A 72,089-nucleotide genomic window follows, 5' to 3' on the forward strand; every position below is an offset into this window, starting at 1 on the left:
TATTATTATTATTATTATTATTATTATAATTGATTATTATGTTGCTTGATTATATTTATTGCTTGATCACGCCTTTTATGCATGTTTAAAGGGAATTGGTACTTGTAATCACGCTTAATAAGATAATTAATAATCTTGTTTAGGTTAATTCGATTATAATTCAAGTGATCGCCAATAATAGATTTATTTGTGCATTAAATTCAATCAACATAGATAAATAGGTTAAGGGTAATCCTATTGATTGCATGTTAGTCAGAAAGCGCACATGAATACGATCAGAATAAAGTAGAGGTCTATTATTAGGGCAGGTTCAATCTCTTTTAGGTTGGATTTGTACCTTCATCCCCGAACTACCAGTCATGGTTCCAGACCTATTTGAGTTAACAATCTCTTGGATCGTTAAGGGGTGTAACCACCACACTGTGAACGGTTTACAAGTTCCTAAAACTTGTTGGCGACTCTTTTGCTCTATTTTCTTTCCCTTTGGACGCCACCGTACTTTAGTGTATGATCACAGTGGGGTTCAAGCTAGGGGATTAACGCTTGAAATATTCCCTACAGTTTTCGGCGACTCCACTGGGGAGGATTTCTATTTTAATTCCTGAAATTTATTTCGGCAATGATTTAGAATAAGTGGATGAGACTCGAAAAGCTCTAAGTATTTCATGTGCGTAATTTTGATTAACATTATTGTCATATCCATAAAAAAGATCTCATTGGAAAGACCATCCGTAATGAGTTAAAAACATAGGATTTTTACACGTAGGAAATTTGAGGAATATCTTTCACAACTAGGATTGAAATAACGCTACGCGAAACTGGAAAATTTTATCGAGCACAGAAAGCTGCTGAGGCATGTAGGAACTAGCGTCAGCGAACAAAGTCTAGCGCCAACAATTTAACGTTAGCGCCAGGCGACAGCTTCTGTCGCCAGGCGCTAAAGCCAAATTGTGGTGCTGGCCTCTGTTTGCTGGCGCCAAATTCTTCCAATACCGAGCCAGAAATATGCGTTCTAATTTCGACCAGTTTTTAGCATTGTTTGCTCGATCCTACTTCCTGATTGAGTTTTTCTCACTTTTCTGAAACCCATATGTGTTCTACATATGGACATAACCCTCTGGGAATTCATGCTCCATCTACCTGATTGAACGCTCTGAGCAACAAAGGGTACATCCGAGAATGTTGAATTCACCAAACCATGGAAGCGAGTTTTTTCTAAAACTCGCGGTGTCCCATCCACTCGCGCCAACCCTTCACGGTTAGGCTTACGCGCGGTGCATCCGGACAATTAACCATGGACCCTCTTTGAATAACCCATATCCCGAACTTTAGAGAACTAGAGCCATGGTTAGGTTGCAAACTCATTGCATCATGTTGTGACTACTTGACTACTTGTGCATCTCTTACTTGTGCATACTTATTATGTGACTAAACTAACCGTTTGGTTTGACTTGTGTTTGTAAATAAGTCTTAATAAACTAATTAATGACTAAAGGACTTTGTTTAATTAATTAATTAATTAATTTGAGCTAATAAATATGTCTAAAATCGAGTCATAGTTCTTTTAAGTCAACCCGGATTTTTATTCCCGTATACTGCACAAACGTCAACTTGTTTTGGTCATATCCGGAGTTCTAAGAAGAACGAGTCGTAAAACCTATGGATCTGTAGCCCCAAGTTTTATATTTAATTTGGCGTTGGTTTCATCCCAATCAGAGTCACAGATCAAAAGTTATGACTAAAATACCACAGCCTGTCCAGTTTAATGCATATACGTGAGGCCTTAACTTAGTCTTTGTTCGAGTTTAGTCACATAATCTAGCCACATGGTCATGACACGAGTCTTAACATGTCACTTGCACTCACAATAAAGCACCCACTTTATATATATGTACACCATGACCATGTCTTAGGTTCATGCATGAGTTGGTTTTTCCGTCATTTGAGTTGGGGGTACATTCCATTCCTAATTCTTCATATTCCTCCATCTACATCATCTTTCTTCACTTCTTCCATCTATGCATGTTTGATAGTGTTGATTCAAATAATTAACAATGAATATCCCTAATTCTTTTTCCACAGTACTTGGTCGAGGAGAGAAAGACGATTAATCAAGGACAGCCTCTTTATTCAAATCTTACTTTTTGATAAACCGATTTGTCAAAAAAGGAAAGCTAAAAAGATGATGGCAAATCAAGAAGAGGTTAATGAACTTAGGAGTCAATTGACTGACGTGACTGAGGTGTTAAAGGCTTTAACCCTCAAAATTGATGACCTTGTGAAGCAACAACAAATGAACCTCATGCAAGAAAGCTTGAGCAAGCTATCTAGTGACTATAAATTTCAGGGCATTAGTTCACAAGGGGTCTCGCTGGACAAGGAACTTCTTCCGCATAAGTTCAATGCCAACGACATCCCAAAATTCAAGGCAACAGATAACCCTTACTTTCATCTAAGAGATTTTGAAACCATAATGAACATTAAGGGGATTGATAAGAAAATCTTTCATTCTTTGTTTTCTTTATCTCTTGAGACCGTTTGTCAACAATGACTCTTTTCCCTTGACAAAGAGAAAACCTCTTCTTGGGAGTCGATAACAAACGCTTTCATAGATAGATATAAGTGCAACATTCAAGACGAAACAGACCACAGACAACTTGAGATGTTAAAAAAAAAGAAACGAAGGATTCACGTCTTTCTTCAACAAATGGAGGGAAACTTCCGCTAATATGGTCAAGGCTCCTACCGAAAAAGAATCTATGAGGATGTTTATCAAGAATCTCCAAGGGGAGTATTCAAAGCACTTAAAATATCAACACAATTTGAATACTTTCAAGGCTGTGTATAATATAGGCATTGACATTGAAGACGACCTTTTGAAGGATAATAGTGCGAGAGGAAAGAAGAACGACCATCCTTCTTCTTCCTCTCCCATTAATGAAGTACATGCTACGAACGCCTCTAAATCACGAATCCAAAGGTCGAAAAGAGTGTTCACTCCACCTGGTATGAGTTATGAAACAACTTTTGAGAAGCTACACCACAAAGGACTAGTCATGCCCATAGGGCCTATCAAAGATCCAGTTCCAGAAGCCAGGCCACCTAAGTGGAATCCTAATAAGCACTGCAAATATCACCAAGGAAAGGGTCACGACACTAAGGAGTGTTGGAAACTCAAAGAAGCTATTCAAGATCTGATTGATGACAATAAAACTTCCGAGATTCTAACCATCGCAGAGGATCAAACATCCTTCGATCCTTCACTCCTTATCACACCTGTAGGTGAGCCCATCATCGAGACAGCTTATATAAGCTCTCTTGATGAAGTGGCCACGATTGAGGAGGATGAAAGTCTTTTCTTAGATAATACCAGGGAAGACTCGTCAAGTCTAAAAGAGGACGTTCAAAAATTGCAAGATGTCGTTGTCATGCTCTTGAATGTGGTAGAAGGATTAGAAAATCGGGTGATGGTTATCGAACAAAATTCTCGCCAAAGGTTTAATGAAGAACTCAATGCTCCTAAGCCACGGGAAAAATGGACCATTGAAGAATACACACCAATAGGAATGACATACAATGAAGCTTTTGTCTGTCTTCACGATCAAGGTCTTATCCACCCCATTGGTCCCAGTCAAGACCCTCCGCCTGAAAAACGGTTTCCCAATTGGGATCCAAATCCTTATTGTCGATACCATAGAGGTCGTGGTCACACCACCGAAGTATGTCTCGCCCTCAAAGATCGTGTTCAAGATCTCATTGACTCAAATCTCCTTCATGTTCCTCCGTGCGACAAGAAGGCCAAGGTTAGTAACAATAACAACAGTGGTTGTAAAGGAAAAAAGAACGACTATCCTTCTTCTTCCGAAAACACCTACTCTAGTAACAGTGTTGGTACTTTCGAACTTAATGAGATCTTAGCCATGGATAATCGAGGATTTAGAAAGCAACTGAGAAAGGATTTCACCCCTATTGGAATTAGATACGATAATGCTTTCGATCGACTCCATGCCAAGGGACTCATTACTCCTATTGGACCTATTCAAGATCCCCCACTTGAGAAGAGATTGTCTAATTGGAACCCAAATGTACGCTGCAAGTACCATCAAGGTAGGGGTCATACTTCTGAGAGTTGTTGGAAACTAAAGGAAGCAATCCAATATTTGATCGACAATAACGGGCTTCCAATACCTCCAGTCGGCAAGAACACCAAGTGATGATGAGCCAAGGGACAGGAAGAAAGCTTCAACGACAAGATTTCATGATCTTTTTTCTATTTTGTATTCACTTTTTCCCCAATAAGTCTAGCATAGGCACCTTTCTATTCTCTTTAGATTTATTTTGTAGGATCATTATTTCTTTTCCTTAAATAAAATAAGCATTTTATTCTCTTACATATGATCATCACATTGCATTGCAAAAAAAAAAATAAAAAAATAAAAATAAAAAATAAAATAAAATAAAAATAAAAATAAAAATTCCATGTCAAACTAAGCACAAGGTATACCAATGATTTAAGGCACCCCTTGTAGCCACATCATATTGCCTTTCACCTTTCTAATTTACAATCCTTTCTTCATAAACCACTTTGAGCCTCGTCTAACGATAGACCCTTCATTTTTTAACCTACATCTACCTAACCTTGGGATGGGATAGTGTGCAACTTATGCAATTTTTAATTTCGTAAAAAGCTTGAGTGACTTAAAATAAGAAAAAGGTAAATAAAAGTGTACAAAAGGGAAAGTGTTCCAATGTCTTTGATATGAAAATGTCTTCGATATGAACACGTCTCATATAGCGTCTCTTATCGAGTGCTCGGTACCGTGGAGGATGGTCATAAAGCGGAAGAGGATCGTTTCAAGCGAAGCAATCTTCGATAGTGTTCCCTGGCTTGTGGAAGATTATCAAGGCGGAAATTGGAGGCAGTTGCAAGCGTAAGAGTCTTCAAGAAGGATGGCATTCTCTGACTTGCAGGAGGTCATCAAAACAGAAAAAGCAGCAACAAATCGGTTACTTCAGAGACGTGTGCTCGACGGTGCAGGATACGCGTTTCTTAACTCTTTTATCTGTTTAACTAACGCTAGTTTTGCAGGTATCGGTGTTACAAGAGTGATTTAGGATCGCAGAACGTTCTGAATCATTCTCCGTCCCTATCAATACTTTGACTTTCGTTTTCGAAACTTGCGTTTCTCCAAACTCAGTCAAAGTGGGGGCTTATGTAGACACCCATTTGTGTCTCCCAAAAACCAAACCCAGTGATGAATACCTTTCACGTCATTTGATTATCGAATAAAGAAAAAGTGTGAAAAGTCTAGTGATGAGGATGTTTTTATTAAAATATCTCTTCTTTCTGTTTTTGAAAATATTTCTTTTCTTACCTTATTTTTTAAAAACGTGCATTCTAGTTTGGTTTGGTTCATGATAAGGGTCCAATAATGGTGTAGTTGGATGGGGTTTGAAAAGACCTTTTCAACGATATATTATAAGCCCAATTCCGATGAATAATGAGGAAGTTATGGCCAAAATACTAAGCTGGGCCCGATTTGGTTTTTATATGCGGCCCAATGATCTAGAGGAGGGCCTATTATTAATTGTCATTCCTAAAGCTATTAGGATTGATTATCGTCTTCTAAAATATTCTAGAAGGTTCTTTTAAATCCTAATGGAGTTAGGAGTGATAATTATGTTTTAAAGAGTTTGAAATTGAATAAAACTACTCTTTTAAAGAATCATTGTTTTGTACGAAGTGGAATATATTCAGAATTAATTTTGTGCCTCATAATCTTTATCCAAATTTTATATGGTTGGATAGATCTTGAAATTATTTTTCCAATGTTATAATATTAAATCCGAGCTATAACGAAAAAGATATGAATAAGACATGAAACTCTATCCAAAACTGACACCCTTCCACTATTTCGGTCCTATCTTTTTATCTACAAAATATTTTAATCTGATTCTAATAGGGTTGGAAAGTAGAATTCAATAGCTTTCCAACGACATATTATATGTCTTATTTGGACTTCTGGATCAAAAGATATGATAAAAACAAAACGCGTGAAACTGATTATTAGCGCATGACGCTAAGCATTAGCGCCTGGCGCTAAGGCTTGGCGCCTGGCGCTAACCGTCAGTGCCTGGCGCTAAGGCTTGGCGCCTGGCGTGGCGCCATACGCTAACCGTCAGTGTCTGGCGCTAATTTTAGCGTCTGGCGCTAATTAACGGCGTCGACACTAATCAAGTTTTATGCGCGTCAGAACTCTGTTTCGATTTTCTATCTTTTTTGCTGATTTTCTCTATAAATAGCCTTCTAAAAACCCCGTTTTCATTCACCAACTCTGATCAAGATTCTCTTGATTACTCTCTCTCTCTCTTTTCTAAACTGGCCTTTTCTCAAACAAAATTCCGCATTCGCAAGACTTAGATACACCTAGCCATATTCGAAGTTGCCTTCGCCCTAGACGTGAAAGGTTTAATTTCTGAGGAAAGGGGTACGAGGCATCCAAGTAAGTGATTTAATTGTTTAATTGATATTTTTGATATAGAAATCATGCTTAGGTTATTATTTTAATTCCTATTATCATGTGTAGGATGTTCCTAGTATCATGTTAGGATGCTTTCTTTAGTATGATATTTAGGGTGATTTGCTTATATCAATTATGATTTCTATGATGCTTCCTATTTTCTTTTCCTAATATTCATGTTAGTATCATGTTAGGGTTAAAACTTTGATTTTTATTGCTTAGTGACATGATAGGGTTTGTTATTAATCTTGTTAGTATCATGCATAGGATCTTGCTATTATTATGCTTTTACATGATTATGAATAATATTATTATTATTATTATTATTATTATTATTATTATTATTATAATTGATTATTATTATGTTGCTTGATTATATTTATTGCTTGATCACGCCTTTTATGCATGTTTAAAGGGAATTGGTACTTGTAATCACGCTTAATAAGATAATTAATAATCTTGTTTAGGTTAATTCGATTATAATTCAAGTGATCGCCAATAATAGATTTATTTGTGCATTAAATTCAATCAACATAGATAAACAGGTTTAGGGTAATCCTATTGATTGCATGTTAGTCAGAAAGCGCACATGAATACGATCAGAATAAAGTAGAGGTCTATTATTAGGGTAGGTTCAATCTCTTTTAGGTTGGATTTGTACTTTCATCCCCGAACTACCGATCATGGTTCCAGACCTATTGGAGTTAACGATCTCTTGGATCGTTAAGGGGTGTAACCACCACGCTGTGAACGGTTTACAAGTTCCTAAAACTTGTTGGCGACTCTTTTGCTCTATTTTCTTTCCCTTTGGACGCCACCGTACTTTAGTGTATGATCACAGTGGGGTTCAAGCTAGGGGATTAACGCTTGAAATATTCCCTACAATCGGTTTGAATCGATTTTTTACATCTCTAATTGTGGCATTGTCTATCTTTGAAAATTGTTCATATTGTACAATTGCATATTGAATGTAAGAGTGTAAAAGACCCAACTTTTACAGACCTACTAGGAATGTAGGCCTAAATTAAGTGTAAGTGTACACTTCTACTATCAACTTACGAATGCCATCATTCAAATTAAATTTTAATTACATATAATGAATATTGCTCAATTGAACTCAGTATTAACAAAATTACAATTCCATTTTTTTCCCTTTCATTTTTGACATCTAGAAAACTATATACAAGTTACAAATCTTACAATACGTTTTATTACGACAACTTAAGAGATACACGCTACGCATGTACAATATAAGAAATTAGATGAAAAAAATAATAAAGTGGTTTTATATTTTATGGGGAGTGATAACAGTTGAAAATGTAAATTTATGTGGAAGAAAGGTAGCGGTTATTATTGGGTAATTATGATAGGATTTTTTTTATTTTTTTTTATTTTGGTAATTTTGCAACTTGAGAAGGGTAATTTGGGGATAGTGAAATTTATCACCCAAAAGACCCTTTTACTTTATATATAGGATATATAAATAATTAGTACCAATATCATTTTTTTTATCCAAAAAAAAAAAGAAAAATCAATTATAATAATCCCACCTTTGACCGTTTCGCCGTTAGTAATCCCACCTTTTGATTATTATCTAATAATCCCACCTTTAGGAGGCATTCTCTTCCAATGGTCCCTTGTAACCGGTAACCTGTTCTTTTGGTAAATTTTTGTTTTGTTTTGTTTTTCTCTTTTAAATATTTTGGCCATGCACCAGGCCTTCTTTCCCTAACCACCAGTCCCACTTCATTTCCAACCACCAAGCACCTACAACAACAACAACTACCATGCAATCCCTTTGCCCTCGATGTTCCCTGCTCACTACTAAGCAGTCACACCACCAGCACCCACACCACCTTTTCACTAGCAAGCTATCGTCACTCAACAACGCAGCACCTGTGCAAGAGAAATTTAGCCTTCTTGCAGTCCTTGCACTCTAATCGATCTGCCACCAATCGATAACAAATCGACCTCCAAATTAAACCACCTGCAATTAGCAATTCGTCCACCTAAAAGCATAATTATATGTTCAGGAATGGGTGTGGCTGGGTTAGTGTTTCGGGGGTGGGGGTGGTTGGTTGTAGTGGGATTGGTGGGCTGCCTAGCCGGAAAAAGTACCAATATCATTTTTGCTTACGAGCATTTAGTACCCAATTAATTGACTTCAATATGTTACAGTTAAAACAATAAATTAATTAATTAATTAAAAAAAAACACACAAGTTTATCAACACAAAATAAATTCATTGCAATAATCCAATACGTAGCTTAATTGAATCACAGGAAATTGATCCAATTAACAAAGATTAAGCTAAACAAAAAAAAAAACATAATAATTAGGTATTTAGGTTCTTCAATTAATGAAACTTTACAATAATAATTAACGAAATCCAGCATTAATCTTAGCGCATCAACTTCGATATAAAGCAGAAATCAACGATCAAACTCCGCTGCAGACATACGCCTTAGCAACTCTAACAATAACAGAAACCACCACTAAGAAAAACATATAAAACACTACAAAAACAGCAGAAGGTGGATTCGGATTCAACGGCAATGGCGAATGGTGCTCGGAGATGAAGTTTCGAAGCTGAGGTAAAACTGAGTTACGGAGGCAAGGATAAAATCCAACAAAGAGGGCAAACATTGTTAATGGTGCAGTGTAAGCAGAGATAACAGAGTTAGAGCAGAGACACTTTCCCAGCGTCGAAGGAAGGGTGATTTTAGTGGTGAAGACGATTTGAAATTGGAAGATGATTGAGATGATGATTAGTAGATTTGCACTGTACCACATTGTGTTGAGGAGTCGCTCCATTTCGGCGGTGATTTCTCTGCCGTATTGATGTAATGCTTGTTTCAGATGCTCTACTGCAGCTTTGCTTGAAACTTAAAATTAGGTTGGGTCTATGTATCAAATGTATGTGGAAATCGTGTCCACGTGTTGAAAAGGCGGGTATTGATCAATTGGATATATTATCACATTTTTTTTTTAATGATTTTTAGCCAAAAAGAAGTTGTTGAACTTTAGTTTATGATATTAATTAACATTGTTTGGGTCAAGTTCATTTTCCTAAGCCAAATACCCTGAAATTATAAAAGTACCTCTGTATAATCCAAACCCATCATTAATCACTGGAAACTACACATCATAGTTAGCCATGTTCGAGAAACTCTTTTAATTTGGCCTTATAATTACAATACTTCTAAAGTACACGTCATAATTCGCCATAACTCTACAAAGTTATTCATTAATTCATTTTGGCTCTTGTTTTTATCTGATCTAATTAGTATTGTAACTTTTTTTTTTTATTTTTTTAAAAAGAGTATTGGCACTTTTTTTATTAATCGTTATTCAATAATAATACGGCTAGATATTGTTTGAGCCCAAAAATTAATCCGTAGTTAGTAAGTGAATATAGGTATAGACCCATTGCAGACTTGTTAGAAAAAGAGACTAGATAGATTATAGATATTTAGATTATCAACCAAAAATTAGTCTTAAGATAATATCTTATTCTAGAATTTACTAATAGCCATTAAACATTTTAAACGAAAATTTTTGGTTGTTATTAGTGCACCGAATGAGTTATACGGAGTATAATGGAAAAATTCCCCCCAATAATCCAACCTTTGCCCAGTATTCTATTAATAAGTTAACCTTTTGAAACACCTAGACTAAGTCAACCTTGTACCCTTATTTTTTTTAAACAAGTAGCATTAAATTATCACCTACTATTGCAGGTTTTGGTCCGGTTATGACTGTTGGGGCATTTACTTTTTACTTTTTAATTAATTTTTTTCCTTTTTTTTATTTTTTTATTTCCCTTATATTTATTCCCTTATTTTTGGTTTCTTCTTTTCCCCTCTCACGTGTATAAACCTTTCCCCTCTTTTCTTCAATACTCCATTAACGTTGCTGCCATTAATACCTCCCATTTCTTTTCCTTTTTTTTAAATGTCAGTAAGAAAAGGATGCTCCACAGGTTCTTGGTCTTCTTCAAGCTCGTCGAGAAGGAGCATATATACAACATCAAGTTAAATGCAATTGTGGCAATAAGCTATTATTAGGATTGTGAAGGATGCTCCATAACAGGTTCTTGGTCTTATTCTAGCTCAGGTCTTGGTTCCAAATTCTATGGGTGTCCTCTTTAGCCGGTTAGTCATGTCACTATTGTTTTAATTTGTTTATTTTTTAAAAAAATAATTTAATTTACAAAAATTTAAGTAAATTAATTTGTGTATTTGTTTATTGCGGCAATGATGCTATTATTAGGACTTTATTGCTACCGTTGTAAATCCAAAAAACAAGTTAATGCATCCAAAATTATACTAGCTAACAAGCTTAGTTCAAATGAAAAAAGGGGTTTCAAAAAAAAAAAAAAAAGCTTAGTACATATGATTCCTTGTCAAAATCCAAAATACAATTTCTTCCCTTTGAATTGAAATAGCTACTGAGTCAAATTGACGATTGTCGATGCTTGACTTGACTGTGAGGCATGTATTGGAATCGGATTACGCCCCTACATATTTCAAGATGCCAAAAAATATAGTAAGCATATGTAACTGGAATTAAACATAAAAATTTGAGCAATATCATGAATTAACTTACAGGAATATATCGACTTCCATCTTCTGCCTGTGAATACACCAACTCCAGCCGGGACCTTTGTTTTCCCCCTCCCTCTACCTCTTCCCCTGCCAACACCCCCACTGCCACATGTTGCACCATTGCCACCTGCCCTGCCAACTCCCCCCTGTCCAACAACACCTCTGCCAGCTGCCCCCCTACCACCAGATCCCCTACCTACATCCCCCATCCCAACAAAACCTCTTCCAACTGCCCCTAAGCTACTTGCACCCTTGCCAGCTGCATCCCTCCCAACAGGACCCCTGCCAGCAGAACCCCGACCAATAGACCCCCTCCGAGCAGAACCCCAACCAGTAGCTCTACTCCTAGCCCCTGTCCCACCTAAAATCATCCTACCTCCCCTACCTAATTGTGTTGGTTGAGCTGAAACTTGATGGTGTATATGTGAAGGCTCATGATTGACTTCAGGTGCTTCTTTCCTTGGTCTACCCCTTGGTTTCTTTGCTGGTGGTTCAGAGGGCTCTATAATACCCTTTTGGGGACATCCTCTTTTGTTATGACCTTTTGTATTGCACAAAGTGCAAGTCATTTCCATGCCATGCCTGCTTAGTGTTCCCGGTTTCTTTTTATCCTCATGTGGATCCTTAATTCTGTTTTTTCTAGGTCTACGAGGTCCCACTTTGATTGGTGGTGATTTACTTTCATCTCAACCCTAGGCCAATGCCTCTCTCCCTCAATTGGTGGTATACATCCAGCATATGACTTTAAATACACCTCAGTTTTGAAGCAATCATCCACATAACCCTCTGCCTCCTGATTAAGGAAAAAAATGGCAGCATGGAATACCCATCATATCCCATTTCTTACAAGTACATGACTTCAATTCCAAAGTAACTATTAGCTGATCCAAGTAATACCTGAGAGGCATATTCAATAGTTCCATATTCATTCCAAATTGTCCACCTAAAAAAGTCTTTAAGAAAGCAGCATCCACGCAAATGACCCTTCTACAACCCTCTCTCCACCCTTTCTGCAAAGCCTCAAAGCATGTAAACAGTCTTTGGAACACTGGGTGGCTTCCTTCAGTACTCTCAATAGTCACCAAGTCAACTATTGTGCCAGGACTAGAACATTTTAGTGCTGCCATATACCTACCTAACTTGAAGTAGTGGTCTTGCATACTCCCATGCAACATCCTATGAGCACAATACTTGACCTTATATGCATATGTCCTAGTCACTAACACCTTGTATGCCCTTTTAATAGTTTCAATGATGTCTTTTGCATGCCAATGAGGCCTAGCCTTGAACACATCCAACATCTCCTTTGCCACCCAAGTAGTCTTCATTTGTCTGTTCTTTTTCATGTTCCTATGGCATTGATGTTGACCTTCAAAAAGAGGGTGAAAAGTTCGGAGCTCACCAAGGGTGCCCCCTTCTTGGAGGAGTCGGTTGAAGCTTGTTGCATGATGGAGGCCCGCAACATGGCCGCCGCAGTCTTGGAGGCGGTAATTTTGCTCATGGCGTCAGCTGCAAAAACAAACAGCAAAGTTAGTAAAAGTCATAACAAGAAATGTATGGAACAACAGAGTATTCGACAGGCCGACTACCTCTTGAGCACCGACTGCTGAGGCCACAGGCGGCTAAAAAGTACTCGTCGTAGAGCCATTTGAAGCTCGGGACGCAGTGCAGGGGTACTTGCTCTCGTACCCCTGAAGTAGAGTCGACCCTCGACTCTACTTTAAAGAGTCCTTTATCAAGGATCTCTTTCTTAGCCTTTGGGGGAACATGCGGCATGCTACGGCCGCCTGCAAGAAGGGGCGGATTCCTGTTCCACCTATTGAAGCACTTGTTCAGCTCAGTGTCTGAACTCTCAATGATGAGGAAGGTGCTCCGCCAGTCCTTCCACTTGTTTGCTTTACCTCTCGTCATGAGGTAGCCCCTGTGGCTTGTCAATTGATACCAGCCGGTACCGCCTGCCTTAGGGGTCCGGCTGAGATAGTTCATATGGGCGAAAGCCTCGAAGCTCGGCTCCACCCCGTGCAGTTCGCACCCGGCCACATAGCCGAGTACGTTGACCCAGGAGTTTGGGGCTAACTGCCATAACCCCAACTCATACCCATCCAAGATCCGCTGAACAGCCGGATGTAATGGGAAGCGCAGCCCTGCCTTGATGGCCGCCTCGTAGCAGCCAAAGCAGGCGCTATCATAACTGGTACCAGCCGGCCGGACGACTGTGTCTTCTGGATCCGGCACAAACACTAAAAAGTCGGGGCCCATTGTGTGGTTTGCGATAAAGCTCTCCACTTTCTCTTGCATGACTGTGATCCGGCCCCGAGGTACCGTGCAGTAGTAGGGGGTATTTTGCTCTCGGTAAGAGGCGGATGGCTCCGCCCAATTGTCCCCCTTCTCAACTGCGTGAGAAAGTCTCGCCTCTTGCAGGCGGCTGTTTTTCTCTTCTGTGTCCAGAGAAGCATGGCCAGAAGAGCTAGACTCGAAATCGCCCTCTGACGAGTCCGAAGAGGACGACTCCTCCCCTCTCCCGGAGGGGCCCGCCTCCTCTCTTTGAAAAGAAGCAGAATTGTTAACTGTTAAATGGGAAGGGGTCACTATGACTCCTCCCTCAGAATTGTCGGCTTTCAGGCCGCCTTGTTTCACTTCCACATCTGGCGCCTGGTCAGATGTTTCACTAATCGGCACCCTGTGGGAGGAGCCGTCTGAATTTGAGATCCTAGCAGTCTTTTTCGTTCTGGCCATCCTGCTCTGCATAGACACAGATACAGTCGGACTTTGTATAAAGGGCAAAGATGGGTCCGGAAAAGGGCAGGCGGCACTCCTAGTCCTAGATTCAGCCGTCCCCGGTGACCGGCTGATCACTAACCTAGGTCGTGTCGTGTGCTTCCGTGGTGCCATTTCAAAAAATAAAAAGAAAATTAAGAGTAAGAGAACCGACAGTTACCTGAACGAGTGACGGTTGATGAAGTTCTGAAAATCCTTTGCAGTCGGCTTGTCAGAACAGGCGGTAGGCAGAAAAGGTCCAAAATGTCAGAGCAAGTTCAGGGGTCCGAATGTTCTCTCACAAAGTTCTCAAGTGTGAAAATGACTCAAGACAACTCTCCCTTATATAGGCGAAGTGAGAAGGCGAAGGGTCACTTTCAGAATTCAAAATTTGGGCGGGAAAATCTCTCGGCCTTTCGCCGACTGACACCTGTAGCAGGCCGTCGCCTGTTACAGTGCGGCACTTGTCACAGGTAACACGTGACCAGTCACGTGCCACCTGTGAGGGGCAAATGATTAGGGGATTTTTGCTCCTACCAATCGAAATGCGCCACGTGGGCCAATCAGGTCCTGCCAAGTGTCCCCCAGTTGGAACTGTCAGGGCTTGCCACGTGGCACGCGCTTATTCGTCCACCTTGGACCTGTTATGTCATGACACGTGGCATACTCCATGCCTAATGGAGAAACCGGCCACCTAGGCCCAACTTCCGAGGGAAGCCCAATCGGCCCTAGGTTAACCTAAACCTAGGATTGACACGTTTCCCAAGGTTATAAATACCTCCCTTAATCCTCATTAAGGGGGATTACAGAAAAAACACATTGATTACACACAAAGTTACAAGCTGATTACGCTAAAAACTCACACTAAACACTCTCACCTAGAGAGACCCACTCACTCTAATTTCCGCATTAATTACTCCTTAATCAAGTACTAACTTGACCGTTGGAGGCGGAGCTCCCACCACCAGGAGTCTCCGTTGTTTTGCAGGTACAGGCGTCCGGTTCCAGTCTCAGAATTGTAACTCTCCCGCAGGACATCAGAATACCCTGAAACAAGTGGTGGTGGCGGAGGTGGGTTGGTGGTTTCAGTGGTTGAGGTGAGAGGAGTGAGAAAGAATAGGAGTGAGAAGGAAAAATGCAAAAATTAAAAAAAATATATATATATAAAAAAAACTTTTTTAACCTGTTTATCAAGTCACAAGTAAAATGGACCTGTTGAAGAAAGAGGGGTATAATGGTTGGATTTTTGAGGAATAAAATGAAGGTTGGATTTTTGTAAGGAAAAAGTGCAAAGGTTGGAATTTTCTTTTCCATTTTTCCTTTTGTTATTGTAACACTATTAAAGAACATCTTTACACTATATTTTATTCCATCGATCATTCCCTTAATATATCGGACAAACTTAGAATTTACCATAACTTTAACTATTAAAATCTTTATTCATTAGACATTTATATATATAATTTGAATATGTACCATGTATGTTAATTTTGTTAGTATGGTAACATGATGCAACGACCAAATAAATTTGTTAATAAGGCGTACTCTATCGTAGTATAAGGTGCATTCAATTGCTCATATGATGATTATGTTTGCCTGATATTAATAGTATTCCAAGACCTACGAAGATAAAAACGATTATACAACTAATTCAACTAATTATTTATCTAAGCTTTTGTTTACCACCATTATTGATTATTGTAAATTTGTAATAGTGTACAAACTCTACAATTGCATTGACCTAACTTAACTCCCAAAGACCTACTTTTGCAAGTGATGTACCATTCAATTAACTTTAAATTCACAAAACTACAATTCCCATTTCAGCAACCAAACACAATACTCGTATGCCGTCATAAACACCTGGAAAAATCAGATACAACTCATACAAGTCATCATACAACTCGATTTAAAAATTATTTTTCATATTTGACATCTATTAAACCCAATACAAATTAACACAATAAAACAAATACAAACATAATTCAATCCAGATTTCCAATATGTATATCAGTAGTAGAAATTAGTCCAACAATAATTAAGCAATTAAACAAACATAAAATAAACGTCATCAAGTACTCCATAACAATGAAGTTTTTTAATGGATTAAACTCTTCTAACAAAACCCAGACAGTTAAACCAAGAATCAAACATTTGAGCAGACATACATCATACCCAAATAAACAAAAAGCGACACAAAAATAAACAAAATCATGTAAATAACGAGCAAACCAGAAGAAGGTAGATCAAAACGCGGCAACAGTGGCGGAAAGACGTAGTCGGAGATGTAATCACGAAGCGTAGGCAAAACCGAGTCACGAAGATAATGGTAAGCATCCATGAGAAGACCAACCAACATCACTGGTGCAGTGAAAGGTGAAATGGAGTTAAAGGTAGAGCAGAAACACTTTGCAGTCTCGGAAGGAAGAGTGGTCTTAGTAATGAAGAGGATTTGAGATTGGAAGATGATGGAAATGCAGAGGATTAAGTTTGCGCAGTACCATATTTTGCGGAATATCTATCACGGAGGAAGCTCTCCATTTCGGAAGTGATTTCTCTGCCGTAGAGATGTAGTGGTCGCTCCATTCGTTCGACGGCAGCGTCTTCGTCTTCTTGCGGTGGTGGTCGATGAGACTCGACTATGTTCATGGTTGTTAATGGAGAGTGTTAGTTGAGAGAGAAAGAGAGGAGAAATGGAGTGTAGTACTGTAGTGTGAATGTGTGATGAGTTGGGAGGTGCATTTGTAGAGTTTGTAGTAGTGGGTACTCGCTGCAGGACCCAGCTGTAAGTTTTGTACTTCTGTTAGCAGGGTAAAAACAGATTTATATGCTGACTCAAAATCATGGGGTATATATTAATTAGTCCGACTCAAATGTGTTTGAGAACAAAATTTAGGTAGGGTATATTAGTCGGATTCGTTCAAGTTAAAATTGTGTCAGACATGGGTACGTGTTGAAAAGTCTAATCGTTTTTGCTATATTATCAAGCTTTATATTTCTTAAGATTTTGGTCAAAATAATAATTTTAATTTTTGGTGTTTAAAAAGTCACAAGAATGAGCGATAAAAATCGATTCTAAGATTCTCGGTAGTAGTAATTGAACCACAAATCATAAAATTTGTTATAAATTACACGTTTGAATTGAAGTGTTTTATTCATTTGGTTGAACGTGAGGTCATTTATTTCCGCACTTTTTAAGCATATTTAATCTCAAATGTTTATAAGTTATAAGAAGTAAACTTGATTTAAATGTTTAAAAGTTATAATAATACGTATATGACATGTCTATAGTGTTTTTGCATTCATTTGGTTGAAAAACATGTAATATAGTCAAGAAGTAGTTAAGAAAGTAGCCAAGTGAGGTCAATTTTGCTCTTTTTGAGCATCTTTAACCTCAAAACAATGAAAGATAAGAATTAAACTTGTTTCAAAGTGCTAACAACTTAGAATGATGAATATATGACATGTATGTGAAGTTTTTTGCATTCATTTGTTTAAATATCTGACATATAGGTAAGAATGTAGCCAAGTGAGCTCATATTTGATCCTTTAGAACATTTGAACCTCAATAAAGAAATTCTTGAAATTGAACTTGTTTGACGTGTTAGAAACTTATATTGATGTATATATAACATGTTTGAAGTGTTGTTGCATCCATTTGGTTAGTTTTGTAATTTTTTTTAGCATGTTTAACCTCAAAACAAATTAATATAATAAAATAAACTTGTTCCAAGTGTTAGAAACTTCCAATATATATACTTCCTCCGTTCTTTTATTATTGCACCACTTGCCTTTTTAGGAAGTTTCACAAATATTGCACCATTTCCTCTTTAGGAAAAAAATTATTTGTGTTCACACTACATATACCCAACACACCCTTGCTTTTTCACACTTACTTTTTAGTTTATCAATATGTCACATGGACAATTTTGTATTTTTACCTTTCTTTCTCTTACTTTTTTCCACTACCAAAATATTTGCACCAAACTCTTTTGGTGCAATAATAAAAAAAAACGGAGGAAGTAGCATATATGATATGTTTGAAGTGATTATTCATTCATTTGGTAGAACACATGAAATATAGGTAAGTGAACTCATTTTTTTTCCTTTAGTACATTTTGAACCCCAAATAATAATACGTTCTCCGTCCCAAAATATTACGACACTAGATTAGCCCCGTGCGATGCACGATTTTCAAAATAAAAATAAATTATAGACTCTTAAGTTCATGTTGAGAGAAAACAACTACTTTCTCTGTAGTACAATCTAATTAAATATGAAAATACAATTTCCAAAAATCCATTTTTTCATAATTTTTTTAGATTCAATTAAACTATATTATTAACTATTTTTAACAACTACTTGTAAATAATAAAATAGCGTAATATATGTAGAAAACTTAATTTTTAAAATTCAATTTGAATTTAATTTTCAAAATAATGTTAAATAGGGTAGCTCTAAAAGGGGAAAAAAACAATATGACATCATCCTTGCATGTTGGCGGGAAAAACTTAAATAAGAGAGTGACACGTAAGTGTAGGCATCGTTTGAAGTGCGCCTACGTTAAAGCATGTGTGAATATGCTTGGCACTCATAGGAAGTGAGAATTGACGTATACGATTAGGGACAAGGAAAGTTGGGAGCCGCCAAGAAGTTTTTAAGGAACTTGTAAACCGTTCACGGATCATAAAAGGCAACCACGATAAAGGGACAACGAAGGCAACAACGATTGACCCGTGAAGGTTACACCCCATTCATAATCCATGAGATTACTAACTCCATATGGTTCGGAACCACGAAAGGAGGATCGGGGATGATGGTACGAAGTGAGTCATGGAGTCACATTCGCCCGTATTGGCCTCTACTCGATTCTTATAGTGAAAAGTGAGTCCTGCGATCTCAAAGGCATACAAACAAAATATTCAAATTGCTCCAAAATATTATTAGGCTAAATTGGTTAAATATTAATGCAACACATAATTCTAAAATATTTGTGATCACTTGAATTAAACAACAAGATTAAAAGGAACCTAAACATGCAATAAAAGGAAATAATTCCAACAATATAAAATCTTTATTAGGCGTGATTTTCAATTACATATTCCCTTTAAACATGCAATATGGTGATCATAAATAATAATAGAATAAACATTAATATTGGAAGCAATTTAACCATAATTCCAACAATATAAAATCGTTAGAAAAATAATAGAAATAAAAGGAACATAATTCTTACTTTGATTCTGTTTGCTTGCAACTATAAAATAATAAACGAGTTAGTAACTTCAAGGAAATAATAATAAAACAATAATTAAATTAAATTAAATTGATTTGGGGCCAAACCCTCAAACAGTTCTACCTTTCACGCCTTGGCTTAACGATAGAACCACGAGTAAAGTATGAACTCTTTGGAGTACTTGAAGAATGAATTTTGAAATAAGAAGGGTAGGCTAGTGTTTAGGGTAGAGCATAGAAGAGAGAAAAATAGAGAATTAATTGATGCCCCGTACATCAGAAATGAGGGGGTATTCATAGAAAAAATGTGCTGAGGGAACACACAGAACCCTAAAATGATAAAAACCCTAAAAAAGTATCCCGCGACACGGCAAAGTGTACCGTGACACGGGAAATCCCACCGTCAGACAGGAAACATTCCCGTGACACGGTGCACATTTTGTGTGACGCGGGAAATATTTAGTGAACGGGGGAGAAAAACGCGTTAAGGGTTTACGCGGAAAGGACACGGAAATCTCCGTGTCACAGCAAATGTCCCGTGTCACGGGAAACCCCACCGTCAGACGAGAAAGTTTCCCGTGACACGGTGGACTGTTGCCGTGACGCGGGAGATTTCAATCCGTTTTTCCGTCTAAATTCATTTTAAACCCTAATTTCATTCAGCATTTTAAGTGTCGATTGATAATTTCGGGCCATTTTATGATTTTATTATTATTTGGGCTAAAATAAATAAAAAGTTTGGGCCAAGATAAATAATAAAACAAAAATAAAAAATGTTTGGGCTAAAATTAAATAATAATTTTGGGCTGAAATTAAATCTATGCTTTGATCAAACATCGAGACTGGTCCATGGACTATTCAAAATTTGAATTTAATTAAATATGATTTTTTAAGCACTCTCGGGATTAAATACTGAACCCGACCAATAGTGGCGGTGAAAGATTGTTCATCATCGGGTTTGGTTTTGGGGAGACATTTTTAAGTGTCTACAGAAGCCCCCACTTTGACTCAGTTTGTAGAAACGTCAGTTTTGAAAACGATAGTCAAAGTAGTCGATAGGGACGGAGAATGATTTAAGACGTTCTGCAATCCTAAACCACTCTGTATACGCCGATACCTGTAGAAAAATGTTAATTCCACAGATAAATGAGTAAAGAAAATAGAATACCCATCTGGCACCAGTGTATCGGTGACAAATGAGTTTGGCAGCTTCCTATGCTTGAAGGAATCCACCGGATGACGTTTGTTGAAACGCTTTCCATGCCTGAGGAAAGCCAACTGAGGAATTTGGTAGCTTTCTAAGCCTGAAGAAACCTAGCAGAAGATACTTTCCATGCCTGAGGAAAGTCGACGTATGAATTTGGCGGTTTTCTATGCTTGAAGAAATCCACCGGATAATACTTTCCATGCTTGAGGAAAGTCGACAGATGATGAGACTGCAAGTCTCTGTGTATCGAGAACCTTGCGCGCGTGAAATGATGGTGGTTCGATTGTCCCCGAACGTGGGTTGTAGTTGGTTCGCTTGTCCCCAAACGTGGGCTGTAGATGGTCTGCTTGTCCCCGGACGTGGGCTGTAAATGGTCCGCTTGTCCCCGGACGTGGGCTGTATATGGTTCGCTTGTCTCCGGACGTGGGTTGTAGATGGTCCGCTTGTCCCCGGACGTGGGCTGCAAATTGTTCGCTTGTCACCGGACGTGGGCTGTAGATGGTCCGCTTGTCCCCGGACGTGGGCTGTAGATGGTCCGCTTGTCCTCGGACGTGGGTTGTAGTTGGTTCGCTTGTCCCCGAACGTGGGCAGTAGATGAGACCTGCAAAAATAAATTTGCCAATGGACTCGTATATATTGTGATTGACTTGACCACTGACTTGACCAAGTTTGACTTGATGTGACATGACATGTGTATGACTTGTGAGTTTGTGTGTGTATATGTGTGTGTGTAGACACAAGCAAACGAAGATGCAAAAGCAAAAATTTTCCGTCTATTTTTGTCATGAGTGGAGGGTACCGACTTTCTCCTGAAAAAGAAAGATGTGAAAACTGAACTTTTATTTTCGAACTTCCCTTGATGAGAAAATTTTTAAAAAGTTTTTTTAAACTTCCCCAAAAGAAAAGACGCGAAAAAAAGAAAGAAATTTTGAACTTCCTCGTTGAGTAAGACAAAATAAATCGCATGGATTTAATTGCTTTTCTTGGCCTTAGGCCAGGAGGCTAAGGACAATTACATCATGTGACACGATAGATGAATTAACTTAGGTCTTGGAGCTAAGCATCATTTATGGTGTAAAGAAACTATTTTGAATGTCACTTAGGTCTGGAAGCTAAGCACGTATACAGATGAAGTGATTATTGCATAATGAACGTTGCTTAGGTCAAGGAGCTAAGCATGATATGCTTTGTATGATTAAAAATCATTGATATATAAATGTTTCTCAGCACATTATGCGATGCATGAAACAATGAATATTGCTCAGGTCAGGAAGCTAAGCAAGTATACAATGTTTCTTCTAATGAATGTTGCCTTTAAATATGATGAAACATGCACAGTGTTGAAAAAAGATTTCATGATAAAGGGCTCTTAAAGAGAAGGATGATTGATATGGATATGGATGTGTGAGTGAAGTATGTGAATGTGATACTAAGGCTAGCTGCAAGGATTATGGCGATGGAAAGAGATGTGAGAAGAGTCAAAGATGATGACTCTTTAGGCTAGGTAGGCTAAACGATGTGGGTTCAAACCCCCAAGTCTAGCTCTAGATGGGTAGGGGTAAGCATTGGATATTCTTTGACTCGATCATGCATGGATATGAATATGAATGTGGCCGCACCTCGATTTGAGGTTGTCTACGTATCCGTTAGAAATCAGGCCAAACGTAGCTCTAACCGAACTTTGCACAAGTGTGTGTGCACCTCAAAGAGGTCTTTCAAGGGTTGTAAGGTGGTTAAGATGAAGGTTTAAGGAAGAAAGGGGTAAAAGGCTCAAGACCCGAGAGAAGCCCCTAAGATATGCAATTGTGTATTAGACTTTGCAAGTTTTATTTTTCATATATATTTTTGTTTTGAATTTTGCAAGTTTATTTTCATTTTTTCTTCTTTTTTTTTTTGCTTTTTTTTTCATTCTTCTGAATCAATGTGGGCAATCTCGGATCATGCGGTCCATCACTCACTTAGCATTCATGTTTCTCAGGCACGGTACCAAGCACTCGATGAGAGACGCAATTTGAGACGTGTTCATATCAAAGACATTGGAACACTTGCCCTTAGACATTGTTTTATTGTTGCTTTTCTGTTTTTTTTTACTTGCCTTTTGAATGTTATACAATTACACATCTTCCAATCCCAGGGTTAAGTAAATGTGGGTTGAAGAAACGAAGGCCAAACGTTAGACGAGGCTCAAAATGGTTGATGAAAAATTGAATGTGATTGAACGGTTAACAGGGAATGACAGGGTTGCAAAGGTGCCTCAAGTCATTGGTGTACCTTGGGTTCAGTTCGGTAATTGATTTTTTTTTTTTTTTTTTTGAGAATGAATGAATGAATTAAAAATTCTATGATCGAGATGTAAAGGAAATTTTCTCATTTTATTAATGGAAAAGGTGAACGAAACACATGAAACGTATAAAAATTCAAAATGGAAAACCTATGCTAGATATGAATGGGGGAATGGAGATAAATGATAAAGAAAGAAATCATGAAATCTTGCACGAAGGATCTGCTATGTGCCTTGTGTTCATTACTTCTTGCCGCCTAGAGGGACAGGAAGTTTGTTTGCATCCACCAAGTCTTGAATGACGTCCTTCAAATTCCAAGATTGCTCCGTAGCGTGGCCCCTTCCTTGATGGTACTTGCAGTGGGCATTGGAATTCCATTTGGCGCTCCTTTCTTCAGGTTTTGGCTCTGGAAATGGCCCAATAGGTGTGATCAAGCCTTGACTGTAAAGGCGATCAAAGGCCGCATCATAAGTCATTCCTAAAGAAGTGTAAGTTCTTTTTTTCTTGGGCAATGGAGCATCAAGAGCTAACACTTCATTGATATCAACTTGATATTGTTGGTAGTATTTTCGTGCTTAGAAGACGAAGAAGAAGGATGGTCGTTCTTCTTGTTTTTCCAAGTGTTATTATTGTTACTACCAGCAGTCTTTATTAGCTCATCCTCGATATTGATGTTGATGTCGTATACAGCTTCGAAAGTGTTCAGTGGAAGAAATTTGAGATGTTCCCTATATTTATAAGTCAGATTTTGAATAAAGAGGCGAACCATCTCTCTTTCTTTGGGAGGAACTACCAAGAGTGAAGTTGTTTCCCTCCACCTGTTCAGATAAGCGGTGAAACCTTTATTCTCTTTCTGTTTGAGAATGGAGAGATCACGTTCAGAAGTTTTAGTTTGAATGTTACACTTGTAACGATTCATGAAACTGTCGGTGACATCTTGCCAAGTCGCAGTATGCTTGGCATCTAAGGAATAAAACCATTGTTGGCAAGCATGTTCTAAGGAGAGAGGGAACACCGTAGGGAAGAGTGTTACGTCCAATCCCTTAAGAGCCATGGTTGCAAAGAACGCCTTCAAATGGAATATTGGATTGTCAGTAGGCTTGAACTTTGGAATATCAGCAGTGGAGAACTTTTCAGGGAGTCTATCCTTCACATCCAAAGGAGTGGGAGGTCGTTCCACATAAGTGAAATCCTCAGAAATCTTACTCATTTGTTCCTTCAGTTTGTCAAGGGTGGAAACAGTGACCTTGTTTTGTTCCATGGTAGTGACCCTAGTGATAAGGGTTTGCATCATGGCAGACAGTGCCTAGATGGATTTGTTGATGTTCTCAATATCTTCTTTAGTAGCCATTGAAAGGTGATAAGTAGTGGAGATGGCAAAGTTCTCTTTGAACGCCTATTAGATCTGAGAGATTGTTGTGGTAATGGCTCGAACTGTATTAATCTATCCCTATTCCTTGACCAAGTACTGTGAAATAAAATAATTCACTTAATTATTTGACTCATTGCTCAAGATAGGAAAGGAAGGAAAAAATAGACATTTGAAAACAGGTGAGAAAACTCCACTCATTTTTTTATTATGACGAAAAAAGGGTGCATGAACCTAATATACGATCATAAACGACCTGGTGCACGACTCAAGTCGGAATAAAAAGAAAGTGTGTGGACTATACTTGACTCGTGAGTGACTAAGTGATGGGATAGGATCGTATGGCTAGACATATGAACAATAACCAAAATGACTGACGCGAGGACCAAATTAACACGGAAGACTAAAAAAAAAGCTGACTGGACTTATTTCAAGGGCACCGTGACAGGGAAAACTTTATCGTGTCACGGTACAAGCTGCCGTGACGTGGTGGTTTTTTTTTTTTTTGGAAATCCACCGTGCCACGGTGGAAATTGCCGTGACATGGTGAAGTTTCCCGTGCCACGGTGGATGCTGACGTGGCACGTAAATTTTTTATTTTTTATTTTTTTTTGGTGTTGGAAATCCACTGTGTCACGGTGGAAATTGTCGTGACACGGTGAACTTTCCCGTGACACGGTGGATGCTGACGTGGCACGAGTTTTTTTTTTGTGCTGGAAGTCCACCGTGTCACGGTGAAAATTGCCGTGACACGGTGAACTTTCCCGTGACATGGTGGATGCTGACGTGGCACGAGAATTTTTTTTTCCTGGAAATCCACCGTGACACGGTGGATGCAGACGTGGCACGAGAAATTTTTATTTTTATTTTTATTTTTTTGCTGGAAATCCACGGTGAACTTTCCCATGACACGATGGATGCTGACGTGGCACGAGAATTTTTTTTTTGCTGGAAATCCACCGTGATACGGTGAACTTTCCCGTGACACGGTGGATGCTGACGTGGCACGGGATTTTTCTTTTGCTGGAAATCCATTGTGACACGGTGAACTTTCCCGTGACACGGTGGATGCTGACGTGGCATGGGATTTTTTTTTTTGCGCTAATTACTAAGTGAGTATGGTCCATTGGCAATCGTTAGTCATAAAATAATCCACCATAGACAAAGAAAGATCGTTAAGTTTAGGATCAAAACGACCAAACATAAACACGTAGGCACAATGATGCAAAGAATAGTTCGCAACCTAAGGTCAAGTTCTATGTTCGACTATGGTCAGGTTTATTTGGTGTCAATAGGGTACCATGGTTAAGAGTTTGGACGCGTTAGCAAGGCAGCCTCCCTTGAGGGTATATGCCAACGGGCGGCTCTGCGAGATCGTGATGAAATCGAACTCGACTCCATGGTTTGGGTGGATTTAATAACTCGGATGAACCCTTATTTCCATGAGCGTTTTTGGGTTGAAAGAGCTTAAATCCCCTGGGGCTAAGATGCATGTAGAACACACACGTTTTTTCAGAAAAATCGAAGGAAGTTGACTGTGAGAAGAGAAAACGAGCCACCAGACTGATTTTAGGACTGCTGTGACACGGCAGATATTCCTGTGCCACGGTATTGTACACCGTCAGACGGTGTACTGCACCGTGACACGGCAATCATAAAATCTGACTGGTGCCCTGTTTTCCTTCGTACGCAATCAAGTTATTCAGTTTTTCCTACGGGACAGACCTAAACGCGACGTTAAAACGTCTATGCTTATGCAAAAATTCCAAATTAATCACAGGAATATTTTTCAAGAATCTTTCAAGTCTCATCCACTCATCTTAATTAAATACCGATCACTCAAATCGATAAATAACCAAGAATCCTCCCCAGTGGAGTCGCCAAATTGTAGGCGTCGTTTGAAGTGCGCCTGCGTTAAAGCATGTGTGAATATGCTTGGCACTCATAGGAAGTGGGAATTGACGTATACGATTAGGGACAAGGAAAGTTGGGAGCCTCCAAGAAGTTTTTAAGGAACTTGTAAACCGTTCATGGATCATAAAAGGCAACCACGATAAAGGGACAACGAAGGCAACAACGATTGACCCGTGAAGGTTACACCCCATTCATAATCCATGAGATTACTAACTCTATATGGTTCGAAACCACAAAAGGAGGATCGGGGATGATGGTACGAAGTGAGTCATGGAGTCACATTCGCCCGTATTGGCCTCTACTCGATTCTTATAGTGAAAAGTGATTCCTGCGATCTCAAAGGCATACAAACAAAATATTCAATTTGCTCCAAAATATTATTAGGCTAAATTGGTTAAATATTAATGCAACACATAATTCTAAAATATTTGTGATCACTTGAATTAAACAACAAGATTAAAAGGAACCTAAACCGGTCGTCCAAATTATCTTATTAGGCGTGATTTTCAATTACATATTCCCTTTAAACATGTAATATGGTGATCATAAATAATAATAGAATAAACATTAATATTGGAAGCAATTTAAACATAATTCCAACAATATAAAATCGTTAGAAAAATAATAGAAATAAAAGGAACATAATTCTTACTTTGATTCTGTTTGCTTGCAACTATAAAATAATAAACGAGTTAGTAACTTCAAGGAAATAATAATAAAACAATAATTAAATTAAATTAAATTGCTTTAGGGCCAAACCCTCAAACAGTTCTACCTTTCACGCCTTGGCTTAACGATAGAACCACGAGTAAAGTATGAACTCTTTGGAGTACTTGAAGAATGAATTTTGAAATAAGAAGGGTAGGCTAGTGTTTAGGGTAGAGCATAGAAGAGAGAAAAATAGAGAATTAATTGATGCCCCGTACATCAGAAATGAGGGGGTATTCATAGAAAAAATGTGCTGAGGGAACACACAGAACCCTAAAATGATAAAAACCCTAAAAAAGTATCCCGCGACACGGCAAAGTGTACCGTGACACGGGAAATCCCACCGTCAGACAGGAAACATCCCCGTGACACGGTGCACATTTTGTGTGACGCGGGAAATATTTAGTGAACGGGGGAGAAAAACGCGTTAAGGGTTTACGCGGAAAGGACACGGAAATCTCCGTGTCACAGCAAATGTCCCGTGTCACGGGAAACCCCACCGTCAGACGGGAAAGTTTCCCGTGACACGGTGGACTGTTGCCGTGACGCGGGAGATTTCAATCCGTTTTTCCGTCTAAATTCATTTTAAACCCTAATTTCATTCAGCATTTTAAGTGTCGATTTATAATTTCGGGCCATTTTATGATTTTATTATTATTTAGGCTAAAATAAATAAAAAGTTTGGGCCAAGATAAATAATAAAACAAAAATAAAAAATGTTTGGGCTAAAATTAAATAATAATTTTGGGCTGAAATTAAATCTATGCTTTGATCAAACATCGAGACTGGTCCATGGACTATTCAAAATTTGAATTTAATTAAATATGATTTTTTAAGCACTCTCGGGATTAAATACTGAACCCGACCAATAGTGGCGGTGAAAGATTGTTCATCATCGGGTTTGGTTTTGGGGAGACATATTTAGGTGTCTACAGTAAGTAGTGATGATGTCAGCGGTTATTACTTTAGTAATATATATAGATAGATTGGGGATATAACACGAATTTTAAGAATAGGAGATAGATAAAGAGAAATAAAAATAGGGACCCATGTAATAAGGAGAGCGAAAGTGGAAAATTAAAACTTGTGCAATCAAGGAAATGTTGTAATAATATTTGTAAAACTTCCTAATACTAGGGCAGCCAACGCGCGCGTTGCGTACGAGATGGCTAGCCATTGCGTCTTAATTTTTCTTGTGTTGTGTTTGCGCTTCACATGGAGGAATAATGGACCGGTAAAGGAATATATCTCTATTGCTTAGGCATTGTTTGTTTGTAGTCGTAAGTTGAATTTTACATATAAAATATCTCGTATATTGAATTTAACTATTTATTTTTATTTAATGTATATGTCAATAAAAAAAATAAAAAATAAATGTATATAGTGTTTCTTTTAATTGGAATACTATGTAGAGTTACGTAAGAATATAGTTCTTAGTTTTTCAATAATGCAGAAAAGGAACAAATTTCATAATGTTTGTTTATTTTCCCAATGTTGATATAGGTATAACTTAATTGTGTTATTGATACAATACGAAATAGAGAAAGAATCATCAATGATGAAACTGAAATGACCAATTATTCCTAATCCACCACAGAGGCTAAATCGATTTGATACAGTCAATGGTATTTTTATAAGATACTTCCAAGCATATTATGTACCGGTACTAATTTGGTTCCTCACAATACATAATATCATAGCAAGAATATGAATTGTAAATGGGAATAATTATTGCTAATTATTTTTCAATACTGTAGTATTCTAAGCTTCTTAGATGTTGCGCAATGAATTAAATCTAACATCCATTGAGCATATTAAAAGCATTTCAAAATTATCATCTTTATTGTAATTCAATTATTACTTTTGATTATATGATTTAGAGGAAATGTTGTGAGTGTACTGATATACAAAGTAGATCAGATTTGCAGCCTTATAAACATTAGTCTAACATTTTCAACATGTGATATGTAGAGTAAATAATATGGAATAGTTTTAAATCACAGTAAAAGGAAATTACTATCTATAAGGATTGTACTTTTAAATTAGAAGAAAGTACTTGTAAATATATTATACTAAAGCAGCCCATATCCACCTATCAAGTCCAGTCTAACCAATGAGTTCTTAGACCATCTAAGGTAAGCATTCTTGAAATTTAAAAAAAAAATAAAATAAAAAACAAAAACATAGACATAATTTTGCAATCTAAACTTACATATTGCGATTATAATTAAAAAAAATAAAAGAGCAGAATCAAAGGATATAAGAAAAAGATTAGAATCAAATTGATCGATCTCCGATAGAATGGTCAAACATCATTTATATGATTTTCCTCTAAACAAGTAATAATTTTCTAATCAAAATAGGATTCTAAAATGTTTATTACAAAAGTTAATAATGCATGTGTACAAAACATTTATACTCATGGTCATAGCTATGGAGAGATAAAGAAGCAGAGAGAATAGATAAAAAGTTACCGGAGTGGTTGGTGACCTACCACCCAGAAAATCCGGTCGCCCTCTTCCACCGCCTTCCCCTCCCTTCTCGAGGCTTTCCCGTTTACAGCCAGTCGACCGTGAAAAGGTTTCGTCCTTCTTTTTCCGCTATATCTTGGTATTGTCAACTTTATTTTGGCCACAATTTGATTTTTATTAATCCTGATTTGGAAATTTTGGGAAGATGGTGAACAAAGATATAGAATTTGATACTTGGAGATGGTGAACAGAGATAGTGTACTTGGAAATATCGACAGCTAAGAAAAATTTGCTAGAAAAAAAGTGTAAGAGAAGTTGGAGTACAAAATTACAAATAAGGGTAAGAAGGTAAAAAAACATTTTGAAGGGTATAAAGGTCCGTGCACTGTTCATAAGAGCAACTTTCTACTTTTTATAATAAAGTAGGGATGATAATTGTTGCAATTTTTGTGAAATGGAAGAAGTAGAATTATATTTCAACTTTTGTAAAACTTGTTTGAAGTTGTAGAAACTTATAAATATGCATGAATGACATGTTGGGGGTGATTATTCATTCATTTTTATTTTTTTATATATATAATTTTTAAAGGAAATTTCATTCAAGTATTTGAAATAAAGTAGCCAAATAAGCTCATTTCCAATCTTTGTGTGTATGTTGAACCTGAAATGATAGAAATATACGAAATATAACTCTGTTCAATAGTTATAAATTTATAATTATACATAAAGGACATGTTTGAGTTGAATTAATATTTTTAAGTCATGTTTGGATCATTGGATGAGGCAACATACATAGCCAAGTAAGCTCATTTTGCGACTCTTTTGTGCATATTGAACCTCAAACGATAGAAATTTAGAAATATAACTAGTTTCAGGTGTTAGAAACTTATAAATATGCTTGAATAACAAGTGTTGAGGTGATTATTTATTCATTTACTTGATTACATGAGTTATAGGCAAGAAAGTAGCCAAGTGATCTAATTTTGAATCTTTTTGTGTAGTTAAACCTTAAATGATAGAAACCTTAGAAGTAGAACTTGAACTTGGTTCAAGTGTTAAAAATTATATATATGCGTTTGTTATTTCAGATGATATACTACAAGAGGGGGGTGAATTGTAGTATGTTCCTAATACCTATTTTTCGCGGAATATAATACTGATTGATATTAAGAACTTAGACAATGCAAAGCGGTTTTTACGAGGAAACCATCCAGGGCCCAACTGGAAGTAAAACCTCGACTAGGGATGACAAAGGATCTGGACCTAACCCCAGATCCGTGAAAAACGGATCTGGGTCTTCAAATTTTGGACCCGATGGATTCGGGTCGGATCTGGGTCCTGCTGACAAAAACGGATCTGGATCCGGGTCTGGGCCCTAGACCCGGATCCAGATCCGTGGACCCTTTTTTTTAATTTTTCTTATTAAAAAAAACTAAAATTGTTTGTTTCTTTACTAAAAATGTTGATAATGTTAGTAATGATAAAGATTAACCCTTTCAAGAGATGAATTTTGGATGCTCATATTATACAAAAACGAATCTGACGGATCCGAGTCGGATCTAGATCCTATATACAAAAACGGATCTGGATCCGGGTCCATCTGGACCCGGTCCAGATCCGACCCGTTGCCATCCCTAACCTCGACCCTCCAAGGGATTTCAACACAACCATTTCACTATAATAGGGCAATACCAAATTACAACCTATTATACACAGACCTTTCTCACAAGTTCTACCAAGGACACTTGCTACTCGATAGGACCCTATCCTACCCAACCTAAGTTCGACACTTAGATTCACTCAGCACTCCCGAAGTGCCTACACTCGGCTTCACACTAGAAGCTCAATCGGCTTCACCCTAGAAGCTCACACATTGCAATCTTACAATTATAATAACGAGAATCCTCACGAACTCTCACACCCCAATACATAAAACACTCAAAATCCTTTTTCCCTTTTACAAGATCACAAAGAATAACTCTAAATACATTTCAATGAATTAAGAGATAAAACTAATATGTTGGACACTCAAGATCTGTCTGGAACTTACTGGACGAACTGAAATCAAACCTGACTAGAACTTTGGCCTAGAGGTTTGACTTAGCTTCGTGGTGAAGGATGAAACCATTAAGCACGACCATTAAGCTTCGTCAGCCTCAACTTTGAATGAATACATATGAGCATATTTATAATACACCCAAATCATTCTTTTCATAAAAGAAAGTTTTCTCAAAAGATATGATTAAAAGATATTTACCAAAAATAAGTTTTCCAAAAATTTATATTTCCTCCGTTTTCTTTTACTTGCAACACTTCCCTAAAAGGGAAATGTCACAATACTTGCAACACACTATAAAAGGAAAGTTATTACTTTAGGGAAAAACTATACTATATCCCTTATTTAAAGTAGATGGCCCACTAAATTACACTCCTAACAACCACTCATCCTATTTTAAAGTTTATTATATCATGTAAACCCTACCTTTCTTAATTACCGCGTTAAAGGGTGTGTTGCATCTAAAAGAAAACGGAGGAAGTATCTTTTTGTTAATTACCGCGTTAAAGGGTGTGTTGTATCTAAAAGAAAGGTATATTTGCTATAAAATTAAATTTTATTTAAAACTTATACTTTCCAAATGTATGAACTTATCTTTTCCAAAAGATATACATATCATAAAATAAGATTTTATTCCAAACTTATACTTTCCAAATATACTAGCTTATCTTTTTTTACAAGATATACTCATCATAAAATCAGATTTTATTCCAAACTTATATTTTCCAAATATAATAGTTTATCTTTTTCAATGATATACTTATAATAAAATCAGATTTTATTCTAAACTTATTTTTGCTTAAAATACTTTCCAAAAATAACTTATCTTTTTCCAAAAGGGATTAATTAGAAAATAAATATCTTTATTCTGTAAAATCAGATCCCTAAAAGATATACACGTATTAGGTAAATAGATATATCATTAAACCGACCTTTAACGACGTACATACTTAAGTTCCGATTAGGTTCTGGAACTCTGACAGTCTCTGAGTTCCTGACAAGTCAATAACTCTAATTTCATTGACTATCATGAGTTCACCTTGGTTCTTTAGACTTGTTCTAGACTGACTATGTACAACATACTTACATGAATCCTAGAGCAATATACTTCGATTTCTTTGTCTTCATGTTGTTTCTTTGAAACTCTTGATTTAGAATCTTGTAGTATTGATGTATTCTAGATCTTGGGGCAACTTTCCACTTCTGGAACCGCAGGCCAAGTTCCTAACTGGAACTTGATATCTTCACTACAGACCAAGTCAACTTCTTAACTTGCTGTCTTCAAGTTCCTGTTAGGGAACTTAGATAGTTCTTGTTAGAGAACTAAGTTCCTGTTAGGGAACTCTTCATGTACCTGTTAGGGAACATGGAACTCTTCATGTACCTGTTAGGGAACATGCTCCGGCTTTCGTGGGAAAGCCTGCCGAAAGTTCCTTCTGGATCTTGTTAGAGAATACCTTCAGCTTCCTTCGTGGTTTGGTTCTCATGGGAGAACCTGCTTTAGGTTCATTCATTCTCTATTGTTCCTCTTGAAGTCTTCTATGTTCCAACCCATTGACTTCACCTAAGTCAGTTCCTGTCTTCACATAAACACTTAAGAGAAACATTAGATTGAAGTTTGTTTGTCATAAACAAACTTCAAGTGATAGAACTAATTATACTTAAAGCTACGTAAATACTCCTACACATATACAGCTCATGTATGCATAGTGTACTTACCTCATGAAGCTAGCATATGCAAACACCTATTTACATAGTTACCTTCATGGTTCCTTAGCATCATCATGCTTATCAACCATGACACTCATAATTGTTCTTGTTTCTCTATTGCTTATCATATATTGCTCAGGTTCCTTATATATATTCTTGACATTGCTTAGGTTCCTTGTATCCTGTTCCAAGCATAACTTGTTCTTTCTATGCACAACTTAACAAACACATTAGATAGATATTCATCATTAGTTTACAATCATCAAAACCTAATGCGTTATTGACATGTTTAAGGTGATTATTCATTCATTTAATTGATTGCATGATTTGTAGACAAGAAGGTAGCCAAGTGATCTACATTTTGGATCTTCTTGTGCAACTGAACCTCAGTAATAGAATCCTAAGAAAGAGAACTTGTTTCGAGTGTTAAAATTAGAAACTTATAAATATGCATTATTGATACGGTTAAGGTGATTATTCATTTATTTACTTGATTACATGAGTTATAGGCAAGAAAGTAGCCAAATGAAATTTGGATCTCTTTGTGCTTATTGAATCTCAAATGATAGTAGTTTAAGAAATAATAGGAGGCGGTAGCGTTGGTGGCCTGGTGGTAAAGAAGATTGGCGGTGAAGGGGTGGGAAGGTTCCAGAAGCAGTAGTGAAGGAAGTGAGTCATAAGTCAAAAGAATGAAGGAGCGAAAAAGGAGGCGGAGGCGGCATCGTTGGTGGTATGAAAAAAGAGGTAGAAGAAAAAAATTATTAGGTTTATAATAAATTGGAAAACTAGTTTTAATAATCCCAACTTTAGCCCATTTGCTTTAAAAATCCTAACTTTGGATTATTATTGAATAATCTCAACTTTAGGGGCTATTCACTTTTATTGGTCCCAAACAGTTTTCATGGTTATATAACAGATTACCTTGAACAAAAAAAAAAAAAAAAAAAGAAAAGCCCTTCTACGTCCACCTCCCACCCCACCCCTTCTTCCTCACATCCCTCAAGCAGCCCCGTTTAACCCACTCTCCGCCGGTGTCAAGCCCAACCCCCGTCAACCTGCTACCCCCCCACCCTTGTCGTCGTCCCTCTTCGTCCTCCGTAACCACCATCCTTAGCCCACTTTCCAAAACCACCACCACCATCCTTGAAATAGCCCCCAACACCTCGAAATCAACCTCCTCCCACCCCTTACTCTTCCCAATCCCTAAAATCACTTTCTCTAGCCCAAAAACCCTATCCCATCCCCTTCTCTAGCCTCGAAACCCTACTCCCTTTCCATATCTTCGACACTGACACCACCTCCATTAGGGTTTTGGGGCTAGGGAGGGGGAAGGGGAAGTAGTAGGGTTTTGGTGTTTGGGAAGGGGAGAAGGGCGATTTTGAGGTCATATTGGTGTCGGGGATAGGAGGGGGGGCTAGTTCGTGGGTAAGGCATCCATGCTGGAGGTGGCTTGCTAGTTATTTTTTTTTTTTTGAAAAAAAAAATGATCAATCATGTTCTGACATGTGGCTATTAAATTTTTTAAAAAATTGCCTGTTTAATAACTTATCGGTCATTTGAAACTGATAAAAGCAAAATTCCAAAATTGAGGTTATTCAATTATAATTCAAAGTTGGAATTATTTAAAATAAATTGGACAATTTTTTTTTTTTTTTGGTGTTTAGAGAGGCACAAGGGCGGTGGTGAGAGTCGATCCCAAGATCTCCTGAAACCGGGAGGAAAGCTCTAATCACTTGAGCTATTCCTCACTCTCAATTGGACAAAGTTGAGATTATTGAACCCAATCTATATATTATACTAAAAGACAAGCGCCTCAATGTGAGGATGACAAATGTCACTCTCTCATTGGCTTGTCTTATGTATAAAATATATCTATATAATTACTGTTTACATATAGTTATTTTTGTTCAACTTTAAACAATAAAAGCAAGTTTCTATACATGCATAAGATTTTCATGATTTCCTAACATAAATATTGATTTAATTTTTAACAATAAAATATATACTTTCCAATACTACAAATAATCCATAACGTCTTTCCAATCTTTATTTGTAGTCAATTTAGAGAATAATAACTAATTTGAAGCAATATGATTAAAGTGGCATAATTAAGGAAACAAATATTTCTTATTTTGAAAGGATAATATTGTTTTTTTTTATGAAAATTAAATCAAATCAATAGAATTTAGTTTGACGTCAATTATGAAATCAATACAAACATTTAAAAAAAAAAAAATCAGATGTACAATAAAATATTGTGCACCTATTGTAAAAGCTACCCTAAAATGAATGTAATTATTTATACTTTATTGATAAAAGTTACCCAAAATAGTCTATAAATTATCCTAAACTCAATGCAAGTTATCAGATGAATACAAAAGTTTATGATAAAAATACAAAATAGTGTAAAAATTACTTTTGTCGTTTTTTGTACTATACTGAATGCTGAGCCGAAATATTTTCTTGGAAAAAAATATATAATCTTGAACATAAATTTAATTTTAATCGACTTTTCATTTTCTATACAATGCCTTTTACAATTACCTTTGTTTACATTAAAAAAAATTGAACCAAAAACCAATCTAAACAAGAAGAATAAAAGTTAGATTGAATTAGACATTTGAATAGATATAAAATGTATTATAACTATTACTCGTGTTTAAAATTGTAATATTCGTATTAAGTATTAACAATGCTATTACTTATGAATTTTTTTTAGAAAAACTAACATTTTGATTTAAAAATTGTGCATTGCTCATGTACTATACTAGATATACAACAATCATGTTCAATAATTTATGTTGTTATATATATATAATAATACTTTTAACTATAATTTAGACTTTCAAATCAACATTTTATAATAAAAAAAATATACATGTCATTTTTATTACACCTAAACATTATATAATAAGTCATATTGTTAAAGTTCTAATTATATAATTGAAATGTAGGTATGATACTATTTTCATGTACTTTACATTCTATGTAATTAAGTATAGTATGAAAGTTAATATATTTCGTGTAAAATAGTATGTGTAAATAATATAATATTTTTATAATATAAAAAAGTATATGTATATAATATAATATTTTATAACATGGGTCCTCCATACCAAGTGTACAGGTTGTTGGTGTAGTGGTGATTGAGACTACACTTGGTAGGGAGGACCCGTATTCGATCCCCTAGATGCAACAACAATCGAAAGGGGAGTGGAACCTAACAATCCAGAACTGATCCTCGAATCTGGATTAGCCCAAAGGGTGAATCGAATAGAACACCCAAAAAAATGATCGAGCAACTCAATGCATATATGAGCGGAATTAACTTATCCTCACTAGGCGAAAATATGAATTGGCCACCGGTTCAAACCCCCCCCCCCCCCCCAATGCCACCGGTTTTGAACCGGTGGTCATTTGGGGGGTGGCAATAATCTTATAAAAGCCACCGGTTCAAAACCGGTGGCAAAAACAAGTATTGCCACCGGTTAACCGGTGGCAATAATGTTTCCTGCTTTTTTTTTTGAATATTACATATAAATGTCACCGGTTAACCGGTGGCAATAACATACATGATTGAATTTTTTTTATTTTGCTACAATTATAATGATAATAGTAATATAAAAAAAACCGTGTAAAATATCAGGCAAATACAATAGGAGAGCAATGAAATATAATTTCATTATATTCAACAATAACAGTAATTGTACAATACAAAAAAAAAAATTACAATGAATTATAATAACAATGAAATTCAACTTCAAATTATTATTGTACAATACAAAATCAAAAAAAATATATAATAATAATTACAACATCAAAAACATTATTCCAAAATCAAAGTCTTGAATCTTGTTGCATCAATTAACACCTGCATCAATTAAAACCCAAAAATTAATAAACTCACAAAAAAATGCCTAATAAAAGCCAGAAAATTCGCCTAATAAAACATAGAATATCGGTTAACAAAATAAAACCCAGAAAATTCGTCTAATAATAATCGCATAAAAAATTAATACGAAAAGGATGAAAACCCAAAAAAAAAAATGTCTGTAGATCCGAAAAAACAAGAACTCTAGATCCGAAAAAAGTAATATGAAAATTAAAGGATGAAAACCCCAAAATAAATCAACTAAAATTAGTTTTAAAAAACCCAGAAAAACCCACAAAAATAAAAACAAAAACCCCGAAATTGATTTTCATGAACTCAGAAAAAAAAACCCAGAATTAAAATCGAATTAAACCTAAGATATCGAATTAAAATCGAATAAAAAACTCAGAAAATTCCAAAATCGATTTAAATCAAATTAAACCCTAACCTCGAATAATTAAACCCACCCACCACCATAACCACAACCACCACCACAACCTACGAATTCCATCAAAAATAAAATAAAAAAAAAAACAAAATAAGAGTAAGAAAAAAGAAAAAATACCTCGAATTTCACCAAAACCCCCCAAATTTATGTTGAATTTGGGTTATAAAACTTGGTGTAAATATGAATTGGCCACCCAATAAAACTCAGAAAATTCGATTAAAAAAACCCAGAAAAAATCGATTTAAAAACCTAGATAAATTGGATTTAAAAACCCAGAAAAACAAAGAAGAAATCGAATAAAATAGATTAAAATTAAATCAAATAAAGTTCGAATTAAAATCGAGTAAAACAGAATTAAAATCGAATTAAATTTTTTAAAATAATCGATTAAAATCAAACCCTAACCTCGATTAAAGTCGGTGTTGCTCATGCATGTGTTCGTGGTGTTATTGTAGCGGCGGTGGTGTTATTGTTGCGGGGGTGGTGGAAAAATTGGTGGTGGTGGAAAAATTGGTGGTGGTGGTGGAGATCGAAGGAGGAGAGGTGGTGGTGAGATCGAGGGAGAAGAGATGGTGGTGGAGATCGAGGGAGAAGAGATAATGGTGGAGATAGAAGGAGAAGAGGTGGTGGTGGTGGTGCAGATCGAAGGAGAAGACCGATTGAAGGAGATGAGAAAGAGAGGAGAGAGAAAGAGGAGGAGAGGGAAGAGGGGAGAGAGAAACGGCTGAGAGGGTGATAGAGTAGGGTTTGGGGTTTATATGAAGAAGAAGGGTCGCGCTTTTTTTTTTTTTAATCAAATATTGCCACCGGTTCAAAACTGGTGGCCTTAAACATTTTTTCCACTGGTTCGGTTTGAACCGGTGGCAATAATATTTACCTTATACCCGCCCATTTTTTAAGCCACCGGTTTATAAAAACCGGTGGCCTTTAAGCGGTGGCATTTTCAATTTTTCTACTAGTGCCTTTATCTATCTTATACAAAACTCCAAAGCTATATTTTTTTTTTCAAAATATAATAATAACATTTGTAAATTTTTGTTAATATGAAAGATATAAACCTATCAAAATGTATATATAGTTCAATTGTTTAATAACTTATATCAAATGCATAATTTTATTAAAATTATTTGCATGTAGTCATTAAATGTGTTGGATGTTGTGTAGCTATACAATGTTCAAAACTTTAGTTGAGTTACTTTGATTTAGTGATTGTACGGTAAAAAGATATTGACTTCGATCTTGAAATATAATAGTCTAATAAATTCTAAATAGAAAAATTAAAACAAAAGGAAATGAAAATAGCAAATGGCTTTAAATATTGAAATAAACATAACCTTTTAAATCAATTTAGCGAATTCAAGAGATAATTTTAAGGCTTTTAAAATTAAATGGGAGAAATATATGTAAAAGAACAATTTCAGAGATATAAATGTTCATGCACTATTATAAGAGTTTTGTTAACCTTTTTATAATTAAGATAGTGATAAATCTTAATATATACTCTGTATATTTTATTTATATAAATCCATACCTATATACGAAGTATTTGTGTTGTACAATATATTTAATCAAATGTTGGTTATATGACTATTATATACTACCTCCGTTTCTTTTTAGTTGACATGTATTCTTTTTTAGGAGGTATTTTTTAGTTGACACGTTCCTTTTGGGGTAACTTTTTTACCTTACATTTACGAGCTACCCCACTTGCTTTTTCATTCTCTCTCACTTTCTCTCCTCTCCTTAATATACGTGCCTAAGGGCCTGTTCACATTTACTGAACTGAGTTGAACTGAACTGAACTGAACTGATTGGAACTGAACTGAACTGATTAGAGCTGAACTGAACTGAACTGAACTAAATTAAATTGAGCTGAAATAAATATTTTATGAGAGAGGGAAATTAAGAGCTGAACTGAACTGAACTGATTGGAGCTGAACTGAACTGAACTGAAATTAAGTAAATGTGAACAGGCCCTAAATCAAACGCGTCAATTAAATAGAAACGGAGGAATTAATATATAGTTTTTGGCACAATGCTTAACTTAGGAAAATATATGTACTTGTAGGTTAAATATAGGGTTATTATATTATTGTGTCTATAGATTTGGTGAGTGCGTGACGGGTAAATAAAACATGTATATATTAGATTGATTGTAGCTACTGATGCGGATGGTATGATAAGATAATTTAAGTTTTTTTGTCAACGGGAGATAAATGAATTAGTCCACTTCTCTTATGTAGTTATTTTTTTTTTTAATTTTTTAATTTTTTATTTAATTTTTATGAGCACTTCTCTTATATAGTTATGTGGAGTATTATTAAATTATTTTTCAATTATTAAAATAACATTATAAAAATTAAAAAAATTCAAATAACATAAAATACTGTTCAAATAATGTTCCTTTAATTTTTTTTTATTGACCATCAGTAACCAAGTCTTTTATTAGTAATTGAATTACCTTTGTTTTTATTTTTCCTACGGGTTTAATAATTTGATTTATAAATCGTGCATCGCACGGGCACTATGTTAGTTTTCGTAATAAATTTAGTGTGCAGTGGATGGGGTCAAGACTCAAGACCACCTCATCAAGAACAAATCACAAGGAGAGACTTTCACTTCCATTTCTTTGCTAATAAAACATTACTCATTTCATATTTGCGGTGCAAATCATTTCAATTGCACCATTGAAGCAAACTCATCAGATGGAAGCTATGATGCTGAGTTCATCATCTCCACTCCATCTATCTCTCCCTCCAAAACCCCTTTTCACTTCCCCTCTATCCTTTCCTTCTCTCCTCAAATTCAAGGTAAACTCTCTCTTTATTCTCTACTTCTCCATTGGATCAACTAATCTTCTCTTTTTGTTTCTTGCCCTTTTGTCAATTCAATAACTTTTTCTCCATTTTCAGGGAAATTCAAGACATGGGGTTGTTCTACTTCCGGCGATGTGCATTCCAGGCCCAATTCGAGACACCGAGAAGTCTGAAGATGAAGAGGGGATGCAAGTTTCATCGTCTTCTTCGTCGCCGTCATCGTCGAGCATTTCTACATATAATTGGTGTGCAGGACTTGGAGGATTGGGATTCCTAGAAACTGCTTACTTGACTTATCTTAAGGTGTCTAATACTGAGCCATTTTGCCCTGTTGGTGGTGGGTCTTGCAGTGATGTTCTTAATAGTGATTATGCTATGATTTTAGGTAATGTTTAACTTTCAATACACAATTTTGTTACTTGGGCAATTTTAAATTGTTATTATTTTTGTTTGATGAACTTACTTTGTTAGATTGAGGATTTAATGAATTTGTTAGATGCATATTAGTGATCTAATTTGGCAATATGTTTCTATCTATGTGATTATTTGTCATCTAACATTCTTATTTATCAGCAAATCCAATCCAGAATTAGTAGCACGTTATACTGCTCTTGTAAATTGGTCATGCCTGATGTAATTCTCAAGTGTATCATGGCTGACATCAAAGCAAGAGTTATGTATTTCATACCGAAGAAAACCAGAGGCAGTGGCGATACTTGGTTTGACTGTTTGTTTATGAAGATTTGTGATTCATGGATACTAGTCGGGGGGACTGCCTTCCTAGAAAATGATCGTTTCTCCTAGTTCTTGCAATTGGTTCATGGGGTTTTTAAAACTTCTTATTTAGCTTAAAAAAAATTGGATGGAAATCATGGAATAATAGTTGGTTAGATCTTGTTTGATTACAATTCCTTCTTCCCCCTATTTTTCTCCTAAATAAGTTGGTTTTTTTTTTTTTTTTTTTTTTTTTTTTTTTTTTTTTTTTTTTAAAAGACCTCAATAAGTTACTTTGTTTCTCTGGACTTTTTTTAAGTGGCAAATTAAAATTACTTTTCATAAACTGTTAAAATAATTATGTATAATCATTGGTGATTATTCAGAGTTGGCATGTAAAATATATAGGCATTGCTCCTCTATCTACAGAATTGTGGCCTAATTTCGTGTCTCATGCATTAACCATCATAGATTATTTTTCCCCCAGTGTGTACAGTTTGTGAGTATAAAGAAATAGAGGCTGAAAACCACGTTGTAACTAAGATATTCAGCCTCGTAAACTCGTAAAGTACATAAAACTGCAATAATAGAGAGCAAAAATCTTCATATCGAATATTAACATCATATCGAATATTAACATCATATAAAATTTTAAGATGGCAGGATGACCACACCTTGTATATGTATAGCATTTGGTTCACATTACAAACCCTCTTTGGGCACAATTATTATGCTCTTTAGTAGGACTTGTTTGGTATGAAATGTTCTATCTCTGTCATTGGGCTTCACCGGCCTTGCTTAAACACTAGAAATCTTGTAAGAATATTTTATATAATTCACATGTGTCTTGCTTCCCCTCCTTTGAAGTGTATGCTGTGTATCACAGAACTCGTCATTTTGCCTGAGATTTTCTTTATTTTTCCCCTAAAAAAATGGATATATTATAACTGATGCTGAAGAATTTATTGTTGACCTGAATATCAATTTTAATATCTCTGCAGGTGTTTATGATCCTCCTTTTGCATTTGCCAGGTGTTCCTCTTCCATTAATCGGCATGACTGCCTATGGACTTATCTTTCTCCTTGGTTTGAAGTTAGGAGGGTGGAATGTGCCTCTCAAAATCAATCAAAGTGATGGGCGTCTACTTCTACTTCCTGTCTGTGCTTCCATGGCAGCTGCCAGTGCTTACTTTCTGTACACTCTGGCTACTAGACTTGAAGGAGCTTCATGTTCATATTGTTTGGCATCTGCTACATTGTCATTTAGTTTGTTTTTCATCATTTTAAAGGTTAGTCCCTCCTCTTATGGTTAATATTTTAAAAGTAATAATGCACTACCATATTTTTTCAGCAATTATTAATGGCTATGTATTACAGGATTTTGGACTGAAAGAGCTACAAAAAGTTGTCGCTCTGCCATTATGTACAGCTGCTATTGTGCTTGGAATAATAAACACCACCTACAATTCACTACCTCCAATATCACCAAGGTAAATACATTGAAATATTGAATGATATCTTACTCAAGACCCGAGACCCGAGGCTTTGAAAATGTTTGGTAGATGCTTTTGTCATGTGTTTGTTATTTTTCGGGGCAAGTCAGAAAAGATTTTAAATGACTCACATAATATATGTAGTATATATTCAGCTAGGCTTACCCTGGAAACGATTTTTGTTTGTCTTGGGCTCTGAGCTGGATCCATGATCTATTATCTCCACACAAAGTTTTTACCGAAACATGCTAGATCTACATCATGTACTCATGTTTCCAGTTTCCAATGACTTCTTTGCATGGGGATGTATGGTATCCAAGCCTATGACATTCAGTCATGCAAATTATTGCGACTTTTGCACATATGATGGTTTTCTTAAAGACTTGGTAGTCTAAAGCATCTCAATCATCTTACAGTGGGATTATTTGTATTTTTTGTTTGAATCAGTGGGATCATATATAACATGACTAATATATATTGATTTTTGTTAGACCATTGGCATAAATTATCTTTATTATTTTTACTATTTTTATTGGTGGTTTTTTTTTTTTTTTTTTTTTTTTTTTTTTTTTTTTTTTTTAATAATTTCAAAGAAACAATTAATATGTTAGTGGTGTTGATGAGAGCTAAATGGCTAGGGTTTGTGTAATTGCCTTTACCCCTTGAATCATGTGGTTCACTCCACTCTTGCTTATTGGCGAATGGCGACGAGAGAGGGAGAGACGACGTGAGGATATTGTATGAGCTACAAGTGGGAAAGGGGGATTAAGATTGGTGGCTTAGATCTCAATCATTAATCCTCACTATCTTAACTCTTAAAGTGCTTTATTTTGGAAATACTTTCTCCTTTTCCATATGATCTACATTTTCTACTTGTACAAATTTAAGAAAATTGGTGAGTGTTGCATATGAGCCAACCTTATATTAATTTATACTAGTTTTTTGCCCGAGCAACGCTCGGATGTTCACAGGAAAAAAAAATTATATTTATATAATTATATAAGCTTGTATTTATTATAGATTTTGTATACATTTAATATTTTATTTCTCAAAGTTGTTATTTTTCTATTATGTATGCTTTATTTTTTTTTTTATTAATTATCTTATTATTTTTTAAGGAAAAAAAAAGTTTTTGGCGGGAAATTTTTTAATATAATCGCGACACGTGTACCTCTAGAATAATCTTGGTGATTACTTTAGTATATAGTTAGTGACGGATCCGGGATTTCTAACCAGGGATAGCATAGAATGATAAGGAAAAAAATAAAAAAGTTCTACAGTATATATTATTATTTAATAATTGGAAAAATTGTCAAAAATAATACAAACTTTGAGCGGTCCGCCAAAAACAAGTTAAACTTTTATTTATTTCTAAATAATACAAACTTTAGGGGGTATCCGCTATAAACAGGTTATTTTACCACCTGGAACCTAAATAACCGGTTAAGATTTGTTATATTTTTGATAAATTGTTTAATTAAGTTGTAATAATTGCTTTAATTATAGTTTACCTCAAAAAAATTAATTATAATTAATTAACAATTTAATTATTACTTTTCATAAAAAAAATATTATTAAAATATTTTAATAAAAAAAACACTCCTCCCTCATCGGTCACCGCCGGCCACCTCACGTTCCCCACCAACAGCTCCCCTCCCCAAACTCCCAGCGGCGCCCGCTAATCACCTCGCCAGTCTGCTGGCCATTCTTATCTTCGCCGGCGTCGCCCTCCCTTCCCTCGTATCAATATCACCGAAACCCCATTCCCCTCCCCTCAAACCACCAACGAAATCTTAAACATTGGAGTAATGATAATTGAAGCTTCATCGGAGTTAGGGTTTTCACTCGCCGGAGTATTGACGATTGGTTACTGTGATTTCATAGGGGGAAATCATCATCGTCGCCGAAGAAATCATCATCATTGTGGTGTTTCTGATTTGAGTTCGGGCAGCGAGTCGTGCGGCAGTGACTCACGCAGCTGATTATTACGTGGCAGGTAGAAGTTGGGGAAGGGAGAGGGAGCTGTAGGGAGGTCGGGGTTGGTGTCGCCGGCGCAAGAGGGCAGGGGCTGTCGTCAGAGGTCCGGGAGTGGAGGAAAGGGGATGTTGGCAGGGAGGAGAAGGGGTGGGGGTGGCTGGTAAAGGAGGTTTTTATTTATTTATTTATTTTTTTTATAATAAAAATATTAATAACATAATAAAAATAAATATTAAAGACATTAAAAAAAATAAAAAAAATTAAAGTGTTAAACCAATAGAATAACGACATGTGTCCCATAAACCTACTAATCAAGTCACCAATTGGTTATAACTCGTTTATAGCGGATACCCCTTAAAGTTTGTATTATTTAGAAATAAATAAAAGTTTGACCCCAATTTTTCCTTAATAATTAGGTTTTAACTTTTATAACATTCAATTTGGTGGATAAATTTTCATTTTACAAATATGGAATAATTTATATTCTAGTTATCAATATGATCAAATTTATTTAATATGTTAAATAGGAGTAGTACATACAAAGTCATATACTATGAAATTATATTACTTAATATAAATTATTGGTTTACTCATATAAAACTAAAAGTAAATATATTACTTAGCAAATAGATATATACATTGAAAAGTGCATCAAAATTGGAAGTATTTCATCCAATGAAGGAGTTTTTTAAAAAGTAATGATTTCATTTTTTTTTTGTTATGTTTGGTATTAATAAATCAATTAACAACAATTAAAGTATAAGTACATAATATAAGTATAAGTATAACAATTTCTTATAACTTAAATGAGATTTAAAAAAAAAAATAATAATAATGTTCAAATAAAACAGGTCTCTCATGTAGAAATATAAGAAAAAGTAAAATCCAGGACCACTATATATAAAACAGGCCTCTTATGTACAAATATAAGGAAAAGTGAAACCTAGAATCTAAGAGACCTGTTTATAACAGGTCTCTTATATTTTTAACATGAAAAGAAGTGCGCTTTGTTGTGATTTGGTGTCGGCCTTATGGGCAAAGGCAGTCTCAAAGAGACCGGCTTTCTTAGATAACAGGTCTCTTTGAACAACCTTCTTCTTCTTTTTTTTTTCTTCTCTAGGGGTAGCATGTGCTACCCCTTGTGACTTCGTGGATCCGCCACTGTATATAGTATAGATTAGCCATGTATTATCTTCATAAGTTAAACTGATATTAGCCGAACTTATATTAGATGAACTTATATGAACATATGAGCCTTGATTTACATTATTAGAACTTAATCAATCTTATTTTACCTAAAATGAGTGAAAACAAAGTGAGTGGTGGAGAACAAAGCCTTTAGGGACATCATGGAGGTACCCATAAAGTATGCCTATAAGGCCTTAAAATTCATAATGAATACATAAAGGAAAGCAATAAAGGAAGGTAGATTCCACCATCCTCCCCCACTTAAAAAGTTTACAACCTCATCAATTTACGAGAATTATAAAAAGAAAGTGAAGATTTTATCCAAGTATCATGGAATCTTAGATTTGTGTCTTTGTTGTTTGCGGTCATAAAAGTAATCTTAATTATGGTGGCTTCTTTCTTGTTGGTGAGCAAGCTTCTTTGGTTCCATTGTGCTTTCATACATCTCCGGAAAGCCAGCTTTTAGTGAGCTAGTTGTACTTGTTTGTCCTTGCGTAACACCCATAATAAAATATTCCTTGTGAACTACGGTGAATTTTTTTCTTTCTTTCCAGTCAACCAACTTCATCATCTTGGCTTTTTAGTTGATTGACTTCATGTTAGTGCCTTCTTTCTTGGTTCATAAGTCATTAACGCCGCCACTGAAGAAGTGAGTTGCTCATCTGTCCTCCATGGCACAAGTGTTTCACTCATTTACAACAAGGTCAACAAACATTTACTCATCGGAGGACTCTCTTTTGTCTTAGGAGCTTCTTTGCTCATTGCATACAATTATAGATGTCACCCGTTTTATCCAATTCCTTATATTTACCATAGGTCAATTCGTTTGCTTGATTTTTTTGTGACTTTTAGTCAAAATATTTTTTCTTTCCTTTCTGTTTGCACTCCTACCATTTGTGTAGGCATAGGTGTTGGCATAATATGTTGTTGTGAAACCTATATATTTCAAAGAAACATGCTTAATTTTGATTCTCATATTGTTGTGGAAAAAGGACGACTTTAGCCTTTTAGCGTTAGGTCCTCCACTTTTTCTTTTATCACCTAGTTTAATGATGTAGATAAACTATTCCTCAAACATTCATCGTAGGCACTTCTTTAATAAGCTATGGCCTTTTGAAAGGAGTATTTCACTAATCTCTAGAGTCATATGGTTTCTATCTAAGAATCTTATGTTTAACTTATTCTTTCAATCTATAGATGACGATGAATAATCACTTTTCGTTAGTCTCAATTATCCAACATCCAAGCTAGTATTCTTTCACATAGTTGTGATTTGTGAAAGAAGCCCTTGTGTTGGATGTTTTACATCTTCATTTAAGTGGTGAATTTAGGGATTCAAGATAAATAATTGAGTTCAATCTTGACCTCCTCTTATTGGTCTTCTCAACTTAAATTTTGCGTAGTGGGCCCACCATAACTTGGCATTGTATGATAAGTACATGATTGTGTCCCCCTTGGGTCATACCTCAATTAACTCCGGGAATATGGTATGAAGTGATGTGTGGCTATGGGTTGGTGCAAGAAGTGAGATAAAGTTGGGGCAGCTGTTTGCAGTAATGATGGAAATCATGGGATGTTTTGTGTGTTGTGCATTGGGTTGGGTAGTGATCTTATTTGGTGGAACCACATGTGCTATGTGGGCAAGATCCAAATCAACATTGAGTTTGCATTATGCTGAATTTCTTGTAAACATACATGATATCCAAGGGAGTTTGTTAGGAAATTATTTTAGGAGATTTTAATTTTGCATAGATGTAATGGGAGTAGGTTAAGAAGTTAGGAGTCATAATACAAGGATTTATAGGCTCATTGTTTGCATTGTGAATAAGATCTAGTGTGTATGTTGGGGGGAGGGGGGTTCTCTAGAGAGAGACACCAATATTGAAGTGGCTCAACAGAGTTAAAGTGAATTAAAGGTAATACATCAAATTTATGGATGTTAGTAACTTTGTATTATTTATACTGGTTTGATTAATGATAAAAGTTTGGGTGTAATTGTGCAAGAGACCTTCTACCATTTGAATTATTGTGTTATCATTGTTAATTTGCTATGCATATATTGATCTCGAATATATTTCTGTACTGTTTGTTGTTTGATGGTGACCTATATGGGGTTGGATCTCCTAACAATTGATGAGTCACTAATTGAAGTCGTGTTTCTTTTTTATTTTCACTGAACAGATCAGAAGTCATGGAAGTCCCTTATTATACAACAGAGATTACTTCAGCATCAAGTCCATATGCAATTTCACTTGCAAAACATCTCAAATCTACAGGGGCAAAAATGTATGGGGCTTTTTGGTGTTCACACTGTCAAGAACAAAAACAGGTAATCACTCATAAGTCACAACTAAACTGATAGTGCAAAGCTAATGAAATAAAAAAACTTGTGTCATGATAATTCTGCATCTTTTTGTGCATGTGTGCCGTACCCAATGTATAAAAAATGCTCAAGGCGCGCCTTAGTGCACCTCTTTGAAGTGAGGCACACTATATAAACAGTTAAAAAATTTGGCAGAAAATTGCTTTAGGCGCGCCTTGGGCGCTTTTGGTGCGCCTCGGGCGCCTCTAGTGCGCCTTATTAAAACCGCCTCGCCCAGGCCAAAAAAAGCGTTTACCCCCTATTGCCTTGCACCTCAGCGCCTAGGTGCGCCTTATCAGAAACGCCTCGCCCAGGCCAAAAAAAAAAGCGCTTACCCCCTATTGTCTTGCGTCTCATTGCCTAGGCGTGCCTTCGGCACGCTTTTTCAAACACTGGACGTACCTATAGAATTTCAATTTGGTTGATCCTAGCTCTTTAATAGTCAGGTTATTTCATTAGTATATTTTTTTGCTGTATGGCTATCTCTGTTGGGCATGGTCTATCTTCTTATTTTTCTTGCTTGTTTTTGGTAAATTGTTGCCTTTGTTATAAGCTATTTTGCATACAACATGTCCACTATTGTCAAGATTACTCCTAATTGGCTTTATAGTGAGATTAGAATAGTATTTGGATCTTCAATTGTTCAATGCCCTAGTCTATGACAGGATCAATGTAGCTTGGTGTTATTTTGCTTGTGTTATTGTGTAAGTTTGAGTTTTGGTGGGGAAGGGGTGGCGGGGAGGTATTGTTTGGAGGGGATGAGATAATGAGTGTTGCCTAATGCTATTTCCTCATTTGAACTTCTTCACCATTAATTTATTTAAGTCACCAAGGCGCACTAAATCACAAAATGGCTTAAAAGGATCCCTATTGCCGAAGTTTGTCTTGACCCTTTCTATGCATGCATTTGTGGTTAACTTCTAGAATCTTTCGATATGGCATATCTGCCTAATCTTCTGTGATCATGGTTATGCTATAATGCATCTACCTAACTCATAAAAAAGCTCGTGGATTGGATGGAATATCAAAGAAACACCCCTATCAGCAAGTGTACAATCAAAAGCATTAAATGCTGAAGCTCAAGAAATCACAGGGCTCTTGCTTTATTAACTAAAAAAATCTGCGGAGAAGATTCACCGCCATTGAAAAAATCTAACTTCTGTATGATGGGTTTTACCATTCTATCCCATTGCTTTCAATCCCTTTTTTTTTTTTTTTTTTTTTTTTTTTTTTTTTTTTTTTTTTATTGCAATCCTGCTTATTGCTTGGTTGTCTTTAAAATCAGCAAATTCATCAGTAGGCTATGTTACTCTGTCTTGGACACACGTCAAAGTTATTACACAAAAGTGACGTGTCAATGGTTATTTAAGAATAATGTATCAGTGTTTCATGGTTATTTATATATGATGTAGTTTTGTGATATCTCTGAAGTACACACCAGGTCTTGAAACTGTTTTTAAATAGGTACCTCTGCCAAATCTAATCTGAGCAACAGTTGAAGTAGTGAATTTTTAATCATATTTTACTATAATGAGTTTGTTAGGTTTATGTAATATAGAGCTTAATTTGTACCTTTGTGAAATATTCATGGCACATACTGCACATTACACCAATTGCATTCTCATCAAAGTAGCTATTTTGAACTCCTTGTTAAGTGTCATGATGTGGTTTCATTATGGTGAAAATTTATTTTCAATGCTTTGGTAAGCAACCCTTATGTTTAGCAGGATAACAAATTCAATATGATTCCCTGTCTATAGATGTTTGGACGTGAGGCAATGGAGCTGTTAGATTATGTGGAATGTTTCCCTGATGGTGTTAAGAAAGGAATTAAGATTGCTTCAGTTTGTAGTGATGTTGGAATTGAAGGATTTCCTACTTGGCTCATTAACGGCGAGGTGAGTCTACTGTGCTTGCAGCTGATTTCATCGTAAAGTTTAGATATTTCTGTAGCTTTCATGTTATTATTTTTTCTTCCCATTGTGCACTCGAAGTGGGCTTAAATTCTCAAAGGCTTTCTTTAATCTTTAACTTCAGCTATTCCTTTCACCCTACTTTCATTTAGCATGATGTAGTAAAGAAGCAATTTGTAGGCAAGAAAAAACAGTGAGGTTTTTTTGTTTGCTGCTGCAGTTCTTGTAGGCATTTCAAATTTTATCCACTTTGTTGCACATTATGCGCAATCAACATTCTTCGATTCAACATTATTCTAATGAATGTTTCACATCTCAGCAAGCAACTTCTCTATATAAATGGTAGCTTATATGTATACCCTTTTTGTAGGTAATTAGTGGAGAAAAGACGCTTGAAGAACTTGCAGAAATATCTGATTTCCTTTATGACGCTGTAAATCAACCTAATTAAAACCATGGACTCCAATGGTATGTAATTAAGCTTTGTTAGAGAGTTCTTACTGGAAGGTTTGTACAATAGTTGCACTTATTTAGGCTTAGTTACATTTTTCAGATTTTTATCATATGAATAGTTCATGTATGCTACAAGCTATTCCTATTATATACACGAGAAATATTTGGGTTTTTGTGTGCTTTTAGCTTTATGTGGGGAAAAAAACATATTTGAAAATCGACACTTAAACTTGTTAATATGGTAGAAGCCATCTTAATTCCTTTCTTAAACCTGTACGAAGATTAGAAGAGTAGGATTATGAAGAGTTTAAATGAGGTAAAGAGAGATTGAAAATGACTTGGTTGGAAGGAGTTACGAAGGATATGAAGTATATGGATTTGCGAAAGAATGAAGTATTTGACTGTAAAGAATGGAGGAGGAAGATTTTTGTGGATGACTATACCGAAAATAACTTTGGTTTAGCAGACCTCACTTATAGGATTAAGATTTTGATTGATTTTGGACAATTAGGGTTTTCGGGTTTTTTTTTTTTGGGGAGGGGGGTGACTGTTGGGGTTGTAAACGTGTAGTTGGGTTTGTTGAAATCAATTTTAGCATTGAACTAAACACGTACGTTATCATGGTTTAATTCTAACTTTATACTCCGTATCACTTTGTAAGCCAATCACTCTAGTATTGGTGCTTAACAACCCATAAGATCTTATTGAATGGCCAAGGCCTTATTCAGGTAAAAACAATTGCGCTAATTGTTGTTACTTGTTTGCATACTCAAATTACACGTACTATCATTTCGTAGTGTTTGAGAGTGTGAGGGATAGCTCAAGTGGTTAGAGCTCCCCTCCCGATTCCCGGTGATACTGGGATCGAAACTCATCACCCGCCCTTGTGGCTCTCTAAACAACAACAACAAAAAAAAAAAAAATGACACTAAATCCTACCCATTAGTTATTGTCAAATCATGGCTAAATCAACCTGGATGTCAACATTTTAATTCTTTTTTCCAATTCGGCTATTCGCCTGCAGCTGCAACTACTACCAGGAGAGTAAAACAAAAATAACGTTCATGTATTTCAACGAGGAAGTACTAAAGGAGGTTAGTTATGTATATAGAAATACATAACATGGCATTGTTGTAAATAAGTAGCAACTTTTATTGTAATGGTTTTGCAATTTGGAGGGAAAATGTAATTGTACAATAAAACTTGTAACAGTGTGGGACCATTTGAAGGATTAAAAAAATATGTTGAGTAACCCCACGTTACATATCTGTCTTTTTTGTCTAACTGGAACATTCCATTAATCCCCACCAATATTTGTTGCTTTGTGCTTGTACTTTTGTTCAAATTGAGTTCCTCCCCGACCTTGGCAACGAGGCAAGGTTCCACAATTTTGGGGAACCTGCCACATTTTGCGTTCTAGTCTTCACTACAATTTAATGAATTGGAAGAGTTAGCACTTGGATGATGGAGTATTTGGAAACAACTGAGGACCTTGAAAAGTACCATGGTGGTGAGTATGGAGTCAGCGTTGATGCCGAAGCCGTTGATGGGGCCGTAGTTATTGATGATGACGTGGGTGATGGCGGTGCTGCGGCGTTGGAGGCCTTGTTAAATCAGGTAAAGAATTTGCGATTTTTGTTTTAAATTAGGGTTTTGCAATTTGTAGGCGTAATGGTTGATAATTAAATATTAGCCTTTTAAATTATTGATATTATGTAAATAGGGTGTTTAAAATTCTGGGTTGATTGTTGTATTTGATATATTTGTGAGTAAGAGAGTAATTTGGTGTTTTCATAGGTTGATTCTTCGTATATGTATATGAATCTCTGCGTTAACTCGCTTAGTTATTTGAATGTTTTGCATAGTATATTGTTACGTTGATGACTGTTTTGTAGAATGGTGTGAATTATGGTTGTATAGAAAAGTGGTAAGTTGTGGATAAATTTTTTTTAAATGTTGGTATAAATAGGTAAATTGAGGTGAGATTGATGATTGTTGTATGAAATGTGTAATGTAGGTTGTTGGGGAGGAGTCTTTTAGGACTCCAAAGAAAGGTAAGAGCAATGTTTTAGTTAGTGTTGAGATAGAAGAGCCCGTGGAATTGGAGTTGGATGTACCTCTCCCGCCTCCTGCTGTAGGAATGGTGTTTGCTTCTATGTTGGAGGTTGATGAGTATTTTCGTAATTATGGCCAGCAGTAGGGGTTTGGTGTTGTGAGGGCTAGTGGGGCTAAGTCTGGAAAAGGTATGAAGCGTAATTGTAGGTGGACTTGTGAATGTTTTGGTAAGACTGTACGGAAGAGGAAAAAGCCTGAACCGAGGTTGGTGTCTGATGCTCAGATCAGTGAAGATGAAGACTTGTGTCCTAAACGCAAGTCGAAGAAATGTGATTGCACTGTGTTTCTATATGCCAAGGTCAATAAGTCTGGGCAATGGATTATTAATAAGGCCTATTTGACACATGTTGGGCATAATCCTACTCCTGGAAAATCAAAGAACATTAGTAGGTTTAGGAAGAAATTTTTGGTGGATAATCCTCATCTTGTGCGGCAGTTGTTTATTGAACGAAAGGCTGGGGTTCCTGTGGCTAATATATATAGAAGTATGGCAAAGCAGAGGAATGGGTTGGAGGATATGTCGTTTGAGCACAAGGATTTACATGCTGAAGTTGCGAAGCAGAAGAAACTTGTTTTTGAACAAGGGGATGCAAAAGTTATGTTTGACTACTTTAAGAGGATGCTTGAGGACAATGATAAATTCTTTCATACATATCGAGTTGATGAAGACGGTCGGTTGAAAGATGTTCTATGGGTTGATGCTAGAAGTAGGGCGGCGTACGAGGAGTTTGGTGACGTCGTTGTCTTTGATTCCACGTATTTGACTAACGAGTATAAGCTTCCTTTCTGCAATTTTGTTGGTGTCAACCACCATGGGAAGACCATTCTGCTTGGTTGTGCTCTTGTTAGTCGTGAGACTGCCGAGACTTTTGAATGGGTATTTTCAAGTTGGCTTAGATGTATGGGTGATAAAGCTCCTATTGGGATTCTAACAGACCAAGATCCGGCAATGAGGAAGGCATTGAAGGCGGTTATGAAGGGTACGACGCATAGATGGTGCATTTGGCAGATTCTCAACAAGTTCTCTCAGAAGTTAGGCAAGCGCATTTATTACCCTGAGTTGAAGGAGGGACTGCACCGAGCTGTCTATAACAACCTTGACTGTCAGGAATTCGAACCAATGGGGGCCTGAGGTAATTAAGAAGTATGAAGCTGATGATGATGAGTGGCTGGCAGGTATGGTCTTAAAGTGATTGTATATTTTCATGTAGATGTTTTATGTATTTCTCTTGCCTTTTAATGTTGATTTTGGTGGTGATTGATTAGGATGAAATATAGACTAATGTATAATTTTGTGTTATTTTTTATTTCCGGGTAAAAATTTACTATGTTCAATGACCCCTCATTGTGATTATTTCTGATTGGGTGTTTGGCTACAATGGTGTATGTTAGGGTTGATTGAAGAAAGGGCTATGTGGGTTCCCGCCTTAGTGAAACATTTGTTCTAGGCAGGATCCCAGAGGGTGGAAAGTATTCATAGATTTTTTGACGGGTATTTGAGCAAGCACACCTTGTTACATGAATTCGTGGAGCGGTATGAAGAAGCGCTCTGGGTAAGAGCATCAACAGAAAAGAAGACTAGACTGATGACAACAACGCTAGATATGTTAGGAAGGCGTGCACCGACTTTCCCGCTGAGCTACTCTTCCAACAGATTTACACTGATGCAAAATTCAAAGAAGTTCAGCGTGAATGTACACGTATGATGTATGTTAGTGGTATTGAGAGAAGACAAGTTTCTGAGCAGGTGCTTGAGCATGTAATTGAGGACAGAGTTTGGTACAAGCCCCAAAATTCAAAGAAAGAGATACCGTCTAAGCGTAAGCGTAGATATGTGGTTACTTTTGACATTGTAACCAAGGATGCTTCTTGTGAATGTAAGCACTTCGACTGTCATGGAATTATCTGTTGTCACATAATTAAGGTTTATGAGTTGCATGACCACTTGGATATTCCAGAGAAGTTCATCTTGAAGCGGTGGAGGAAAGATGTGATAAGGCCGTACACCCGTGTCAAGGTTGGTTATCATGATCCAAGTAAGACAGAGGAGGTTTGTAGGTTTGATAAGATGATGGTTAAGTTTAATTGTGTTTGCTCTAAGTCGTCCTTCCGCAAAGAAACAACGAAACTTGTTCTTGATACGCTTCAGTTACTTGAGATTCAAGTGAATGAGATGGTAGACATGATTAACAAAAAGGCTGAGAACAATGGGGGTTGCTGTGTAAATTGGCACACCCGTTACCCCATCCACCCAGAGGCAAGGAAGTTGTCCGGAGATACCCAAAGATCCTCCTATACCGAAAAAGCCACCTCATCGAACAACGGATGTCCGATTCCCATCCTGTATTGAGAAGAAGAAGGGTGGAAGGAGTAATAATACTTGAAAGACTTCTAGCCAAAAAAAATTGTGTACAACAACAATTTAGCACTCCCCCCAACAGCCAGGTGAGTAATCTCCCTATTCTTCAATTTTTTTTGTTAATTTGTTTCTGTTAATCGACCTTGCATGTCAAATGAATTCGAACTTTTGTTGTCCATGGACCAGGGTTTTTACTTCCCATATAGCCCCCAATCTGTAGGAGGTATTCAGATGGTTGATGGTGATGGATCTATTGGCTACTTCACTGGTGTTTCCGGAGGCCCGATTGGGGCAGGTCATGTTGCAGGGTCTGAGACTGATCGTCAAGCCCCGTATCGGCCCGGTTTTTTACCTTATTTCTACACCCAATACATGCCTATGAATGCAGGAGCTGTAGGGGCAGCAATTCCCAACTTCCCTCCCACCCCTCGGTCCTCAGCTTGTTCCCTAGCTGGTGGGAGGCCTATTTTCAGACCAATTGCTCCAAAACCCCCAACGCCAAAGTCTACCCAAGGTTGGTTCCAAAAAGCTGCTACTCAACTACAGTTTTCCCAAAATGGTAGCCAACAATCTCCAAAGTAACCATCCCCTTCCACATTTAACCCGGGAACTATGTAGTAGGTCGTGGCAGTTGTGAATATGGTGAACTAAATTTGTGTTGTTCACCTTTTTTGGAAGCGTAAATGATCATGGAGTAAGAAACTAATTGATTACTTTTTGATTATTAGGACAGTTGAATTGATGGACAGGTGAATTGAACGAGTACCTAAATTTTTTGTAAAGAAATCATTTATGTAAATGGGAATCTGTCCTATTGGTTGCCCAAATTTTTGAATGATACATTATGTTGGGTATTTTGCTGTGCTTTTGCTGTACATATCAAAACACTAATGTTATATATTGTCTCGTTAAGTATTGTTCCTTAATTTGTTACAAAGTCCCTTTATTTTATTTCATGTGACAAATTCCAGTATCAAAGTAACTATTATTATCATAATTTGTGGATTGCATTGCAATGTTGACAACTCACATAAATTCTGCTTGCATAAACTTTCTGTAAGATTGGGTGCAGACTCATAACGCATCAATAATGAATTTGTATTGAGTGAGTCTTGACTAGGTTGTATCAATTTTAACCCCAGTAATGCGGTCAATAATCTTAATGGAATACAACTCCCTAATGAAATTTAGCACACTGGAAAGGAGTTAGTTGTAACTTGAGGCCTTGTTAATGTGTGATACTTACAAGAATAAAGTACCATTGGAGGTTCGCATTTGTTTCAGTCATCAGTTTTGTATTAGTGTGATAGGGTTTTTACTTGTGATCCAGTCATTCAACTACTGCAACACCACTAAGCTAAAAGAGTCATGATAGTGATACTACTACTTCTTTTAGTAATAACTTTTACATATCAGTGAATGAGGACATAGGTTTCATCTGCAACACATTTTATTACACTGAATTGCTTATACATTGTACTTGTAGTCATTGGTATAAATAAATTGTTGTCTATATTTACTATTTTTGCTACAAAGTCAATGTTTATTTATTCAACCTCGTACGCTACTTGTCTAAAAATTGAAACATCACAAGGCGTTGAGTTTTGGTGTAATTATAATTTTATTATTTGGTATTTCATCAAACAAGTTACTCTAAACTAATAACCTATTTCCACAATTTGAATGATAACATAATTCTTATCTAATTCTGTTTATGTAAATAACTCTATCGATGGTGGCACGACACTTGGCCTTTTTTAATTAATATGAAGTCCACTTAGAGCAACTAGAAATGGAGGAAAGTTAGGCATTTACCAATGCATAACATTGATTAAAATATTATAAAAACACATGCTAGAGAGAGAAAAGAGGACAGAGATAGGAAGAGAGAGGCATGTAGGTGGACCCCACCTATTTTTTGGTCGGATCGTATCACGTGATGGTGGACCACATGCTGATTGTTCCACTGAAAGTTTATATAGTACCATTAAGTCCTCAGTGTTACTATTTACCCATAAATTTAGTACAACTGAATGCATATATAATACCATTATGTGCATATATAGTATCATTGTATATTCAATGGTACCATTTGATCATCCAATGATATCAGAATATTTATTCGTTTGTACATATGCATAATTACATGAATACCCCTTGTTATGCATTTCTAAATGTCTAACATTCCTCCCTTTAAAATTCCTCGTCTACTTAAATCTTACGCAAGGTGGCGCGACACGACAACAGGTGAAAAAGCCATATTTGGCGAAAAGTACAAATTTGGATATGCCGATAATACGTCACCTGGATAAAAGTTTAGCAGTATATATCACTTAGAGTAGAGTACGTACTTGTAATGTAGTGTTAGGTAACACATATTACTTTCATAACATGTGTACTTATTAGCTAGTTCTTTGTGTAGATTCCATTTGACTTATAGACATAGAGCCACCTGACACCTTATTATCCATTTACATCTATATTGTGTGGTAAGTATTTGTAGATAATATGGACACAACTCCTTATGAAGGGTCATTTCTAAATTCGCTTAATTTAGATGCGTTATCCTCTTTATTTAATTTTTGTTTTCCTAAAATTGTTCATTTTGATTGGTCAACTAAACAACAATGCATACTCTCATTACGCAGGAAATGGTTCAATTTCATTGACATTTTGTCTGACTGAGTAATATTTATAAATAACTAAGTAATTCTTGAAAAGAAGACACTGTGTGGGAGTAGGGTTCGATTAGGAGGTACTAGGGTATCACCTAAACAACAATGTATATTGTCATTACACAGGAAATGGTTCAATTTCATTGTCATTTTGTCCGACTGAGTATTATTTATAAATAACTAAGTAATTCTTGAAAAGAATACACCGTGTGGGATTAGGGTTCGATTAGGAGGTACTAGGGTATCACCCACACAAAGATATAAAAAATGTGAGGGTGGTGTAACTAAGATTTTATAGTCCCATTAGAGTTTAAAAATATTTCATTGGGAAAGGGTATTAAAGCACTAACAATAAATATTAAAAGTATAACTGTACTACAGTAGGGTTGGATTCAATATTCCTAGGGTTTTACTAAGATCAAAAGGTTTTTGTATGACCTTGTGATTGTCGATGATACCATTCTTCTATTCATAATGTATTTCCATCTTTTGTATGCAACCTTCTGATGCCGATACTAAACAACTTACAAACCTAAAGGTGTAGCATTCGTATTATACTGATTCAAATTGCACAAAAGGTCACAACTAACTAAGTGATGTAGTGTTAAGTAACTTCAAGAATCTTCTTTAATGTGTTGATATAGGCCGCTATATAGAGTGGTCAATGACTGTGTTTATACTGATTCAAAATGCACAAAAGGTCACAACTAACTTAGTGTTGTAGGGTTAAGTAACTTGATGAATCGTATTTAATGTGTTGATATAGGCCGCTATATAGGGTGGTCAATAACTGTAAATTTTTTTCCAATTATTATTTTCCGAAAGCATCAACATTTTGTAGTTATGGTTGTAATAACATTTATTTTTGTGATCTTTCATTAATCCTCTTTTTTGGATAAACATTGCCTAAAATGATTGCAAATGATATTCCCTATTCTATTCTTCTTCCTTTTCTTCACTTAGTAATTTTATATTAAACCGCACCTCATTTTTAAACTACTGAGGTTTGTATTGTGTAACTGACCTAGTCATTGGTTGAACTCACATTATTAAAATAACTCGATCGCATATTTAATTTTTTCAGTATAATGAGGTCACTTATGTAACTGTGAGTAATTTTGATAGTTGTGGATTGATTTCTAATACAACTGTAACTGTATTGGGTATGAATGACTGTGTTAAAATGAGTTGGTTAGTTATATGTGTGTCTGTGTTAACACAACATAAAAGTTGCTTGAACTGAACAAAGAAATGGTGTAGTTGCGTAACTTACTAGTGATATTACATAGTATGATAATTTGGACATGGCCCAAATTGCATTTAGAAATTGGGTTTCCATGAAGGCGGGAATAATTCCATTATATTCCCGCTACATTATTGCTATAAATGAAGGTCCCTCTCCTTGAACGTTTAGAACTAGAAATCAACTTTGCCATGTCTTCAAACTCTTCAAGTTCTCATTTACCTAGTCGGTTTTTTTCAAAACCTAATACAAATGTGTTATGGGTTGCTGCCAAGAATTGCAATTGCAGAGGACAGTCAGTTACCGAATTTCGGATTTCGATGTCTGAATCCAATCCTCACCGGCCGTATTACAAGTGCCGCGCGCGCATGCAACTTCTGGTAGTGGGCGAATGAGGTAGATTTCATCCGCGGCCAAAACAACAATGGGATGGGTTTACTCTGCGAAAGGATTGAAAATTTGGAACGTCTCGCATTCAAGATTATGGTTGTTGTGTGGTTGTTTTCTTTGTTGATGAAATATTAGTGATCAAATTTGTTAGGTTATTATCCTGATATATTTGTTGCTAGTAAAGTTGTATTAGATTTAGCAGATTTGCAGTTAGTACATTTTCCTTGTGTTGTACTCGGATTGGGAATAAAAATTGACAATATAAACACTGTGTCCATTGAAAGTGCACAACACCATCAAGATTTTTCATGTTATACCTACACAAACAAGTCTTACATACATATATCAAAAGGAGGTGCATAAAGTCATAAACCCATCTTAACTAAAACATCTTAAACACAGTTCTTAAATACATCTTCATACTACGAATAACAAGATAATAGCCGAATAGTGAAATAGAAACCAAAAACAAAGGCATCCACCATCTTTAAGGCGTCAAATGGTCGTTCAAGTCATGGACTGTGGTGTCATCTTGTCCTACTCCACCGTAGTCACCACTTTTTGATGGAGAAGCTGGTTTTGGTGATGGTGTAAGATGATCATTCCAGTCATGGACTGATGGATTATCCGTCGGGTCACCTCCTGAGTAAGGCGAATAGGGCGATGGTGGGGTCAGAGCCCTTCCTCCCCTTGTCACTGACTAGGTTACCATAACAATTACATCTCCGTTTGATTAGTCATTAAAATAACACAAAAGATAAACAACAAAAATAAACCTTCATTTGGTACACCAAACCATACATATAATTACAATATTTACTTCTTCTAATTTATAGTGTGAATAACAAGGTTAATTTTAGGCTTAATTTAGGGACTGATTTTTAACATTAGCACTAATCTATAGCATTTAGAGGAAATGAAAATTTCTTTAATGATCTAGTAAAGTTTGAACCTTTTTGTCCAAGATAGAGTCATTACCTCAATCTCGACACCAAGTTGATGGCCAAAGTACGAATTCCCTCTCTTAGTAACCCATGGGAACAATTCCTTCTTATCCCAAATGAGCAGCACCTCACTATACCCGTTATGGCCTCCAAATCCTTCTACGTCGTACACACCCCGTAGCTGGAACTTCAAGTATTCCAGTGTTGACTGGTCAAAACGAGCTTCAGTCACCACGACTAAAACTAGGGCGTAATAGGAAAATAGCTCATAGAACGTGTCCACAAACGAAGGCCTATGAACATTCCTTGCATTCCAAACGATGACATTGGACCCAGAAGGTAAGTAACACCGGCTTGATTCAACATCAGTCTCAAAGCCTTGAAATGAAACACGAGAGTACTTCACCTTTTTTTTCTCTGTTATACAGCAATGCACATTCACATGAAGAGCTTTGAGTAAATTGTGCACCTCCATAACATGAATAGTTGCGGTTTTTGCACCAAGGAACACATGCCTTTCCTGTAAAGGGAAGGTGTAGATCGGGAGTTTTCCGGGGTCAACCAATGGCTCCAGATAAAAAATTGGCGCAATATCCTTGGGGATAAACTCATTCTCATCATTGCTTGAATTTTCACATAGCCATTTTGCAAAAGAACCAACACCCTTGTGGAGATAGCCTTCCAAATCTTAAAGATCTGGGTAGTATGCTGGCCGAATTTTCCTTTCCGCCACTTCCATCAAGCTTTTGGGTATGTAAGTAGTGGTCATCAACTCAAGAGAGTTGGACAGTTGGTCTCGGAGGAAGTTAGGAGGAATGCAAAGAACTTCCTCGAAATGAAAATGGTTTGCAAAATAGGGTGTGAAGTTAAAATCAAGTTCTGGGGTTGTTGTTGTTTTGAAAGGCTTGAAGTACATCAATGGAGTGGTAGGGTGCTCTAAAATGTACTTTCCCCATGCACCCATAACATAAGTCGCTTCATTTCCAGAAGTACTCATTTGGGCTAAGTTTTGGGTTCTTGAGAATGAAGATTAAAGGTCTTTCAAGTAGGTAAGTGAGGGAACTATGCGTTAGGAAGATGAAGAGAATTAAAAAGGAAGTAAAGAGAAGTAATATAGAATTTGATATTAAAAAAAAAAAATCCAGAAAGTCAGAAATTGTAAGAAATGGTAAGAGTGCTAGGAAAACTTTCATAAAAATGGGCAACTGACAACTGTTAAGCTGAACTGAGCAAGAAAAAAATTATGATAAGACTTTGCATCTGCTACAATAGTACAATAGGTTGTTGGGCTCTAGGCATTCCCTTCCAATTCAAGGGTAAAATTATGAGTAAGGAAATTGTGTGTCCTTTGTGAACTTATTCTTCAAAAAATCCCAAGACATATGTCTTAATATTTTTTACACTAATGAAAAATTTGTCACATTATTTAGTATTAATATACGTGTCTCCTGTTAGAGAATCAACACGTTTCAAATTTTACCGTTAAACAATTTATAAGTAATCAAAAGTTTGTCACATTATTTAATATGTCTCCTGTTAGAGAATTGACCCGATTAAAGGATTATCTTTAGGATTTTGAAAGTTACTCAAAAGGTTTGTCAGAGTATTTACTATTAATATACGTGTCTCCTGTTACAAAATCGACAAGATTAAAAAATAACCCCCCCCCCCCAACTATTGAAGGTTTGAGTAATATTTAAGTTTCATCAATTCCGACTACAAATATATTATGACCTTTCATTACGGACTGTGGCTACGCGTTTAAATGCGTAAAGGAAGCCTCCGTGTGTCTTAACATGCTAATAATAGTACATAATGTATATATTCAAGCCCTATTCGAAGTTATCTGTAGGAAGTTAGGGCCTACAATAATGAATGGAGAGTCAACATAATTGATTAGGAATACACTAAAGATCATCTTGGTGTTCATCCGGTGGGCAACTAGTTCGGACTAGTACCATCGGATGCAAACTTACGATTTGAAACATAAAAATACTGTTTTAAGTAATTACAAATATTCCCCTTCAGTTAAGTACCAACAAAGGAGGGATATTTTGCGCTCCCACCCTACATGGATACTAATTACAAATATGTTCAAATGACCAAAAGACACTAGGATAGGTGTGCACAAAAGGAATTGTTTCACAAAATGTTCAAAATGACCAAATTATCATCGGAGATTATCAAGTCATAACTTAGCAAAACAACAGTTAGTGGTCAGATAGCCAAGAAACCTCATACACATAAATCAACAAGTGTGCTGAGAGCCAGTCCTTCTGGTGCCGCGACGTTCCTTAGGCAGGATATCACTCTCCAAATTTGCCCTTACTTCATTAAATCGCTGTAGACATCTTCAAGAAACAAATTCTTCCTCACCTTTGCAATTGTGTCCTGTAAAATTGACAAAATAGCTCTAACAAATAAGTTCAAAGACACAACGTTACAACCCCAAGTTGGACCACAACACAAACAAATTTTCTAGGGTGCAATTTCTCTAGTTGCGCTCACCAGGTGCAATTCCGCCTCAAAACTTCTAGCACAATGTTTAATAGTTGCAAGCATCAGGGCACCATACGAAGACCTATTGTTCAATTAGAAGAGCATTTAGATATTATGAAAGGACCCCAATTAACAACCCAATCACTAAAAAAGAATGGCAGTCATAAAAAAACTCACGTATCGGACTGCTGCACCAGAAAAACACGCCTTAACCAACTTTCTACAGTCCCCTCCACCCACATAGGGTTGCTTATCTGAAGCAACACCTCCAACGCCTTCACCTACAAGATATTGCGCATAGATTACATATCAAAAGATAAACATCTGTAGGGAATATTTCAAGCGTTAACCCCTTTCTTAAACCCGACTATGATCATACACTAAAGTACGGTGGTGTCCAAAAGGGAAGAAGATAGAGCAAAAGAGTCGCCAACAAGTTTTAGGAACTTGTAAATCGTTCACAGGGTGAAGGTTACACCCCTTAACGATCCATGAGATCGTCAACTCCATAAGGTCTTGAACCAAATAAGGGTTCGGGGATGAAGATACAAATCCAACCTAAAAGAGATAGAACCTGCCCTAATAATAGGCCTCTACTTTATTCTGATCGTATTCATGTGCGCTTTCTAATTAACATGCAATCAATAGGTTTACCCTAAACTTGTTTATTTATGTTGGTTGAATATAATGCACAAATAAATCTATTATTGGCGATCACTTGAATTATAATCAAATTAACCCTAACAAGATTATTAATTATCTTATTAAGCGTGATTACAAGTATAGATTCCCTTTAAACATGCATAAAAGACGTGATCAAGAAATAACAATAAATATCATCAAGCAACATAATAATAAAATAATCATGATCATAAAATTATAACAATGAAATAATCATCATAATAACAATCATATTAACCATAATAATAATCATGTTAATAATAATAATAATAATTATAAAATTATAATCATAAATCATGTTAAAGCATAATAAAAATAGCAAGATCCTAGGCATGATACTAACAAGATTAATAACAAACCCTAGCATGTCACTAAGCAATAAAAATCAAATCTTTAGCCCTAACATGATACTAACAATCATAAATATTAGGAAGAACATAGGAAGCATCGTAACAATCATATTTAATATTAAATTACCCTAGACATGATACTAGGAATATCATAATAACAATACAAACATGATTTCTACATCATAACATCAATAAAAATCAATTAAAGTACTTACTTTGATGCCTCGTACCTCTTTCTAATAACAAAATACACACGTTAGTAACTTCAAGGAAAATAATAATCAAACAATTAAATTAAATAATTGAAAGATAGATTTGGGACCAAACCCTCAGAAATTAAACCTTTCACGTCTAGGGCGAAGGCAACTTTGAATATGGCTAGGTGTATCTAGATCTTGTGAATGCGGAATTTTGTATGTGAAAAGCAATTTTTGAAAAAGAAAGAGAAAGATGAATTGATTAAGGAAATCTTGATGAGAATTAGTGAATGAAAACTGATTGTAGGTGATTATTAATTAAAACTGATTGTTGATGAATGAAAACGGAGTTTTTACGTCGTTATTTATAGAGAAAATCAGCCAAAAAGATAAATTAACAGAACAGAGTCCTGGCGCAACTGAAACAGATCTGGCGCCAACCCTGGCTAACTGGCGCCATGCGCCAACACTAGCGCAAGGCGCCAATGGCTGGCGCCAGGCGCCAATGCCTGGAGTCAGGCGCCAGGCCTGTTTTTGACGCGTTTTCGAAAATCAGATAAATTTGCCGTACTGGAGGATAAAATCGTATCTTTTCCTCGAAAATGCTTTTTGATTTTAATTAAAATTCTGAAAAGTCAACAAAAGTCAATTTATCAATGCTAATTGAATTAGGAATGAAAAGAACCTTCTAGAAGAATCTAGAAGACTAAAACCATTCCTAATTGCATTAGGAATGATAAATCATATTAGGTCCTCCCCTGGATCATTGGGCCGCATATAAAGCTCAAACCGTGCCCAGTTTAGTAAATTGGTCATAACTTCCTCAATATTCATCGGAATTGGGCTTGTAATATATCGTTGGAAAGCTCTTTTCAAAACCCATCCAACTACACTACTATTGGACCCATATCATGGACCAACCAAACTGGATTGGCTATTTTCTTAAAATAATTTTTCAAAAACAGAGAGAAGAGAAAAGAAATTAAAACTTTCCGCAACACTAAACTTTTCACACTTTCGCTTCATTCGATTATGATTCGACGTGAAAGGTACTCATCACCGGGTTTGGTTTTGGGGAGACACAAATGGGTGTCTACAACATCACACATGTGAAAACAATATAGTGGACTTTCAACCATCCCGCTTACCAAAATCTCTACAATTGCCTCATGCGTACAGAACGGATTGTCATACATAGAGTCAATCATCCAAATCCTTTGGGATTTTAATTCCAAAGCAAGACAAAACCAATGCTCAGCATTCTTTTGTGGAACCAAAACAGGGACAAATACCTGAATCAACAATAAATAATTTAGCTTTTTTTTATGCATTAGTTCCCCCAAATTCAGTCCCACAAATAAGCCTAAATTAAACAAAAGAAAAACCAAAGATGGACACGTACACTGTGAATTTGATCTAGAGGGTGACTAAGGACACTCCTGCAATATTTCTTCCCAAGCACTTTGTACTCATCTTTCCCAAGCATCACAAAATGCTAGAAAACAACATCAAACTAATAAGGGAAAGGTCCGCACCATTTAATTTAACTACTCCCAACGCAAAGAACATTCACCGCATACGAAGGATCTAACATAATCCTTTTCATAGAATGCCGAGTAGACCAATTTTTCGTGTACAATACAGCCGCCATCCTCACGTATTGATCACCAACCCTAGCCCTTGGCGAGCACAGATAACAATCACGTTGTGTTGCATCAATCCCATCACACTCGATCAGTGACGGGCCTGCAAACAAACAAACATAAAACAATGAAGAAAATAAAGTTTAAACACATAAGAAAAATGACCAGAAAATATGCCATATTATGGTGCAAATAATCATCAACTGACTACACTTACGCATTTTCATTTTTCAAATCTCTCCACCCCTTTACAAAAGCCAGTAGCCTCTTCTCGAACAAACCCGGCTTAATACGCTTTGCCTTCACCCCCATGTGAGAATTAGCTGACATTTCTTGGCCAGTACCTCTGGAATGTTTGGAGTCCTCATTGTCATTATGTTCTTTCACCCTCGAGAAATGATTCATTGTGTTCCCCATTGTAAAAATATATTCATTTTTTGGAATCGCTTTGTTTTCGCTAGGACCAGTACTCCCTGTAGTCATATTCTGACAAAAATCATCGAGATTTCGGCCCAAACCCATCCCAGTCATCTTCGACACAAAACTACTAAAACATTTTTCAACAACACCCTCCACAAGGTTCTCCAGATTCGGGGTGAACTTAGCAATCATCTGCAACACAGTGGTTTAAATTCAAATAAGTATACAACTAGTAACGCATGTACTTAACACAAAACTACAAATAACATACATTCGTTTACGTTGTCCACCACATCTTTCAACATATCATTCATCTGCTCATTGTCGGTGAGTGGAGAAACATCATTTCCTACACAATCAGCATCCCTTGTTACAAGGGGATGCTCCTCACCATACGCTATATCATACGCCTTCAACCAAATACAACCAATAACTAAAATCAGAAATGTCAACACAAATAAAAAGGCATAAATAATAACTACTAGCTTCCCTTACCAACAACTTCCCATACTCGTCACGGGTAACCTTGTCTTCCATAAGAGCTGCCCTTATCTCGACAGAATTCCACACCGTCACCCTTGGGAACACTCCCCATTTCAAAGGTTTCCGGTGCAAGTGATCTAGATAGAATATCTAGGAGAACAAGTTTTATATCAATTAATACACATACACAAATTCATACATAAAAAATTTCTACACAAAAAGAAACAATGATAAAAACTCACCATCACAAACAAAAAACTACCTCCGCAACCAGATCTATACCCATCCCTCATAAACTTTGACTGAAAACGTCGGGCGGTGTCACAAAGCCAATCCATGGTGAAAGTACACCAGTCATACTCATTAGCATGACTAGCCACGGTAACACAAGGAATTAGGGAAGATGCCAAGTTAGAAAAATTGGTTGTGGTGCATAGTAGTTTGCCAAGCACCACAATCAAAAAGGCAACCATGAACTCCTCCTCATCAATCTCTGTCAGCAGCGACACGGGCTTCTGATCTGTCCCTAATGGACACAACACACTAGGAGCATCTTTCAAAGATATTGTCTCCTTCTTCGGTCCCGTCCCATAAGCATCGTACATATACTTCACCAGCATAATCTTCTCTTCGTCTTCACCAATATCCATTGGCACGGGTTTTGACCCCATAGGAGTCCCTAGCACACACCTCACCTGCTTAGCACCCTAAGGCAGAATTTCTCCTTCGCCAAATACCATAGTCGCATCTTCGCAAACATGGGCCATAAGCCAATAACAGAACTGCCTTGGAATATTCTTCATATCCAACTCCAGCAATGCACCAAACCCCATCCGCCTTACTAACTCTTTCCGCTTCGTATCAAAGGCAGAAACTGAGACAGAAAATGACTCAACCCGGTAAACAATATTCGGATACTGCCACAATTTGCACAACACATTTACATTAATAGCACAACAACAGAAGAACAACATTCCAATCAAAATTTTCTTGGACAAAACATTTACCTGTCCGACATTGTCATGATGGGTCTTCAAAACCTCCCCTTCACTCAACACCTTGTTCCCTTCAAGTGTACGAACCTATTTGATTTTTCAAGTACAAAACACACAAGGTTACACTCCACTAAACAAATAAGGAAAATTGCTCCTATGTAAAAACAACTTTTTAATAAAAGAATCACCTTACGCCGGTGTTGACTTCCTTCCCCATTCAATCTCCTCTTCCGTGACTTCTGTTTCATGGACTCCATCATCAAGTTCTCCACAAAACCAGAGCTTGAAGCTGACTCGCCTTCACCATCTGTATTATTACTCTTCATTCGCCGCCATCTTCATCATACTCATCCAATTCCTCATAATCCTTATCAATCTTTCTCTTAGGGCCTACCTTCTTCCCAAGGGCCTGGCTTTTAAGAAGGGCAGGAGCCTTCAACGAAACCCGTTCCTTCTTGCCCTGCCCCTTACCTTTACACTTAGAAGGACCACCCTTGTACAAACAACCGCAACCAAGTTAATACCCTTTCCTAATACTACATCACAAAAAATATACATACAAAATTAACAAATATAACTCACCAATCCCTTCTTCCAGCTCATCGAACGCACCAATGTCTTCCCCATCCACACTAACCAGCCCACCAACAACCCTGTTTTTAAAGATTATAATCATACAAATATTCTAATCACATAGACACAATCCCTATTCCCACTATTATAAAACAGCTCAATTGAATATTCACAAAAACACCAATCCCTAATAGAACCATTAATAAATGCTCAATTGAATAATCACTTAGGAAACCCTAATTCAGCAATCAAAATGCACATTTGAATATTGAAAAAACCATTCCACCCCAACAAAAACATAAATTATTATGACACAAACACCAAACCGCAATTAAACATTAAAAAAACTATATTCAATACACACAAAAACAACAATCACCAACTCCAACATTAAAAATTCATCCAATTACTAATTCAGACAACCCCTACATTCACAGTTAATTAAATATAACAACTTCATAAACAAAAAATTATCCCTAATTCCTCATGAAGACACTCTCTCCCTCTAATTTAAAATTAACAAGATTAATATATAATGCAAACACAAAACTATCCATCACTGTATATCGGATTATAGTTCAAGAACACATGCATCCATTAATTACGCCCTTTCACACATTAAAATCCACACTCATTCAAGTTTCAATTACTCGTCTTCATTCATCCCGACCCAACAAGCCACGTGAGTAACCAAACCCTAATCACAAGTTCACTAATACTACCGTATTTTTTAAACTATCGATGTCAAACAAAAACTCCAACTTCAGACCAACACAGCAATTTTGAAACAATATAGGGAAAACACAAGACTCAATTTAGAAATTCATGAAACCAAATTGACAGACAATTGCAAGTAACACCAACCTGGAAACGCAGGGATGAACCTCGCGATTTTGGCTACCCACCACTCGAGCCCAGACTTTAAGCCACGACACCTCAACGCCGACAACGATACGTGATTTAACGAACGAATTACCACCAGAATTCACCAGTCGAGATATAAAAACAAGGAAGGAAGGAAGAGGAGAGAGAGAAGAACACAATAAAGAACAAAAATTAAGAATGAAGGGTGGAGAGAGACAGATTCCCCATTAGAAAACAAATTGAATATGGCTCTTCTACCAAAGACAATATAATACTATTTCTAATTGAAGTACTAAAACGGGATGAAAGTAAGCAAAACGGAGGTGCTACTTAGGAATTTTCAAAATACATGTCAAAAGACAACCATACCCCTCGTTATGTATTATTAGGTAAATAACTAACCTCCCTTAGGAAGACCTCTATTTCAACCGGCCTCGTGAGTCGAAAGGTACAGGCATCTTGGATAATTTTTTTACAATTATTTTGTATTTTTTCTAACCGCATAACAATCATCTTGCTATAATATTATTTATTTAGTAAAAAGTGAATCGTGAAACACGCATTTACCGTAACATCAAAGGACAACGATATATACCTATCCACACCCACGTGAATATTAGAATCGGTCAGTTAAATTAATTATTGACAAATTAGCCCAATTCAAATGATTGAATTAATTTAATCACTAAATTATGAATTAATCTTCGCACCATGAATTTATGTCAGAAAATCATATAATAATATTGATTTATCTTGTATGAAATTATCTCAATTATTGTAACTTAACTAAGTATTTATAGACGTCCCCTTATCCTAGGAGAAAAACCATATTCCATAAAAAAAATCCCACAAAAAATGGGCAAGTATTATCGATTGTTGAAATTTATTTTTCTACAAACCATCTTTTTCGTATGTTGGCCTAGCAACACTTTGGGTCATCGTCACAAACATGTAAATGGTGATGGTGTGCAACCACTCACTCAAATTAACATTCTTGATACTAAATTTGCTGTGCATGACAAGGCGTTTGTTCATGTTTCTACCATTCGTCTGCCTTCTAAGGTAATTTATAAAACTGGTTTTAAACCCATGAAAATATGAATGGTTCAATGAAATGAGACTATTGTTAGCGTCTCTTTATATGATAATAAAGGGGTAACTTTTATTTAGAGATGAGGTGACATTTTCAGTCTCATTATATAAGGTGTTTAAGAGAACTCGCCTTATAATGTACATACATTAATTTACATCACCTTTTTTCAAACTTTAGGACCAATTAATAATCATAATCTTGATAAATTTTTATTTTTATTGTTTAATCATGTTATTATAAACCTTTGTATAGGGAGATGAGGACTCAAAGCTATTTGGTACAACTAAGTCAATTATTCAAGACATAGAGGTAAATAGAAATGAAAAGTTTGCTTAAAAACTTGTACTAAAGCATATGACTTGTACTAAAGCATATGATACTATATTGCAGTGGACTGTGGTGCTAATTTGAATATTTCTGCAGGATGATGACAATGTTCGCCCAGTAACTGTAACTCTTATGTCTGACAATCCGTCTTCTGATGATTGGGTCGGAGTTTTCTCCCCTGCTAAATTCAAGTATGGTTATATGTCTGCATTTATGTCTCAGTCTTACAAACTATATGCAACTCTATGTCCATTTTTTTTAATATACTGGTATATAAAACTGATTTTTGTTACGATATTGACTAACTCCCTATGTAGACGGGCTGTGTGCCACTGGAAGACGACTCCAGACGAGGAAAACACCAAAGTGCTGCACCTCAAGGCACTGATAATATACCTAAAATATATGCAAATAAGACTTATTTGTTAAGAGTTAAAATAGACGAACAAGGGGAAGTTTTAGGCACACTAGGATAAATATGTAAAGCGAAAGTGCATTTGTAAACCATTACAATACAGTGGTTGAATTTTTAGATATTTAGGAGACAAATTTTTCAATAAAACAAAAAGAAAGAAGTTATAATTTGTTGGGAAGTTATATGAGATGCTTTTTTAGCTAGACATTGAACCAACAACTGAGTATGGACACCTTGATGATTTGAAACTTGAAGAGATGTGGTCACAATTTGAGCTTTACTCGCGAAAAGCTACCTTAGTGCACTTCTTTTCAATTGCTAGCTCCATAGCCACTTTGGCCACTATGGTCTATCTGTTACTTTAGACGTCCAATCAATTAGGAATGTCTTACACAAGGCACAAATTAAATCACCTCTTCCTTCTTCTCCTAGATAGTAACAACAAACATTGCTCAGCCGAAAGTTCAGGCTATTGATGATCACCCAAGGGACTCAGCCAAGGTGCTGCATTGGGAATGTGGAAATGAGTGACAGTCACCTTTCAGAATTCATTTGAACATATATGTCTTGAAATGAATTTTTTAAATAGTAATAAAGAGATGATAATTGATAAATAATAATCACCAATGATAGTGAACCATTGTTATTTTCTTAACTAGCTAATCAGATTCTGAGTTTTGTGTCAATACTTTTTTAAGATTCAGTGGAGTTTGTGTTCTTCCTGTCAAAATTTAAGAAGGGTGGACATTTCTTACATTTTTCTTTAATTCTTTTATGTTCAGTGCATCTACAGACTGCAAAGAAGTTGGTAATGACAGAGTTGAGGACCCAACTATATGCACAGCTCCTATCAAGGTTAGCATAGCTTGAAAGGCTTTTAATTTAAGATATGGACTTCAAATTGTAGTAGAAACTTATATCATTTGAGTTTTGATGACAATTAGTACAAATATGCAAACTATTCGAATACAAATTATCTCAATAGTGGAAAAGCTGAGTTGAAGTTCGAGTTGATTAATCAACGAGCAGATTTTTCCTTTGCATTATTTTCTGGCGGCCTGTCTAATGTAAGTTAATCAATTAAAAAGCAGAAGAATTAACCCTTCATTTCTTGTTATCGAGTATACTATGGTACTAATACTTTATTTGTTTGGTGATATTAGCCAAAACTGGTGGCAGTTTCAGACCCTATCTCTGTTTTTCCGAACCCAAAAGCCCCCCTTTATCCTCGAATTGCTATGGGAGAAACTTGGGATGTGGTAAGTTTCTGGGTTATATATTAAAATTTGTGGTTTTTGGTAAATATGGTTCAACTTAAAAAGAAGGAAAACACTATTGTGCTGAAAAAAGTGCCAGACCTAAAGAGAAAAATCTAACAGTTAAACTTAAGACTCTTAGAGTTTTTGACAGAAAGATCTAGTGGTTTACTAACATGATTTATTGATGTTGCACTTTGTCATTTTACAGATGACAGTGACATGGACAAGTGGTTACAACATAGGTGAAGCGGTTCCATTTGTTGAGTGGGGGGCTTTGGATGGAGCTACCACTCAATCACCTGCAGGAACCTTTACATATACTCGCAACCAAATGTGTGGTATGCTTTGTCTTTCCATTTGATATCATTTTTTTTTATTGTATGGTAGTTTGTCTCACTCAAAAAGATTTCATATGGTTAATTGATCATGAACAACCTTGCTAATTCAGAAAGTGTGTCAGTGACTTTATGACTTATTGAGTTGTTTGGCTGT

General features: G+C 36.2%; 3 protein-coding genes and 1 long non-coding RNA gene across 6 annotated transcripts in view; 2 read left to right on the forward strand and 2 right to left on the reverse strand.

Moving 5' to 3' along the window:
* Positions 1-36,569: 36,569 nt before the first annotated feature.
* LOC110693431 lies at positions 36,570-38,093 on the reverse strand. Its single transcript, XR_002505591.1, has 2 exons — positions 37,562-38,093; positions 36,570-36,708 (listed from the first exon to the last, which is right to left on the reverse strand). It is a non-coding gene; the product is annotated as an uncharacterized LOC110693431 (long non-coding RNA).
* Positions 38,094-39,167: 1,074 nt separating this feature from the next.
* On the forward strand, positions 39,168-55,427 carry LOC110694844 (thiol-disulfide oxidoreductase LTO1-like). Of its 3 annotated transcripts, XM_021872014.1 has the most exons (10): positions 39,168-39,966; positions 40,069-40,357; positions 41,719-41,975; positions 42,064-42,176; positions 47,526-47,673; positions 49,467-49,604; positions 49,990-51,689; positions 52,090-53,363; positions 53,580-54,632; positions 54,733-55,427. In XM_021872014.1, exons 1-7 carry the CDS (start codon positions 39,862-39,864, stop codon positions 50,068-50,070), a joined length of 1,131 nt encoding a protein of 376 aa, XP_021727706.1. In that variant the 5' UTR covers positions 39,168-39,861; the 3' UTR covers positions 50,071-51,689; positions 52,090-53,363; positions 53,580-54,632; positions 54,733-55,427. The 3 variants fall into 3 exon arrangements, with proteins under 3 accessions (XP_021727706.1, XP_021727701.1, XP_021727712.1); XM_021872009.1 differs by having other exon boundaries at positions 52,090-54,632; XM_021872020.1 differs by lacking the exons at positions 39,168-39,966; positions 40,069-40,357; positions 41,719-41,975; ... (1 more) ...; positions 47,526-47,673; positions 49,467-49,604 and having other exon boundaries at positions 50,087-51,689.
* A 9,229-nt stretch (positions 55,428-64,656) lies between these two features.
* LOC110693438 lies at positions 64,657-65,987 on the reverse strand. Its single transcript, XM_021870553.1, has 3 exons — positions 65,860-65,987; positions 65,386-65,780; positions 64,657-65,271 (listed from the first exon to the last, which is right to left on the reverse strand). The coding sequence occupies exons 2-3, from the start codon at positions 65,778-65,780 to the stop codon at positions 65,250-65,252; spliced, it is 417 nt and encodes a 138-aa protein (XP_021726245.1). The 5' UTR covers positions 65,860-65,987; the 3' UTR covers positions 64,657-65,249.
* A 3,266-nt stretch (positions 65,988-69,253) lies between these two features.
* LOC110694862 (nucleotide pyrophosphatase/phosphodiesterase-like) overlaps positions 69,254-72,089 on the forward strand; it is a 4,998-nt gene continuing 2,162 nt past the window's right edge. The window contains exons 1-7 of the mRNA XM_021872027.1: positions 69,254-69,565; positions 69,849-69,905; positions 70,020-70,114; positions 71,121-71,193; positions 71,283-71,405; positions 71,502-71,597; positions 71,806-71,935. Coding sequence (XP_021727719.1) covers positions 69,359-69,565; positions 69,849-69,905; positions 70,020-70,114; positions 71,121-71,193; positions 71,283-71,405; positions 71,502-71,597; positions 71,806-71,935 — 781 coding nt within the window. The 5' untranslated portion in view covers positions 69,254-69,358. The remainder of the gene's footprint in view (positions 69,566-69,848; positions 69,906-70,019; positions 70,115-71,120; positions 71,194-71,282; positions 71,406-71,501; positions 71,598-71,805; positions 71,936-72,089) is intronic.

This window comes from Chenopodium quinoa, unplaced genomic scaffold (genome assembly GCF_001683475.1).
Source record: "Chenopodium quinoa cultivar QQ74 unplaced genomic scaffold, ASM168347v1, whole genome shotgun sequence".
In the NCBI taxonomy this organism is placed as follows: Eukaryota; Viridiplantae; Streptophyta; class Magnoliopsida; order Caryophyllales; family Amaranthaceae; genus Chenopodium; species Chenopodium quinoa.

What these genes read in the sequence shown, in the direction of transcription:
- LOC110694844 (XM_021872009.1), top strand. Translation starts at nt 39,862, where the DNA reads ATGGAAGCTATGATGCTGAGTTCATCATCTCCACTCCATCTATCTCTC. An exon ending in CTTCTCTCCTCAAATTCAAG is followed by an intron (nt 39,967 to 40,068) that starts GTAAACTCTCTC and finishes CTCCATTTTCAG; the next exon opens with GGAAATTCAAGACATGGGGT. An exon ending in CTACCTCCAATATCACCAAG is followed by an intron (nt 42,177 to 47,525) that starts GTAAATACATTG and finishes TTCACTGAACAG; the next exon opens with ATCAGAAGTCATGGAAGTCC.
- LOC110693438 (XM_021870553.1), bottom strand. Translation starts at nt 65,780, where the DNA reads ATGATTGCTAAGTTCACCCCGAATCTGGAGAACCTTGTGGAGGGTGTT. An exon ending in GATTTGAAAAATGAAAATGC is followed by an intron (nt 65,272 to 65,385) that starts GTAAGTGTAGTC and finishes GTTTGTTTGCAG; the next exon opens with GCCCGTCACTGATCGAGTGT.